We start from the raw sequence: 72,089 nt of genomic DNA, 5'->3' as shown, positions 1-72,089 counted from the left end.
TAAAAATAAAAATTCTTTCAGAGGTCAGATAGTGTGCTCTAGTTCCTCCAATAGATATTTTTTCTTCTTTATCTGTCTATTTATTTGCAAAATTTCTGTTGTCACAGTACATTATCAATTTCTAAAAGACATATCTTGGTTATTTTAGTATGACCATATATGTATTGGAGTTGGTCCATAGGATCTGAGAAAAGTTACAATTATCAAATGCCAGAAATTAAAAAAGTTAGACTTTAGAGGCCATGGTAGAAGGAATGCCTGCAATATATTATTTATAGGAGGTATCTAAGTAAGAAAAAATTCTTAAAAATTCTGCATTGATTGCAGCTGGTGAGGTACTGTCAGTGAGAGACTGACGGGGAAGATGTTCTGTGAGGGCAAATTCTCTTCAAAGGCAGAGCAAGAGGAAGCAAAAAGAGTAAGAAAGAGCAGAGGAATACCAAGGCCAAGGCCAGAGGAGAAGCAGTAAGTGCTCTGTGGAGGAGAAGGCATTCATGGCAGGCCTTGCAAGGACCCACACGATGGAGCAGATACACACTGCAGGCTGTGGAGAGCCCATATCGGAGCAGAGGAAAAATGTGATGAAAAAGTGCCAGCAAAGAGCAAGGATTTCTACTGCCTGCAACCTCCTCATTTTTGTTTCCTCTTACCTGAATCAATAATTATTTTATTGGTCAGTTTTCCCCAAAACAAGTCTCCTTTCCCCATGGCAGTAATTTGTAAACAAAATCTATTTTTAACTCAACCCATGAACATTTTTATTTTTGTTTTGTCCTTCTTATTCTCTTTTTTCCTGCCAAAGAGAGAGTAAGAATCAGTGAACAGCTGAGTGGAAGTATAGCTGCTAGCCAAGGATAGCCTACTGGAAATGTCAGCAAAATATAATTTTGGCTCTGGTTCTGTCCATGTGTATATTTCTGCAAAAACAGGTTTACACACTGTCCCTTGGACTTTGACCCCCATCATTTAATCACGGTGTCAGCATTCATTTTATTCTTTACTACCCCTTCTCCTGTAAATGTGTCTGGGAATTAAAATTCTGTCTATTATTAATATTAAGTTGTATCACAGCTTTGCTGTGATTTGACCATGCAGTAAATGATGTCATTTCCTCTCTAGTGATTGCTAATATTATTAACTCGGAGGCTTAAAAATAATTAGTCATCTATTTCTCCTTTCCTCAGTCACTCATGGCATTTGATTAAAATATTCTAACTTTAAAAACAGTTAACTGGTTTTCTGGCTTTAATATGTTTGGGTTTTTTTCCAAATGTTTTCTATGTGTTGTAACATCTGAAATATTAGGATGCACAATGTAAAGCTTTTGTTCTTAACTATGTGAAAAATATAATTTTTCTTATTGCAATATAAACTGAGATCTCAGGCAATTGCTAATGGTGTTTATTAAAGCTTTGAGTACTTCAAGATCAAATAATAAATTTTTTTTTTATGTATTTTGCCCATAGTGGCCTGCTGCTTTTTAAACATCCAACTACATGCTTGGATATATATTGAGAGGCATGAATGTGTAAGTACACGTGTGCATGCAGACTTTAGATAGTTGTGTGTACACAAAGGTAATCAGGCCCTCAGCAGACAAAATGTGTGTTCCTTCACAGCTGAAAACCCTCTTTGCAGAAGTTAATGAATTATAATGGAAATACCTATGCCATCCAAAAAAGTACCTCAGTCCCTCCCATGCAGGGTAACACTTATCAGTTTTATTTATCTCCCCTGGATACAAGTTCAGATTATTTTACAGCAACCATAATCTGATGCTGAACAAAAGGATCTGAAAATTTGGCAATGGTTTTCAGGGTAAGGAATGAGAGATTACAAAGCATTGCTGGATGGGGAATAATTGCTAAAGACGTGCACTCAGAGTCTTGGCCTACCTAATGTCTAGAATGGTACGAAGAATGCAGTCCTGAACAAAGAATTGTCAGGTAATAACCACAATGGAGCTCTGATCTCTCAAAAGCAATACTGTATTAGTATCAGACTCTTTAAACAAAGAAGTTGAAGGCTGCTCCAATTATTCAGGAAGAATTTTTATTTTTATGTAATTTAGTTGACGTTCACAGGAAAAGAAAAATGCGTCTGCAGTGCTAATTTGTGTAAATCTGCTTTTGAAGTAATAGTTGCATAGGTGAAGTCTTCTATTTATCTGCTTTGCCACAGATTGGAGTAATGGACTACTTCTCAGTTATGAGGATAAAAAAGACTGAATACCTATGGACACCTGTACTTTGTGCTGGCAGATGGAAGCCAGGTGACATACCTTAGACCCTTTTAAATGGCCAGAGGCAAGAATTTAGGCAACTGAACTGGCCCAAGTGACAGTATTGACAAGAGACTTGACTCAGCACCTTGCATATGGATAGATGCTCTGTGACCTTTGATATGCTCTGGGTTTACTGCATGGCCTCCAGCTGCTGCTCCAGGTGGAAATATTCCCATATGATTCCTGTGTCGTATTTGTTAACTGGGGAGGGTGTCTGTACTAACTGCCCAACTGTCAGCTCAGAGTTAAAAAACAATGCACAAGCCCCTGGGCTGAGGTAAAGTTTAATATTAAGACATCCATCTATATTTAGAGGTCAGATGTGTGCTGCATGTTTAGGTTTCCTAGTCAGTGCTTCAGTGACACTGAAGGAGCAAATCAGCTGGCAAATCACAATATTCAGAGGGACTTGTGGTGCAGGGAAGGAGTGGTCAGATAGATGAATGAATGAATGAATGAATGAATGAATGAATGAATGAATGAATGAATGAATGAATGAATGACAACATAAGAGGAAAATACAAAGTAAGAAATGTTAATCTGTTTAGGAAAAAGCTTTCATGGAAAGTGTGGAAGAGAGGAGTATTGATAGCAGGAGTGCTTTATTTTGCTTTGTCCTGGCAAAGAACATGAAAAAGAGATCATAAATTCTGCAAATGGAATAATACATTTTATAATGGGATTATTTTACAGACAACAATTCTATGATCTTTAAAAGTTCTAAGAAAATTGCAGATATTTTAAAAGAAGCATTTTAAGCAAAAATACTAAGAAACAAAGCTTTCAATATTTTATCAGAAAAATTGAGTTCAAAAAGAGATAATAAATAGTTTTGTATTCCTGGATTTGTATATTATGAAATGTTTGATGAAAAGATCCTCTGATGAGCTTTTGTGATGTAAGACCATATTAGGAATTGGAAGTCTGTTGAAATGACACAGACAAAACTAGTAAAAGTATAGTGATAGTTTAAAAAAAATCTCCTCGATGATAACAAACAGATGAAGAGTTAAAAGAGGAGAAATAAAGAAAAAGAAAAAGAAAAGGAAAAAGAAAAAGAAAAAGAAAAAGAAAAAGAAAAAGAAAAAGAAAAAGAAAAAGAAAAAGAAAAAAAATAAAAAGAGAAAAAAAAAAAGAAAAAAGATGGGAAAAGGAAAATGAAATAATATCTTCTATTTGAAAAAATCCATCTTTAATCTGGCACCAGCAGTGGAAACAGGAAAAGCATGGTTTTAAAGGTAGTTCATTAACCTTTTTGCTTTAGGAAGCAAAGAGGAAAACTACAGCAGAATTTGTGAATATTTCCTAAAACTGAAATTCAGAGATGTCCCTTCCCTGCATACTGAGGAAAGTGAATGGAAAGTGAGGAGTTCAGATTGGATTTCAGTACATCCAGCAGCCTGAGAAGGAAAAACTTAGATTGAAAATAAGGACTGTGTTTTTCTTCTACAAAAAAAAAACAAGATCAGAGTGCCTCTGAAAGCTGCACTCACAAACAAGACCAATTCCTTGATTTTCAGGTTTCTGTCACCTTGACTCACTACTAAGGTGAACCTAACCCTCTCCTAAGGGGTGACATGAGCTTATGTGCCTAGGAAGGTGAGGAGCAGGAGCATTGATTGGGGGAAGGATGTGAGACAGAGAGGAAAAGAGACAGAAAACAAAACTGCAGCAACTGAAGAAACCTTCAGAAGTCTCATTTGGCTGGTTTCTCCCATCATACTGGTTTATTATAGATGACATTCCAGTCAATTTAATTATGAAAGCATTTGTCACTCACAGCTGAGGAGGAATAAAAATCAGTGACCACAAAGCTGATCACATTAGTCACCTCTATTATTAAAGGTACCATTTAAATCCCATTGAAATGAATGAAAAAAATGAGGAGATTTACAATGAAATGAGACCATGGCATAACCACACCAAATAAGTAACCTACTCTGTTGTTTTATACACTGCTGTGGGTCTTTAAATAACCAGCAAGGAAGATCATATGGAACATGGTTGCTATTACAAAAGCTAGCTGATCTATTTCATAATTGCTGTTACGTGTTTTGTGTGCAATCATAGAATGCTATTTCTGTGTGAACCTTTCATTAATCTCCAGGTAGGCTGCCAAAATTATGATGGATTTTTTTTTAGAACCAAGTACTCAGGGGATCCAGCCAGCTCACATCTTATACTAATCAGTAATTTTATAATTATTGACAAATCAGCTAAAGTGCAAGCTTCATTTGGAACTATATTTGACCAGCTACTCTGTTAGAGTAAATCTATTTTCCTGTCAAACAGATTGAAACTGTATTTATTCATTGCTTTAAAAATGATAGCTGGCATAATAATGCATCTGGCACTAGAAGCTTATACGGTTCAATTTTGGTGCTTCAGAGACACTCCAGTCAGCCTTTAGTGACTTGCTTATATGTAGTATGTATAATATTTATTTTTATTTTTTCTTTTTAGATGGGCTTATACATCACTATCAAGTTGTCTTGATTAACAACTTGCAATAGAACAAGGAAGATTTTTTTTTTCTATTTATCTGCTTGTTATTTTTTGCAAAAAAATGTAAATTGAGTATATTGGAGGTTAATTTTCTGAACTCTGTGTGGGTAGAGTGCCCTAAAATTAATAAGTGACAATGGAATTAATATCTATGTTTCTCACAGGCTCATATGAACACATATTTGTTCATTTTTTTCCTAGCTCTGGGAAGCCAACATTTTAACTCTAAGAATAAAAGTATATCTTTCAGGTGTACTAAACTTAGCTTCCATTTCACTGCCTTGTGTTAACAAATGTTGGTGAAGTTGCCTGTACAGTAGTAAGTTATCAAAAGCATTTCATTACTATAAGACTGAGATGTCTGGACCATGTCCAACCACAGTTTAAGGAATTTTGGGATTGCCTATTCAATACACAGATGGAGTTAGGGGCTGGAGTCACAAAAGCCAGCAAATGGGACAATTATCCAAAAGGCAGCATGAGAAAAAAGAGTGAGCTTGTATTGGAAAAGAGATCATTTACTAAACCAGTTTTCAAGTGCATCTAGTGCTCCTTCAGCTACACTCACATCAGTCCAGAGGATATGAATATGAATGCCTATTGGAGTAATTTGACATGAAGGAACATTTTCTGTACAACAGAAGCTGTCTCATTTTGGACATGTTACCAGCAACCATTGTATTCCAACTGCTTGACAAACGCACTACTGGTATGATCAGGACTATGTCCTGACCACTTTCCTTTGAAAAGATACCCAGTACTTCTCTGGCAATATAAATGATTCAGACACTTCCTCTTCCATTGGGTTTTAACCTGAGATAGTGCAGATGATCCCAGCTTTGCCATGGAGGAAAATTTTTGCACCTATAGAACAGCTCTGGAGAACCAGCAGCATCAGTGTGGGAGCGGATCATCATCTCCTCTGCTATAAAAAACAAACATTGAAAGGTAATGGGAAAATCAGGAGTGGAATCTGTGGCAATTGAAGCCTAAACTTATTCTCCAACTTCTGGACCATGCTTCCTTTATGGTAATGATGCTATTGTAAGAGAATATTCTCTGTTCATCTGCAGAGATAAGCTCGTATCCCGTCTGAAGGATGCAAAACCCAATGAAAAGACTCTCAGGGGGTTCATTGCCTTCTAGTTTCACTTTAATGCACATTTCAATGGACACCACAATTTAAAGTTGTGTTTCAGGCAGCACAAATCTTGCTATAGTATTAGAAACTGTTTCAGCTCATGATGAAGCAGTTAATAAGCCTTGAAAGATATAAGATGCACTCAGGAGAATCAAAGCAATGACACTTAGCTGAGTCATCGGAGAAGACTTCTTCCCTCATCTATTCTGGAATCTGTTAAAATGAAGATATTTCAATCTTTTCCATTAATGACTGATTAATGATCTATGGAATTTCACTAGCTGCTGAAAGTATACCCACAGAGTCACAAAGCTTTTAATGACTGCTTATTCTATATTATGGTGTCCCAAAAGACTGTTCTATGTTTCACATATAAAATATCTACCTTAACAATTTTTTTGCAGCATCTAACAGAATCAGCAATGTCTTTGTCATTCTGTCTCATATTAATTACATAAGATTTTATTTTTGTACTTTGACCTCTGATCACTTTTATAAGCTAATTCCTACCCATTATTCTTTCTGACCAATCAGTAAATGGTAACTAACATAGAAAATATCATATTTATTCAAATAACATTTCCTATACACTACATACCCTTAATTTTACAATAATATACTTATCCTTTTCCATGTATATTGGAAAAATTATTTCTCCACCTAAAATGACAAATGTAGTATTATATTCCCTCAAAAAACAGAGAAGGACAGGAACATGTAATACTCTTTCTGTGTTCCTTAAAAAGTTGTTTGGCTTTTTTTTACAAAATAAACAGTTGAGATATTTCTAAAAGAAAAGTCAGAATGAAAAAAGTTGCTTTTTTACTTTTTTTTTTCCATGAGAAAATTAAACTTAAGAGAGAGAGAGAAGAGGTAAGAATTCTGAACACAGAATTCTGTGTTCATTTCTGGTTTGGTTGCCTGTTTTCCTCACAGCGAAGAAGAAGAAAATATTATTTTAGTTCTCTTTTGAAATGAAAAATTCATCTACCAATTCTACTTTTTAAGTTAAATGCTAAATCAAGTCAGGATTTAACAGGATGAGGCCTTTGGAAGATCCAGGAGCATTTGAATTACAGTATAAAAATAATGTACTTAATGATAGAGCAATCTCAATTAGGTAACACATTTGTCAGCTCAACAGTTTTGTCACTACAGAATTAATAATGAATACACATTTACTTACTCTGCCACTGGCATTAATCCAATATGTATCATAACATTGCCATTTATTCCTTATTTATACGTATTTGTGGAGGGATAGAGATACACACTGTAGATGAGTAATGAGCACACCTCAGAACTGCTTTTCAGTCATCTCCACACCATTGAACACTGTGAAGAAAAGACCTTATACCACCAGTTTGGTGAGTTTTTCAGCTTAGTCTAGACCAAGTGCTATAACTGTAGATTTTAAATGGCTTCATCTATTAGCAAGGATGTTTGGAGATGGCAAACCATGTAAATTAAGCTTCAAAAAATATTTTCTGAAATGCCTCTCTCATACAATCACAGCCAATAAGACAAATATTTTGGAACATACATAACTTGTAAGTGCATTAGAATTGCATAGACGTTACCTCAAATTATTATGGAACATTTGACTGTAAATCACAGCAAGATAAAATACAGTTCACTCTAGGTGGTTTTTATTAGGCATGGACAAATCCTCACCTGTTGTAACGTACATATAAAGTCAGAAGCAATATTGTCTATCCTATGAATTTTCAAGATATCATAAGATAAATTAGCAAATTACCAGCTAAATTGGCTCCAAATACACAAAGAATTATTATATAAACATATTTCTTCTGTAAAATGTAAGGGCTAGAAAACTTTATCTGAATGATATCTAAAAATAATCTGGAAGTATTATAGTTCCTCTGATGAAATGCAGCCTGGAGGGCTCTAACTAAACTGATAATCAGGAAGCTGCAGCTTCAAGGAGAAAAAAGGAGGAACTGTCTGGGTGGTCTGATGTGAGTTGATTGCAAGAGCTCCATTATCCTAAAATGAATACCAGGTATCCAAGCAGTGACGAATGTATAAACATTAAGTGTGAGTAGAGTGCTGCAGACAGAGAACCCTTCGGGAAATAAGAAGAAACAAAAGAAACTTAAACAGTCATACTGATTGCATTGTATCACAGAAAGACAGAGACCAATTGCCTCAGCATAGTCTGAGGAATATCTATTACACTCTCTGCAATGGAGCCCTAGTCCTCTGTTCAGAAGTGACTGAAATGATAATGAAATCAGTCCTCCTAGAAATAAAATTCAGCTCAATAATTGCTGCAGTAAGCCTATTCCCTCTGGCTGTACTAGGGTGTAATTTTTATTATTTTTGAATTTTGAGTGGATAACCTAGTCATCATGTTGGTGAGCAAAAAGCTTTTAAAAATGATAATACCAGTTGCTGGATTTAGGCTTCACATACTTTCTGGCAGAAATTATCTGAATTTACTACTTTAATGGTTCATTTGCCATTCCTTATAAATGGGCAGGAGATGGAGGGAAGTGGAAAGGAAGGAACCTTCAGAACTGCATCTGTTTTCTTTGATGCTCATTCTGGCTCTACTGCTTCTGCTGAATGCCAGATCAGATGCTCCTATACCGAATGAATTAAATTAAATGCCCTAAACTGAATGAATTAAAGGAGAGGATGGAATAAAGAGGACCTTTATTTAAAAAAAAAAAAAAAAAAGTGAATGTCTATGCCAATTACAAAAACTGGTAAGCCAGTTTCTTCTGTCCTGCAGAGAAAAAAAAAAAAAAAAAAAAAAAAAAAAAAAAAAAAAAAAAAAAAAAGTGTTTACTCATCTAGATTTAAGAGATTCCGAATGTGTCCTCTTTACCTTGGTAAACTCCATTGGTCTGCATTGAAAAAAAAAGATCTTTCCACTTGACCATTTCTATTATTTGCTACCTGCATTTGTCTGTTGAATTAAAGGGCTCTCTAAAAACCAATTGTTTCATTCAAAAGCTTTTATATGATAGCAAGGATGAAAACAAGAAAATGCAACCATATCTATTCCATAGATTAATTACTTCTTTTAAATGCAACTGGGTCTGGGGAAATAAAACATTTGACGAGAATAATTTCTCACCAACCAGAAAGTAAAAAATTCTGGGAAAGAAAGAAAGAACTTTTTATCAAGATGTCCTTGCAACTGAATCCTTAAATTTTGCTTATTGTGATCTTGCTCTTTTGTAAATAACCTGGTCATCCTTGTCTTTCATTGTGTACAAAACCTTCAAACTTTTTGCTTGTCAAAAATATATCTCCCCTTTTCCCCAACAAACATGAAAATATTTCATGTCATGTTAAGCTGAAATAATCCAATACAGTTGAAAGAAATTGCTTACATCATTTGAAAACTCTACGGAGATATTGTGAAATACTAAAATCAGGTCAATATTCAGGTCAAAATTCAAGCAACTTCGTGTTTCTTTCTTCATTAGAAAAAGGAAGACAATGAACTAAATAAAATAAATTCAGAAGTTCTAAGGCAGCATGGTTCTTAATGTGTCGGAAATCACAAGGAATAAAATACATGGTGTTAAGATTCTAAATGTGCAATTGATTTCTATTTGTTAGGACTTTCTTTTTTTTTAACTATGTTAGTTATTCCCTTATGCTCTCTGTACAGCTTTGACCAGTTAGCATGTAGTTTTGATGAATTTATTTGCTTCAATTTGCTCTACGACATATTTCTATGGTACTTATGAGGTTATAGGGGTTATATTATGGAACTGATTCATTCACTGACCAGCAGAAGTAAACTCTATTCTTTCTGCATCTGACAGGCCTTTCTATTTATATGATATTTGCAACTTCACTTTTGCATCACTATGTGTGCAAACATACTTTTTACATGGTAGAGTTTACATACAAGACCCCAATCCTCCTTTGTAGAGGAAAGCAATTAATTCATGCCAGTTTAGGATTTGAACTACAACGACGAAGATTTTTCTTTTCCTCTCTCTTCACTTTCACTCTCTCTTCACTCTCTTCATTTCTAACTTGGCAAAAGAAATATTACATGAATGAGTTTCAAGGCTTCCTTGCAGTAGGATGGTGCTATCTAGTCAGGTCATAGCACTGCAGCTTGAAGGAATGAAAATCAGTCGCCACTTTAGTATACAATGACAGCTGCTATAAAACTTTGTAATGTGGTTTTTCTGCTTAAAATGTAACAGAATCTGTTGTAGCCAACCACCTCTCTAACACTTACTCTTTTAACCTAACCTCACCTTTTGTGTTAGATTAGGTATTTTGGTTCCCTTCTTGCTAAAAGTTCTGACTGACATTTCCTGTGTGCTTTCAGTATCTTATTTTTTTTCCCCTTTAAAGCATTTCTAATTCGTTTTCTTTATTCCCATTTACTCTGTCAGGGGTTTTGTTCTTCTCTGGCTTGGTTGAATAAAAATGAAAAAAAAAAAGGAAGAGAACCTGTCTTCTTGTATGAGATATTAGAGCTTTCCCAAATGCATTTTGTTTCTCTCGTATGAATCCTTACTTAGCACTTTTCTGATTTAGTCAAAATTAAATCTCACCATTGCTTTGTGTTTTACAGTAGATCTTATTAAATAGTGTAATGGAAAATTATAATAATCTTGCTGGGTAAAGTTGAAAGAATTATTCTGTGATTTTTATTGTGTCTATTCTAGCATTAAAACTGGAAAAAAATGAAGTATATTAAAAAGTTTAAATGTTTTTATTATATTCCATTTGCACATGCTAGATTTTTTTTGGAGATTTTGTTTTCTATTATCCTAGACTAAAAGAATCACAGACATTAGTGGTAAAAGTCACAGAGTAGGACATCTGATCTATTTTTCTTCCAGCACTTTTTTTTTACAATACTTTATCAGAATAATTTGTCCAGTCTACATTTCCATGACCCTTTTCCAGTTCTTCTAAAGACTTACAGAGATATTTCTGCTGATCTTCATCCAGCATTATGCTGTACACAGCTTCATCCAAGTTCTTCTTGCTAATATGCCATCAGATTATGCTAGAAATGTTTTTTGTTCCTCGATAAAATTCTCAACCACTGGAATGCATAGGCAACTTGCACTGATGCCAACAGGATATGTGTGTTAGAGAATGAATCTGACTCTTAGAATTTACACTAATGGTAATTATTTTATATCCTCTTTATAATTCTTGAATTAATAGACATGATATGGGAAATTTCCAATGACATCCGATGTATATCTTGGTGTCTGTAATGCAATAATTATAATAATTTTAGCAATTGCTCCCAAGAGAATGTTCATAGCTTTGAGAAAATACCCAAAACTCAATGTAAAAGGCATGGAGGGAAGAAAGCAGTACAGAAAGACATGCAAAAGAATCTGCGTGGTCTTAAAACGAATAAATTATTAACCATTGAATCTAGGGCTTCTCAACTGCTGACAACTGCTTCTCGTCACTAGGCATATAGCATTTCAAACACATTTTTTGAGGAAGCAAAAGTTATTTTTCCAGTTTCAAGTATAACCCATTAAAACAAAGCCAATAATTAAAACCAAACCAAAACCAAAAACAAAGCCAAAAACACCCCAAAACAACCAAACCAAAACATGAAAAACTGAAAAATAACTGATCACCTCATAAAATTGATTATTCTGAGGAGCTGAGAACACCAGGCTTAAAACAGTAGCTCTTACATCCAAGAAGAAATCTCTAAGCACTCTTCACAAGCCTTCCTCCTTTGGAAGAACTGAAGGGTGTGCACAGTGTTGAATTATTGTGGACCAATAGGAAAGCAAAACCAAAGGAGAATTACCTTTCTAGTGAACTACAGATATTATTTCTGATGTATTTTCTACATAGAAACAATATGTTTTTCATTAAAAATGATGCTTTCAAATAATCCTTTGACTCCAATAACTAAAACAAATGAAAGAAGAACCTCTACTAATTGTGATCTAAAAAAAATAAGGTTAGTAGTACTCACATGAAGTGTTTTTCATCCAAGGACTTGAAAGGATTTGACAAAATTAAATTAGTCCTCTCAATACTCATAAGGATCAGATAGTCTGTTCTTACAGAATGGAAAAGAGAGATTTTGGAAGGTTAAATGTTTCAGCAAAGTTCACAAAACAGACTCAGACTTAATAACGAGAGAGGAATCCATTAGCTCTCAAAATATTCTATTTCTCTGCCTACTATGTGCCCTCCTGCATATCTATTATTTATACTCAACATTAACTCAAAAAACCTCCATACTGTTCTAAACATTCATGAATGCCTCTGTCCTTTGTATATATTTTCTCACTGTTTTTTTTTTTTGTGTTGGATATATGTATTTTGCTATTTCCCTGTAAGATTGTAATATTTACAATTATATAAATCACCCTCATTTTTCTATTGTAAATAATTTTCCAATCCTGAGAGGAATGTGTCTAATTTTGATTTATTTCTTTCCAAATAGTTCAATTATAGACAGATGTGCGTAATTGTTCTAGGGTGACTTCATGATGCTTGAATCCCCCATCACCTGTTCTGCTTATGCTGGATATTGAGTTCTGTGCCTTAGGACTGGTTCTGAGAGCCAAAGGAGGGGGGAAGAAGCGTGCTGGTTGTCTGCAGAAACTGCACTTGTTCCTCTGCATTCCTGCTCCTGGACTGTGTTGTCTGCAGCACGGACAGCAGGAGAGAGCTCTCCTTTACTTTTAGTCAGTTTTTTAAAATAACTGAGGCCAAAAATTTTCCTGAACTGTGGCTTTTCTTTTTCTTAGAACTGTTCAAATCTACTCTAGACCAAGAAACCCAAAAAATCACTGGAAGTTCACGCCTGTAAACCACCAGAGCGCCAGAATGTGGCATTTTCCAGTGCAGAAAGGACTGATAAAAGCTACAAAAAGGACTCTGTCTGAATTCACCATGTCTTCAAAACAACAAGAAGTTCCATTGTTTAATATTATTCATTTTCGCACGTTTGTGAATACTTTGCTTGTTAAATAAACATTTTTTTCTACTTCTCTTGAAGGAGATTTTCCTCTTGAACCAGTATGGAGATATGGAGAGGGGTGGCTTAAATTTGCTGTCTAGAGAGACCCCTTCGAAAATTTCCTCACAAAATTTGCCCTAAAGCATGACAAATATTATTTGGAGCCTACTGTTTTTTCTAGATTTGATCTTCACGTGAAGGAATCAATTAATGGTCATGGTAATGTCAAATGCATCTACCACTTGTTTATGTTTTTATGCATTCATAACTTCATTTTTTCTTGATAGTCAAGAAAATATTTCATTGTGTTTTCAATGCCCCTAGTTAACTTATTTTAATTTAGAAGGTTCTAATAGGATGCGTCAACAAACAACCCCAAATTTATATCCTGTAGTCTTTGTATTCTATGTAATGTGTATTTTCTCAAGGGATGAAAACTCATTATGGATCTGTGATTTTACCAAAAGATTCATTGCTAAATAGCAGTGCAATTTTGCAAGATAGGTCAACTAAGAGGTCCAAATTTGTATAATGGAACATACACCATAACATCCATATGTTATTGTCACCAAGACAAAAACACCCATGGAAAAAACATAGTTCTGGTGTAGTTGGGTAAATTTGCAGCTTTTTGTACTCAGGTTTAATTTTCTAGTGTCTGTGTTAAAGGAAAGTTTAATAATATATTGTTTTAAAGAATAAAATTTCTATAATAAATACTAAAGGCTGTGTGGGCTAGATCTCACTCTCAGTGACCTTATTCAGAAGAGATGATCATGAAGGCAGATCTTTAGTTTGGGATGAGATATATCATGGATAGCTTAAGACACCTAGAATTAGAGATCTAGCTGAATTCTGTCATGGACACTTGCAGGTGACAGTTCATCCTGAAAGAAATTAATTGAAGAGATCATGACTTGTGAGAGTATTTTTCTGTCTCAGGTAATGAAAACTAACTAGATCTCTATTTCAAACAAAATGTCTTATATTCATTGACTCTTATCTTTAATATATATATCTTATCTTGATTCTACTTGATGGAATTTACTGTTTTCTTATATAGGAATTTAACTAAAGAAAATTCCATTTCATAGAAGCACTTTTTTCAACTTTTCTTAAAATTGCTTAACAGAAATATTGGGGTATAAGCAGACAATTTTTGGATGCATTAAGAATAATCTTGCTATTTTACGTCAAATCTCTTGATAATTTCTTGGTCCTTTCTCTGGTGTTTGAGAAAGAGATAAGTTTCTCAAGCACAAAAACGTAGTCCTATCAAAAGGAGTTTCAAAGGTGTAACATAAGCATTATTCACACTGGGATTATTCTTTGCATGAGTATAACAGTAATGATACTGTTCACAGTACATGTATGTATTTTCCTGTTTGGGGTTTTTGTTATTTTGTTTTGTTTTGTTGTTTTTGTTAGGATTTTGTTTGTTTTTTTGCTTTTTTTTTGTATTTTTAAGATATGGAATAAGTAGTAGTGGAAATTTTCAATTTCAGGTGCTGAATGAGGAAATAAATGCACAAGTCTATCTGTTGTGAAATTCCTTCCATGCCTTGTGGAACAGATAAAGTACATAAAAAAAAAAAAAATTAGTTCTCTCTTCTTTTTCTACTGGAAGGGAGAAGACAGTTTTAGATAATCCTAAATTATATCAAACTTCCAAGAGGGAATGATCAACCATTCCGAGTAATATGTTAAGCTGCTGGCCAACAAAACCATTTGATTCAGAGTGTGGAAAGGAAAGACTTTAATGTCCCACTCATTGTCTCCTTAAAAAACAGGTTATAAAGGGAATTACCTCTGGCCAAATTTTGTTTCACCTTTCTCTTTTTAGTTGCCTCCTCGCTCTCAAAATTTTTGGGAATGAGGAGCTGTTCAACAACCGTACAAAACCCTTGTGTTTAAGCAGAGAGTTATCAAGCTGGAAACATGGGGGTATGTAGGAGTGCTCCAGAAAGAGGAGAGACTAAATAGTCTGACAGAAGCAACCAGGACAGCTTGAGAGTGTCTGTAGATGTACTTTAAGCAGCTCCTAAGACCTAAGTAACCGGGACAGCCGGGAAGTGATCTTTTTGTTTGCAGCATAGAGTACTTTTCTTCTTTTTGAAAAAAAATGTGAATGAATTTTCAAAATTTTTTCCCCTTTCTTAGGTATTGGAACACTGTCATGATCATGAGTCAAAGTAGCACACAGATCATCCAAGACTAAAAATTTCTTTAGACAATAGAATTTCTATGCACGTGGTTTTACTGCATTCAGTGGAGAAGACTAAATCCTTCTAAATCTCTGGCTCTGTTAGCCTGAAAAAGACACCATGATAACATGAGACTTAGAGAAGAACATGATAACATTTCACTAAGTGAAATGTATGGCAAAGTGGAATTTGCTAGAACCCTCAGTTACAGAAATACCTTGTTGCCACTCAGTTGAATTAAATTACTGTTTATTTTATATTTTCATGTGTAGTCAGAAAACTAATTATGTTGTGTAGTGTATGATCCCCATGTTAGTGGTTCAACCTACATTTTCTTTTTTTTTTTTTTATGGCATTTTAGCCAGCATGAGCAATTAAAACTAGATACTTAATCTGCATTTAAGCAACATCATGCAGCTTTTGAGAGATGCATATTGTTGTGATATGTTCTTTTGCGTAAAATCCCTGGGTAAAAGAAAAGGAAAGGAAGAAAAAAAGTAAAAAAAAAAGTAAAGAGAAATTCCTTTAGCTATTCACTACTATACTCTTCACAAAAAAAAATATAAACCCCCCCCCCAAAAAAAAAAACCAAAAAACCCAACAACAAATAAAACAAAAACAACAAATAAAACACAAACAAACCCTCTTCCAAAACAAAACAAAACAAAAAAAACCCAAACCAAAAAACACCCCAAAATCCCTTACTCATATATTTTTGGAGCAGAATTTAACAGAAAAGGAATGCTATTGTTGCCTCACCTTGTTTCCACTACTCTTTAGGCTGAAATGCCTGTAGAATAGATACTGGTGCTATTTTAGTTACTGTAAGTAATAGGATTAAAACACTAGTTGGAACTCTTCTGATGTGTCAGACTATCCAATAAAAGCTGTGTGAGTGCTGTAGGGTCCCTTAAGACAGCTAACACTGCTGTGTAACTAAGCAGCTACTGCACTGCCTCTCCCTTACAGAAGAGGTATTCAGATGCTTAGTCAGAATAATTTAGCAGCTCATCTGAGAAACCAGAGCTGTTCAAAGAAATATTATCAGGAGTGAAGATCTCATCTGATGTTTTCCCACTTCTTCATAGATTTTTTTTTTCTTCAAGCTAGCTCATATTCTACATGATGTGCTGAAGTTTCTTGCTGCAAATTCAATTTGCCTTCAAATATTTGGCACTGCTTCAAGGAAAATGATCAAATGATCCAGTTCACCTTGATCCGTTAATTTTGAAATTGCTTGGCTTGCTCTTTCTCCCACCGTGTTGGGTCAAGATTTTCTTCCCAGGGTGAGTTTCAGTTCATATTCTCTATTTTCACTAGCTGAGTTGCTGATTTGTAGAATGGCTGTCAATTCAGATTTTTTCATGTGTCAGACTGCTTGCCCTTGAATGTTTGCCAGTATAAGAAAAAGGGAAAACATCCAACCACCTAAAGGAAGAAGAGAATTCCAAGTGCGTAATAAGAAAATGAGTTCAAAAGTATATATAATTTTTTTTTTTCAGTTTCTGAGCTTAAACTTATTCCATACACATATTTGAACCTACAGCTGTGAGAAATGGCACCTTCAGGAGAAGCCCTTCTGTCACTGACATCTTACCTAGCAGGAATCTAAGGAAAGCAGAATAGCCTGATGGTTTTCTTTCCCTTTGTGTCACTGCAAGAAAAAGCATGTGGAGCTTGGAGTGCTAATTATGGAGATAGAATTGTATGGAGAAATTGTGCCCTCATCCCTGGACTCCACTGTGTGGATTAACTCTACCAACCATCAGCACTGAAGGAAAAGTCCTGCACTTTGAGTGTCCTCGGTTTGAACTAAAGAGCCAAGACCTGTCAGTAGAGAGATCATATCTAATGCAGATCCAGCATAAAAGAAGATTAAAACTGCTATTGCCAGAGGATATATGCTTATATTACTACAGCCAGGGATCTGCATGGATATTGTCATTTCTCCACAGCAAATGATTTCTCTTGTTTATCTCTTTTTCACTGCCATGATGCATTGCTTAAAGGTGAGGTATTATTTCTTCATGGCAAAGCCAAATCTCACTTGCCAGATTTAATTCTGATCATCATTGATCGGTGATTTTGTAACTCATATTCTCATACTATAAATCATCATCTTACTAAGACAATATTTCTGTGTAAAATATTTTCTTTCCATTACAGGTGCTCTTTCTCTTTAGTGTGTTTGGCTCTGACTTCCATTGTAGAGGACATATGTTTTCTCTGCTGACTACAGAAAAATGTATTATTAAAAAAGAGTCTAATGAAAGTAACATGATGTCTCACCAGACTAAATTTAGGTGATACAAATGTTGTACAAAAACTGTTCTTATCTCCTGGCAATAATGATTCACTTTTCCACATGCAGAAAATTTTAACAAACTTTTTCTTTTCATAGAAAGGGAAAGAAGGTCAAATACACTTGCAGGAGTCTTTATCATTTAGGGGAAAGGAGAAATACAGTGTCTACCAGAAAGCATGGACAGTACTGGAGTAGGACAAAAGGAAATTTTGCTCACCCTTATCTAGATTCCTCAACAAGGATGAAACTTTCACTTTCATTCAAGATATTAAATAACTTGAAACAATTAGCTTTATTTTCTGATAAGATTTAGTCCTCTCTAAATGTATTTAGTGCAAGATTCTACAATTTTTTGGATGACAAATAAGAGTACAAGTTTATTTTTACAAATGAGATTATGTGGGTTGATAGGTTTTATTTTGTGTTGTGTTTTGGATTCACTAGAATGAGAATTTACTTCTCATTCTTTATAAGTTTTACAACAAATGCTCAGGACCATATATAGTTTACAAGAAGAATCATTTAATCCAGTCTAAAAACAATGTCATTCATAAAAAAAGTGACTTCATATTTGAAAAAAAGAGTCTTCCTTCCTTCCTTCCTTCCTTCCTTCCTTCCTTCCTTCCTTCCTTCCTTCCTTCCTTCCTTCCTTCCTTCCTTCCTTCCTTCCTTCCTTCCTTCCTTCCTTCCTTCCTTCCTTCCTTCCTTCCTTCCTTCCTTCCTTCCTTCCTTCCTTCCTTCCTTCCTTCCTTCCTTCCTTCCTTCCTTCCTTCCTTCCTTCCTTCCTTCCTTCCTTCCTTCCTTCCTTCCTTCCTTCCTTCCTTCCTTCCTTCCTTCCTTCCTTCCGCAACTTCCTTCCGCAACTTCCTTCCGCAACTTCCTTCCGCAACTTCCTTCCGCAACTTCCTTCCGCAACTTCCTTCCTTCCTTCCGCAACTTCCTTCCGCAACTTCCTTCCGCAACTTCCTTCCGCAACTTCCTTCCGCAACTTCCTTCCGCAACTTCCTTCCGCAACTTCCTTCCTTCCTTCCTTCCTTCCTTCCTTCCTTCCTTCCGCAACTTCCTTCCTTCCTTCCTTCCTTCCTTCCTTCCTTCCTTCCTTCCTTCCTTCCGCAACTTCCTTCCGCAACTTCCTTCCGCAACTTCCTTCCTTCCTTCCGCAACTTCCTTCCGCAACTTCCTTCCGCAACTTCCTTCCGCAACTTCCTTCCTTCCTTCCGCAACTTCCTTCCTTCCTTCCGCAACTTCCTTCCTTCCGCAACTTCCTTCCTTCCTTCCTTCCTTCCGCAACTTCCTTCCTTCCTTCCGCAACTTCCTTCCTTCCTTCCTTCCGCAACTTCCTTCCGCAACTTCCTTCCTTCCGCAACTTCCTTCCTTCCGCAACTTCCTTCCTTCCTTCCTGGCACTGCCTTTTCAATAAAATTGTGTTTTCAAAGATGGGATAAAACCACATGCTAGACTAGAATTAAAACTCATTCCATGCAATTTTTGTCATAATCCTTTATAAATAACATTATATTGCATTTTATTTTCACTTAACTGAGGATATTTTTGTGGATGAGCTGTGCTGCCAGATAAGTATTTCCAAAAGTACTTTGCTGACAGATAATTGACCATTTGACCACCGGTCCACATAGCTGTAGAACTGTGAGTGTAGCTTTCAACATTCTTTTTATATATATGTATTCTTCTGCTTGCAATTTCATACCATTTTGGAATGTCTTTTCCTTGCAGAATTGTCAAGAAAGAGCAGAGTAATAGAGGTCATCTGTGAATGTAACGAAAAGTCTCACAGGAATCACTCTGCTCATACAATGTCAGTGGTAGTGTGAGCTTTGCTGTGATTTTATTCCAAGCTTGCAGAGCTCTGATTCCTACTGTATGACTTCTTTTTACGTTCTCTAGTTCAAGTCATATAATTTCTTTTCACTAAGACTCTCTTTACATCTAAAGATGTAAAGACTCTCAGCACATCTAAAATTAACTATTACATTTTAATTCTGAATTAAACTGCAAAAACTTAAAATGCAGGTGTTTGGATATTATTTATTGAAATATTCTTCATTTCATAAAAGTATTAAAAAAAAATAAAATAGTATTGTTTCCATTGAGAGTTCCTAATTTTGTAATTAATATTTTATTATAATAAGAAATCAGCATTAAACTACAACGGCATATAAATATTAATTGTATTTTGCTTTATTTTTCATGAGTTTATGATCTCATTATAATTCATGATACAGCAGTCCCAAGTAAATCATTATTATATCTTCCATATTATGATATCACAAGGATGTGTAATATGATTTAGCAGTGTTTGATATAGTCTGTTTTTGACATAGATTATTGTATTTATTTTTCTCATACCACTTTTAAAATATTTTTAAGAATATAAGGTATTTCTGATTAGAAAAACATTTGTAAATCAGCATATCAAATATTATTTAAAAATATCCAAATATATGTGCTGATTAAATTTTTGTACAAACTGTCACGGAAGTTTCTGGGAAATATCTGCACATTTCCTGCCTGTAAATTCAGATCTTCAGAAAAATAAACCTTGTGAATCTGAAGTTACACTTACCTTAAGCACAAGTGTGATAAAGCATTAAGCCAGTGAGCTATTATAGCTTGCACTATCAGTTTAATTAAATTTAAAAAAAATTAGTTCTGGATGAATTATTAGTTGACCAACTGGAAATTTATTTCATCTACAGAATCAATCTTCATTTTTATTGCAACTAGTAAATAAATTATCAAGAATGATAGGCTGTGGGAGGCGGGGGGAAGGAAGGAAGGCTTTTATGCTTGTGGACATAATTTAAATATTACTTTTGTACTTGAGCAACTAGCAGTAGAAACCACTGAATCAGATCCTATATCTGTAGTGTTTGCAAAAATCCACTGTTCTACAACAAAAATTAATGAGAAATGGAGCTCTTGTAGTTCTTTGTAACCCATAGAGTATTTTCAGAGGTAAAGTGACTCTATGAAGACAGAAGAGGGCAGCTAGATGTGGCATGAATGAGAAACAATAATGGTCCTCAGAAACCAGAATGACCATGTTAACATACCCAGCAAAGCCCTGAATGTGTTCAGCATGCACTATTTTCTTCAGAGGCCTGCCCAATTTGAATCATTAAGTGGCTGATGTAAAACTCTCATACCTACTCAAGTCTCATATTCCTCAAATATAATGGTTTCACTGCTTTTATGAATGACTAGAATTACACAGACTCTTCTAGAACTTCACTCTGGTTCTCCAGGCAAATATTTCTGGAGGTTTTGCTTATATTTTCCTTCCTCCTGTATCTGTGCACATTGCCATTAAAGATGATTGAAGTCCTGTTTGCACAAAATCTATATCATGGAGGCTGTAAAACTTTCCACCTATAACTGAGTAATCTACACAAAGAGAAAAGTTATGTTGCCATTGTAATAACTGTACCCAAATACAAAGCCTTTTCCTAATGAATAGGATGTAATTAAAGGAGTATGTTGCTGCTGAATGACCATTTCATAGCCATTCAAGGAAACTCAGTGCATTTCTTCAGTATTCTCCAGCTTAGTACTCTTTGAATTTTGAGTTAACTTATGAGTTACCAAAAAATAAAATTTTACTTAATGAGTTTCATAGTTCCATGTTGATTATAAGAACAATGGAATTAAAAAAATACTTGTCTGTGAATATGCTAAAGACTCCTGATACTAGTAACTCTTTTGTGTTTTGATATTTTTCACTACTTCCTTCACAATATTTCATTTGCTAACCCACAGTGTCCTTATTCCTCAAGGTGTCCTTTAGAAAGCATAATTTTCTGTCTTTTCAGTGAGCAATAACAACTGCTATTGGCATTTATTATTACATGCTGAGTTTTATGGCAGAAAGTCAGGTACTCACTGTAACTTTCTCTGTTGGCCCAGTTGAGCAAAGTTTTACTGTTGAACCTAACACAGAAATGTGTTTACTACAATTTTCTCTTCTTTCTAACTTACTTAAAATATCTGTTTATCAAAATATCTAGCTGCAAAAAAAAAAAAAAAAATTGCCTGTGTTTGGGTATCAGAACAAAACCAGAGAAACTGAACTAAACCAAAACAAAAAAAACCAAAAAAAAAATTTATAAATTCCACACTACAGTAAATGAAAAGGTCTTTTTCACACCAAGCCACTCCTGTAGCAATTTAATTTCTCAGTGTAAAACCCCAATCAAAAATGAAATAGCAAGATACAGATATTTCAGAACATTATAATGGAAAAGTAATTCTCTTTTCAGAAAGTTTTTTCCTTAGAAGCTTGCTGCAAAGAACACAAAACACAAATTAAATGCAAGTACAGTGAAACATGACTTCATACCAGAGTTCACGAAGAAAATTTGTACAAAATTTCTTTATAAATACCCATCTTCCAGCTACATTTTGTTATGGTAGCATTCCAGGCAGTTTTCATTCTAGTGGTCTGTTTAATTCCATTATTTAGGACTTTATTTGCTTGACAGACATAATAGTCGATTAATGCTAACACATGCTAAATCCTGTAACATCTTCTACTCTGACACCCAACCAAAAGTACCTTTGATAGTGCCAACGTTTCACATTCTAAATTTAGACAAAATAATCATCTGAAGAATGATGGGGTTTTATGCATATCAGCAGCCATTCATACAGCAGGATCTGCTCTGGTCCATTGTGTTTGTAATCCATGGATTACACTCTGATTACGCATTGACGCGAGCAACAGTAACAGCTCCATTATGGTTTATCGTCCCAAATAACCACGGATTTCAAAACATTCGCGGTTACATTTCTGTGAGCTTCTATTTTCTGTTCCTTCTTTTAAATATTTATAAGTAAAAATACAAATGAGATAAAGATATCACCAAAATTGTCCCAAATGATGACATTTTAGAAATGTTGTTAAAGAAAAAAAAAAAGTCAGGTGTGAGTACCTGTGTTAATTATATTATTTAAGGTTCCAGTGCTGAAGTATCTTTTATTTTAACATAGTCTGAGGCCAATAAATCTTTATGAAAAGAAAATAAATGGAAACTTGAGAGGGTTAAATGTTCTTTTTAATAGAAAAAAACCCCAGCAACAACAGAAACCAGCAAAGTGATCAAAGCTTTAATGAGGATTCAGTCTTATACAGATGGGAATGTTCATGACATATACAGACAGTGGGTTAATTAATGTAAAAGGAGGAATATCTGACTACACCTACTAGTTTGTAACACATATTTTTCCCTGGGCCAAAATAGTAACATACTGAAACACCCCACACTTTATCTTGATGCTTAACACTCTCAGGGTGATGATCTGCTGCTAACCATCCTACATATGAAGTCATTATTGGAATACAGTTATTATCAATAGTGATCTTTCTTTTTTTCTTGGCACAAGATGATTTGGAAGTCTCTGATAACAGTGAACAGTCTCAGTGAACAGCCTGAACAATGGTTTCGCTGGGGCACTGTGTTCTGCTACTGTGGTTGATGGCAAAGCCCATATTTGTCAACTTCTGATCTAATATATTGATGCAAAACAAGCTTAGAACTCTAAAAGGTCATAAAGCCTGATGCCATTTTCAGGTCCAGTTGTAACCACATCAACCTCAATAATGACCCAAGAGAAAGGACAACTAATTTTTCTCATTTATTCTGTTGAGTCAGCTTGCAGTACAAAATACTTATTTCTATAATATTGCTAGTCTGCACAAGAATGACAATATACAAAACAATTATTAATACAGGTTCTATTTACAATTTATTTGTCTAAGAGATAATTGGTTTCTGCTTTCTTCTTCAGTCAGGACTCCATCCAGATTTTCCTTCAATTTCAGATCTTTAGAAGCATTTTTTCCACACTTCCATAAGCATGTAATGAATCTAGAAACCAACAAAGACCTGATAAATTTTGTTGTACTATTCAATTCAGGATGAATTATAGCCTTTTAGTCATTCAATTACCAGAAGAGAAATAATTGTCACTTTTTTTTTTCTTTTTTTTCTTTTTTTTGTGAAGAAAGTTCACTTGATAAAGGGATTGTACACATATATGCAAACATCACTTCCAGAAAATTACATCTAGAGTTCTGGGAGTTATACTATTTTCAACTAAAATATCTGTGTTTTGTCCGATCATCAAAGTCACATAGTACTACTGCTGCATGCTTATTAAAAGATTGCCAAATTCAAACTATCAAAGTGATTACCTAAATTCCCCTTCATAGATTAATTTGCATGAGCATCGCTAATGCTTTTATCCTGCAGATGTATTTTTTCTGTTGGGAATTTCATCCAAATATACATAGTTGTACAAATGAAATTAGAACAATTTAATATATTTTAAGGACAATATGTCATCTTTGATAAAAAAGAAATATTCTCTTTATTTACTCATTGAATGACCTATTCCAATAATCAAAGAGCAAGTGCTAAGTTAACATATGCCATATTTGGCAGCTGTCTTTTCATTTATTTTGAATGGTTCTGAAATATATACTTTAAGTTGGATTTACTTTCTTCTAAAACATTAAAAACATTGCTTTAGAGATCATAACCAAGTATCTAATAAAGTATAATTTTGTAATCTAGGTACTGGAGGCTGATTGCAGTCACAATGCAACTAAGTTTGAGGTCAAAGGCAAAATAATGAATTATTAACCCAGACGATTTTTTTCTATAGATACACATCTAAATTATTTTGTAATCATCCTGTCCTAAGTGCGTTTGTGAATATGTCAAACCTATTTCCTACTGGAAATAATATATGGGCTCTTATATTGTTATTGTTTCTCACTAAAATTCATTGATCAAGGATTTTAAAGCTTTCATGCAATATGTAGTAATATAGAATTGAAAAGGCTTGGTATTTCAATATGTTGTTTTGCATCCTAAAACTTTTTTGGGTATAATAGATTCCCCATCTATAAATAAGCATGTGCTTAATTTTATTTATTTAATCTTTAAATTCTCTGACAATACATGTAATAAGTGATGATAAATGTAATGCATTCCAAAAAATATGTCTTCTTTGATCTAAAGGAAAACAAGCTAGCATGTTGCTCTGTAAATAGATGCAGCATGGAAGGATAATCACACTACAACCAAGAAACTTGGGCAGGATATATTTCTATGAACTACTTCTAAATTCCAAATGTTTGTCCATACTTCTTATAAACTAATATTTCCCTCTAACTTTTATGTTATGTCATTGCTTCACTGTAGAAATGCCTTTAGTAGAGGAGCATCCCTTTGCTTGAAAATTTTGTGAGAAATCATCATCTTTCTATTTTGAGGTTCATTAGAAAAGATTTCCCTTGTAATAAACCTATCAATAAATACTGCAAGTGATCCATATGGATAGAGTAAACTACTACTCTTCTTTGAAGCCCTCACTGTGCAATACATATGGATTCTATTGCTAAGTGAAAGAAAACAAAATTTATATCTTAAAAAAAATCTATAATCTTAGAAAGGTTATGGGTAATAAATATGGTAAAACACATATAAGAGTGAAAAATCCTTCTGAAACCATACACATCGTTTTCATTTTATTATAATTTTGTGATCAATGACATCCAAATTCTGTTTATTGATTTGAAAACTTGAAATGGTTAATCAAAATACATATTTTAGATAAAATGCCTTGATTGATATTTGTATCTATCTGACTGCTAAAGTCAAATAACTTTTGATGCTTTTCTATATCTGTAAAGTTAAGAATATAGCTTTCAGAGTTAGGATGTTGGGCTTTGCATGAAGTAGCTTTACAATACATAGACTTTTACTTTTAGGGCTCTGGATTTTATTACCAATTAAAAATTGGAAAGATCAGCCCTGATTATGCTATAAAGTTTATCTGTATATTTTTCTTTCATTCAGAGACTGTTTTGTGTGTGCACATATACAGCAAATGCTATATATACATACTACTAGATATTTTTAAAGAGACTCAGAATACATAATTATATGTTTATGGGGCTTAAGAAATCAGGGGCAAGCTGAAAGACATCAGTCTCTGCTTTTGATTCATTCCATCCTCTTGTCTTTAAGTAATCATTGTCACTTCGAAATATTTCATATAAAATTTCTACTAGGAAATAAAATTTTTTAAAATAATTTCTTATAAAAATCTTTAAAATCAAACCAGGGAAATGAAAGAATTAATAAATAATCCACTGCTCTGTTAACATGGTTGAATAACAAAATATCTTTAAACAACATTCCAAACATGTTCTGTTTAATTAGCTGGCCTTATACACCTGTCCTGGTTTTGGCCAGGACAGGGTTAATTGATGCAGCAGCCAGGAGGGGCATGGCCAGGACCCTGCAGTTATTCTATAGAATATAGGATGCATAATAATAATATAATGTACAGGAGATGAGTGAGAGGTGAGGAGGAACAGGTCCCTTCTGGTCTGGCCGGTGATGGAGTGAGTGTCAGGGTAGTGTCAGCTTCCATATGGTGAGCACTTGTCTATAAATCATTCACCTCTCCTGTCCACTCTGTTCTTAATAAGGTTGCTGGTACTGTTCATTTTCTTATTTAACTTGCTATTTCCAGTAAATTGTTCTTATCTCAACCCTTATCTTTACCTTTTTTGCTTCCAGTTCTCCTCTCCATCTCGCTGGGGATGGAGGGGTATGGTGGGGGAAGAGGGAGGAATGAGGGAGCAGCACATGGTTTGGAGTGCTTCAGAGACAATACTAAATTAGGAATATGATTCCTAAACTACAACAATCTCCAAGAATTTGGATTGATTCAGAGGAGTTAATATTAAAATGAACCCAATATACCACAACCCAGGTATGTACAAATTATTAAAAGCCTTCCTAGGAGTGTCAGACTCATGGAACAGTTCCCTGAAAGAACTTTTGAGCTGTTGAAAAACAAGAAATACTACTTTCTTAAGAGGATATGCACCTCTTGAAAACAAAGAAAAAAGCTCTAAAAAAATCAGATTTATGATTATTTTCTTGTATAGTGATCTACGTGTCAGAAAAAGACCCATAAAATGTTCTACAAATATTAAACTGCAAAAACAGCACTCATGTGATCCTGCTGATGAATGGGGCAGAGAAACTGGTGACAAAAGACATGGGAAAGGCTGAGATTCTAAATAAGGTGCCTTATTTACCTCAGTCTCTACAGTTAAACTGCCTTACAGATGTCTCCAGTCTCTGAGATCAGAGAGAAAATCTATAGTTAGGAAGACTTATCATTAAAGTAAGATCACCAAGTTAAGGAGCCCTTCAACAAACTGCAAAGGCAACCAACATTCTTCTCCACTGTATTGGCAAGAGTGATGTCAGCTGGTCTAGCAAGGTAATCCTTTTCCTTTTCACAGTCCTGGTGAAATGATGTCTAGGATGCTGTGTCTAATTTTGGATACATGACAAGAAAAAAATGGACTGAGTGTGGTGAAGGGACACAAAGACCTCAGTGGACTGGAGCTCCTGACATGTGGAAAAGCTGAGAAAACTGGGACTATTAAGTCTGGAGAAAGTTCAGAATGGATATTATCAATGTGTATAAAAGTTTGATGGGAGGCAATGAAGAAGGAAGTGCCCAGTGACAGGAAAAGAGACAATGGGCACAAATGGAAACTCATTGTTTCATCTGAATACAAGAAAATAGATTTCTGTTCTTGAAGAGTGTTGCATCCTGGGATTGGGTTTTAGGGGTTCTTATTTGTGTTAGCTAGCCGAGTCCTGTGTACCCTGCGCTTCCCCCGCATCCTTCCCCCCCCCCCCCCGGTTTCTGGCCCCATGCTGCCTGCCATTGGGCTGTCCCCTCTGCCACTCCTGTGGCCACTCCCCCGTCCGGCCCCTGGAACCCCCGTCTCCGCCGCCCCATCCCCACGATCCCACTCAGCCCAAGGCTCAGTGCCTGCAGGGTTCTCTGGTTGGTCGCTATCCTACATCATCATTGGGGGGGAGGCGTCTGCCCTCCCTATCACATCCCCTATATCATCCCGCTCCCTCCCGGGTCCAGCCACCATTTCCCCCACGTGGAGTGGGAAGCGCGGGTCGCTACCCCCGCACTGCAGCTCTCAGCGACAGCTCTCAGCTCTCTTCCTGCCTTCCTCGTGGGTGAGCTGGACATTCCTTCCCTCTTTACCTCGGACCCTCGCGCGGGCAACAGAACCTGGCAGACCCAGACCCGCGTGCCGGTGCCAGCGGCACGCGGGAGAGAAGCAACAAACCCAGAAGTCTGGGAGGAGGCGGCACCAGAGGGCGTTGGAGCTGCCCCGGACCAGGGAGAAAGAGAAAATGCCGCAGAAGAGAACTGACACAGATTGCCCAGAAAATCTGTAAAGTCTCCATCTGTGTCTGTCGAGACATTTAGTGTGTGACTGGACATAGATCTGAGCAATCTGTTGTAGCTTTTTGAGTAGAGTGGTTGGATTGGCTTATCTGTACAAGTCCCCTTCAACCCAAGAGATTCTGTTATTCCATTAAAAGAAAAAAAAATCTTTTCCAACCATATGATCAATGGGTGTAATCATTAGTGCAGTACAAGAAGGGCAGATCTGAGAAAGGAACATAGCTGGTGTTGAGCATCATCTATTTTGTATTTTCTTCAGGAATACTTTCCTGATCAGAAATTAAATATTGATGCTGATTCAGGAGGTAGACAACTATTAGTTGCTTATTATCCTATGACTTATAATTTAGATGTTGGCCTCAATATATGGAACAAAGACTGAGTTGGGACTATTTCTTTGTTGAAGTCACATTGAAGCTGTGACCCTGTGGTTATTCAGAAGAAGGAGCTGAGAATAAAACACAGATGAGATTCAGTATAGGTACAGCTGATGTAGGAAGGACATGGATGAACAGGTCTGTACAGTTCAGGTTTTGGTTTAGTAGGATATCTCATAAGTATCTGAGGTAATTCTCTTGCATGTCACAGGGTTATCTGTGCTATTTAATAACTCAGGTTATTCTGTGTCTTAACAATACCAGAAAACTAAAGAGCTGAAGGAAACAGAACTTTTCTTATCTATTCTCTATCAGAAGAATTTCGGGCAAGATTACACAATATCACTAGGACCCTGAGGGCTGATATATCAGTAGATTGTGTTAAGGTTAAGAAATAAAACTGGTGCCATAATACATTTGCCCTGAAGAATTTCCACTCTAAAGTCTCTTTCCTGCAAAGCAGTTCTATGTATGAAAAGGCATAAGATACCCATTGCAGTTTGTCAAAGTTTAACTGTCAAAAAGAAAAGGAATAAAACACTAAGAAGTGTGAAGATAATGCTATTAACTTTCATTTGTTCAACATTGTTTTAAAATCCTGTTTCATTAAAATGTCTTCTTTTTTGTGGTCTATATGGAAATATTGAATATATGAATTAGGTGTACTTGTATTTGAAACAAAGCACAATGTTAGAGTCATTTTCACATGAGGCTTGTCAAATTCTTTTAGCAACCATAAAAAGTAAAAATACTGTTTGACAAAGTAAAGAGCAAAATTATTAAAAGTGCATACCTATACATTAGCTGAAATGCTTTTATCTTAGTCAGAACACCATGGTAGCTTCTATTACATCTGAAGTGATCTGTTCCTTTTGTGTCAGGTGTGATAGAGTTACACAGATGAAACTTTCCCCAGACATTTCTTCAGTGACTATAAGAGGCAGTTTAAGAAGGAATCACTGTGTTTGTATTGAAAAGTAATTAATTTTCCATGCTATGGTCCCAGCAGGGGTTCTGATCCCTTGCAATGATGTATGATGGTTCTGTTATGTAGGCTACTAAGGAGAAAAAAGAAACCAGAAACTATCAAACACTTTCCAAAACCATGTATCAGGTTTTAGCTAGGGGAGAAGCTCATGTAGGGCTTAATCCAGCACATCAAAGCAGTGTAGATACAGGGTGTTGGAAAAAGACGACTGGCAGAAATCAGTGCCAAATATAAGTTTTTGTTTTGATGTTTAAATTTAAGATGTGCTAAACATCTTGAAAACAATTATTGGTGATTAGTTCAAACTGCTGGTTCCTGAAAGATGCAGATGGTACAGCACTAATGACAGTAATTACAGTTCAGATTCTTTAAATCCACTTGCAATCTACGCACTTTAAAAACTTTTATGAATAAGCAAGATTAAAAGTGTTGGTGTAAAAATAAAACTCCTCTGTCCTGTACCCTATTTAACAGAGAACTTATCTGAATATGCTTAAGAATTAGGCACTTTAAATAAGATGTGTCTGAGATGTTGTCTTGGTTCCACCTGGAATAAAGTTGGTGTGTGGTGAGCAATCACATTGTGCATCCCTTGATTTTTAAACAGTAATTAAAATTATAATGATAACAATAACAATAACAATAACAATAACAATAACAATATTGCTAGTTTTAAGGTTAATTTTAAGGTTAATGTATTGTCATATCTTCCCTTTATGTCCTATTAAAATGTTTATCTCAACCTACAAATTTTTTTTTTTTTTTTTTTTTTTTTTAATTCTCTCTACCGTCGCACTGCAGAGAGGAGGGTGAGGGGTGTGTGGAGGGGTGGGGTGTGTGTATGTGTGTGAGTGGGCAGCTGTGTGGTGTTAAGCTGCCTGACAGTTTAAACCACAGCAGACAGAAATAAAACATCCACATAGAAAGGGAATCCATCCTCAGTACAGTTTTGGTTTTGCATGGTGTTTATAATGCCTATATATTCAGTAATAATGCAAGGGCCTGAACACTTTTTATTGTGATTTATAACAATGTGAAAATATTTTCCTCTGTGGTTCTGGTTGCTGTTATTTGAAGCAACAATTCAGACAACATCAGCAATATGAATGTGAGCTGAATAAGTCTTCTGCAAAACCTCGCATTAAAGAAGAATGAATTACATCTCTATTTCGACAAGATTTCATTCTCAAAGAGTTTTCACTCAAAACCTGAAAAAAAGGACTAAGTATTTAGATTTAAATATATTAGTGATCAGTTTCGATCACAGAACAAGGCAATGCAATCTTAATAAAGACAGAAAGTCAAAGTTAGCACTAATTAGACATACATAGGTTTAAGATCACAGATGCACAAACAGAATTGCTGATACAGTGCTCATTTTAATTAAAGAGATCAAAAGAATGATTTAGCAGGCTATATGTTTTCTAGTAGTGCAATATGACAATGAGGCATATATGACAAGACAGGAAAACATTTTATAAATTTCTACATATTAATATATGGGCATTTATTGAGAGAAGTACCACTGAAATCCAGAATCAAGCCAGAAAGACAAAAATCTTTGCTAAGAGGCTCTCAAAGGAAACATAAGGTATTAACTGTAGCAGTTTACATGAATGAATAGAAATGTACTGCAACATATTTTATATGCATATTCATCTGTTAAATATGTAAGCATGCAGATAATTTCATTAAGAAATGAAATATCAGTATTTCAAAGGCATTTTCAAAAGGCTATATGAGGTTTCTGCTTAATAACTTAAATAAATGGGTCTCAAAATTTTGCATCAAATTAGTCCATTACATTATTTATAAAGTATCCTTTCAATAGTAAACTCCTGCCATCTATATGATTTTTTTTTTCGGTATTTTTTCTCCTTCTAAATGCTGATGAAAATTTAAGGAGGCCTACAACAATATAAATGACAGTATGTGTAGAGGAAGCAGTTTCACCTTGAGGCTTTTGTTGCTCACTTCACTCACTTCCCAGCTGGACACCTCATGGGTGGTTTACCTTACTGGTAATTTACCTTCAACAGAAAAGGCCCATTTTTGCCTGCTGCACTTCAAGTTATACTTTATCTCTGACCTCAGGCTGACTCAGCAGTTACCTTTTTTCTGCAGAACAGATGGTTCTACATTGTTGAACATATACAACCTGGCTTTACATCACTGTGTTCCCAACACTGAAAATTGATATGGCATTCTGTGTCTACAAATGTGAAAACACTTGCATGATTTCAAGCATATGCAGTGACTCAGGGTCTGTGTTTGTCCATGGATGTAAGCTATCCCTTTTGTTCACATCGAATTACTGTAAGTTCTGGTTTGCACTGAGGGAATGGAATATCTGGTTCACGTGGAGATTTACTGAGGCAAAGGAGAGTTCTACTGACCTGCCTGAGGCCGCACAAGGATGCAAAAGAACATTGATAATAGTACTTCTGAAAATGATTATTAATTTTGTATTAATTATCACTTTCAATAGTCAGAACCTGCCCAAGTGCTTTGCAGAATTTTTAATTACGTACACTAAAGAATGTAGTGTGTGTGTGTAAGCATGTGTAAGGAGTGTGAATTTCCATGTGCATTTGCATTCATGTTTCTTTTTAACTTACATGGGCTTTTTCTTTCACAGATCTCTAGTACATTTTGTATTCCAGTTAAATCCAAACTGGGGAAAATATGTTTTGACTTTTTAGTTAGGATTGTTCTTCTTGCAAGAAAAAATGTAATAATTTTTCCAAAAACCCACCAAAAATAAATGAACAAACAAAAATAAAATAACAATCTGAAATAACTCTGAAAACCAAACAACTACAAGATAATTAATGAAGTGCATAGTGAAAAAAGTGATTTTATTAAAAATGTCAAGTAGGATCTATGTTTGTATGAATAAAATGCATTTGTACCTTCTGCAGGATTATAGTAGTACCAATGTAGTACTTTTAGCCTGTAAGGAATTAAACTTTGAAGAAGACCTTATTGTCACTACTGTTCACATGAATCTTGTGAATTGTAAGAACCCAGTCAGGGCATAAACATAATATGTTTATGTATTATGTATGCAAATGATGCTGGAAAGAATTATAGGACATGTGTACTTCTATTGTTTGACTTTTGAACACACAAGTGGCAAGCAAGGAGTACAAACACCCTGTCCCCCAGCATACCTATGCACTACAAATGTGTAAATCAGCTGCAAGGAGTGGAATTAAAAGTAAATAAATTAGTTCCCCACTGTAGAACTGTGTTTCTTGAGGTCCAAGTGCACAAAGGAGATTTAGCTGTAGTGGGCAACAATAAACAGGGTAGAACAGCATATTAATGACAAGTTTGTGATGAGTGTGAGCAGAACTACACACTGAAGACACCGGTTGAGTAGTTTTAGGAGAGAGCAGGTAGAGAAAGAGAAAGACAGTAAGAGAGAGGAGCCCCATCCTTAAGGAATTCAGGTCAATATAAAGAGGAACAAAAAAAAAAAAAAAAAAAAAAAAAAAAGCAGAAATAATAGAAGAGGTAGAAAAATCAGCAATAATAACAGTAAAATATTAAAAACATAGCAAGTGCAGTATGATCCAGCAGGACTCTTCCAGCTGCAAAATTATCCTGGGAATTTTTGCTTCCTGAAAAATAAAGACACTAAATTAGATCTTCTGTGACAGCTTATTTGTTCTTTATTATAAATGAACTTTTAAGACAGTATCAATTTGAGGAAATCCTCAGATGAAGGCAGAATCTATTTCCAGAAGCTGTTCCCAAACTTCAAGGTACATGGTAATACAGCTCTGTAAAAAAAAAAAAAAAAAAAAAAAAAAAAAAAAAAAAAAAAAAAAAAAAAAGAAAATAAAAAAAAGAATACTTCATATAATTTTCTTCTTAAATATAAAAAAGTTACCTATTCTGAAATATAATAGAGAAGACTGTCCAAAATATTATTACTTTTTAAAAGGCAAATCTTGTTTTGCAACTGTTTGCAAAACACTTTGCATCAAAGGAAATTCAGAGCTAGTGAAACAACCAAGCAAACAAGCTTTAAACCCTGTGAAATGAGTCCTTAGTCACTCTGTGTTACTTCTTCTTAAGGTGTAAAATAATGGACATTTTTTCTCTAAACTTTCTTCTTAGTTTTTATTTTATTATTTTGCTTTTGGGACAATATTGAACCTCTATCTTTTACTGAACCATCACAAAATGTATTAAAAATTAAGGGAACATGGAAACTGAGATTGATCTCAAAAAACTTCACCCCAATATTCAGTTTTGAGTATACACGAAGAAAAAGAATGACATTTTTAATTTTTTAAAAGATTTTCTATTTATTTTCCACCATTGTTATCTTCTTTCCTTCTCTTCCATTGCCTGCTCATTTTTTTTTTTTCCAGTTAAGCATCAAAATAGTAACTTCTAAGTAGTCTGTTTGGATTCCCAATGTTTGGAAATCAAAGAAAGTATTGTCTTTTTGCACAGTAATTAACTCATTCATTAATTCGTAGTGCTAGGGTTATGGCATGGCTTTTTCACACTAGGACATAGAGTGAGGGTTAGGGTTAGGTTCAGGTTTAGGTTTAGCCTTAGGCTTAGGCTTAGGCTTATGCTTAGCCTTAGACTTAGGGTTCAGTTAGGGTTAGGCACAGGGTTAGGATTAGGGTCAGGGTTAGGTTTAGACTTAGGCTTAGCTTTAGGCTTAGCCTTAGGCTTAGATTCAGGCTTAGAGTTCAGTTACGGTTAGACATTGGATTAGGTTTAGGGTCAGGGTTAGGGTTAGATTTATGGTTAGGGTCAGGGTTAGGGTTAGGTTTAGGCTTGGGCTTAGGCTTAGGGTTAGGTTTAGGCTTAGGGTTACATTTAGGGTCAGGGTTAGGGTTAGAGTTAGAGTTAGGGTTAGGGTTAGGGTTAGGGTTAGGGTCAGGGTTAGGGTTAGAATTAGGGTTAGGGTTAGGGTTACGGATATATTTAGGGTTAGGCTCAGGGTCAGGTTTAGGATTAGGTTTAGGTTTAGGATTAGTGTTAGGGTTAGGGTTAGGGTTCGGCTTCAGTTAAGGTTAGGCATAGTGTTAGTCTTAGGGTTTGGATTAGGCATAGGTTTAGGCTTAGGTTTACATTAAGGTTTATGTTTTGGCTTAGGCTTAGGTTTCATTTAGGGTTAGGCATAGGGTTACTGTAAGGGTTCGGGTTAGGTTTAGGTTTAGGTTGAGGTTTAGATTAAGGTTTAGATTTAGGTGTCGGGTTAGGTTAGGGTTAGGGTTAGGGTTTGGGTTAGGGTTAGGGTTAGGGTTAGGGTTAGGGTTAGGACTAGAGTTAGGGTTAGGGTTAGGGCTAGGGTTAGGGTTAGGGTTAGGGTCAGGTTTAGGTTTAGGGTTCGGGTTAGGCTTAGGCTTAGGCTTAGGCTGTGGTTTAGGCTTAGGCTGTGGCTTAGGTTTAGGTCATGGTTAGGGTTAGGTTTAGGGTTAGGGTTAGGGTTAGGGTTAGGTTTAATTTTAAGGTTAGGCTGCAGTTGAGGTTAGGCATAGGGTTACTGTTACGTTTCGGGTTAGGCTTAATTTTGGCATTAGGCTTAGGGTTCAGTTAAGGGTTAGGGTTAGGGTTAGGGTTAGGTTTAATTTTAATGTTAGGCTGCAGTTGAGGTTAGGCATAGGGTTACTGTTATGTTTCGGGTTAGCCTTAGGTTTGGCATTAGGCTTAGGGTTCAGTTAAGGTTAGTCATATGGTTCGTGTTAGGGTCAGGGATATGCTTAGGTTTAGGTTTAGGTTTACATTAAGCCTTAGTCTTAGGTTTAGGTTTAGATTAGGGCTTAGGGTTAGGCTTAGGGTTAGGCTTAGGCTTAGGCTTAGGTTTAGGCTTAGGGTTCGGGTTAGGATTAGGCTTAAACTGAGGCTTCAGTTAAGGTTAGGCATTGGTTAGTGTTGGGGTCAGAGTTAGGTTTAGGCTTAAGTTTAGATTAAGGTTTAGGTTTAGGCTTAGGGTTAGGTTTAGGGTTAGGGTTAAGTTTAGGTTTCAGGTTAGGTTTAGGTTTAGGCTTAGGCTTAGCTTTAGGCTTCAGTTAAGGCTAGGGTTAGGTTTAGGGTTAGGATTAGGGTTAGGGCTAGGGTTAGGGTTAGGGTTAGGGTTAGGGTTAGGGTTAGGGTTAGGGTTAGGGTTTTTTTATGCCTTCTTAACACTAAGCTGGATTTTTTTTCCCCTACACCACGAAAGTTCTTTGACTTTAAGATGCATTTCTCACTTGTGTAGGGTGCCCTACTATTTCAGTGACACACTCTTCAATTTTTTTTCTCCCATCCAAGCAGCACGATAGAGTTCAACACGTAGCCTGCTTTGAAGTCACGTATTTTGAGCACAGAAATTGTACACAGAGAAAAGTATCTTAAAAATATGCTCAATACTGCCCTCAATACTGCCAGTCACTTTAACTAAACTGGTTTGAATACCCAAATGCAACATAAATTTCCCAGTGATTCTGTGCAATTGTTAGTGTTTTATGTTCAATCCTCACTATGGGCCTAAGGGAATGCATCCAGGTTTGCAGCAAAGTGTTCCATAGTAGTACCTGAAGATTAGAAGTTATGAGAAGTTTGTTTATCAGTGTTTGTAATAATGGTGGAAATGTGGGCTGCAGTTCTAATTAAAAAAAAAAAAGAAACAAAACAAATCCCACAGGAGGATTTGTTCTGATTTGTTTTGTTTTGCAAAAGTGATGTGACATTTGTTAGATATCTACTTCATAGTGCAATATTTTATTTGGCTTTATTTTAACATTTCAGCTATATCTTCCAATATAAATACACAGTTTATGTGTATTTATATGAAGAATGAAGAAAAATCTATAATGAAGAAATATCTATACAGGTTGCTGAGAATAGACATAAAGTAAATGAATAGTTTTTTTCATCCCCAAAAATCTGGGTTCTTTATTCAGCTCATCCATCATCTTTTTTTTGATATCTTGTTCTTTAATATTCTATTTGTACAAAATTTTAAAATGTTGAAAAGTAGTTAAAGTGGTGACTAAAATTACAATCACATTCACTTCAATTGCATTTCTTGAGAAATTATCCAAGAGATAGTCTCACTGATGAGATTTTCATGGCACTGATTTTAAATATTTTTTTCAAAAATTCATTCTCATACATGGCCCCTTTGTCATTGCATTATAAAACACACATAAACTGAAAACAAGAAATATGACTAGCTCTCAAATATTTATATATGCTTATGTAGCTTATTTAAGAATTGATCTTGAAAAATTTTGTTCATGCCTGTAGCTTTTCCTTTAGGGGTAAGCTAAGAATCAGAAAGACTATGTGGTATAAGGTTTCCTTGTACCAGCAAGGTGTGTGCTCCCCAGCAAGGAATCCTGCATGAATAATTTAGCCAACCTTTTCACCTCTCTCTGCCTCTTTTGTTTAACCAATGCCTAGTGCAGGGATTGCCACTTTGTGCACCTACATAAACCTTGCAGGAATAATTCTGACGTTTCCAAAGGCTTACATAAGGCAATTAACAATTTGGAATGAAGGTTAAAAGTGGCAACATACCTAGTTTTATAATTTGTTTAACTAATACCTATGTAAGAGGAATTGCTTAGGCTGATTAAAAAACAGAAGCCATGTGATCTCTCTTCCTAAGAGACTACTCAGATTGACTTACTAATTGGATTCATTGTTTTGAATATCCTTCACATGCCTTTCGATTCCTGTCTTTAAACAAAAACATTTCAAATTTTCTGTCACTTTAACAACTAATAACTTCAATTATGGAATATTTTTATATATTTTTAGAAGAAAGATGCACAATAAATGTATATAAGATATAAAAATGCATCCAAACATGATTTATATCCATTGTTTGTTTGTGGTTTGATGCTTTTTTCTTTTTATTTTATGGGTATTTTGGGATTTTTTTGCACTTAGCTGAGTACTGCGAAGTTGCATTAAAGTTCACCTAAGGAGATACTAAAAGAAGAGAGAACAAAAGAATTTAGATGGGGTTTTTTTCTGTTGTTAATCTTTTATTATTAATATTGCCTTATGTCTATACTATGGAGTAGAATCCTCTGTCACATTGTGAAGAGCAGCCCACAAAAAAAAGTTGTTAGGTTGTCTAGAAATGTACATATTTTTCTAAGAGAAACCTAATCTTTCCCTCTGTCTTTGCTAATTACCCACACATCTGCAAAGCGGGACTGACCAGGATCAGATTTTACACCACTACAAATAACATTTTCTGCAGAACTCAAAAGTAAAGTTAGTTTGTATCAGGGATTTCTCTTCAAGCTACTATATGGAATTTATATCTGTCTTAGGCACTAGGAGCTCCTGATGATATTTTCTGTGTGGCTGGATGGGTTCAGTAAATCTCCCAGAGCCCTGCAGTTCTCCGTCCATTGAGGGCAGTGCTGGAAATGGAAGCTTTTCCAGACTTTTTCTATTCTCCAGATTACCCCTGCCTTCTTCATACTTTGCAGTAGAGGATGAGTTTAAGGGTTTTTCAAAGTTTTAGCTTTATGTTAGAGCTTCTACCTTTTTCTTTTTTTTTTTTTTTTTTTTTTAATATCACATTCCACTTCTAAAATGATCAGGTACCTTCTTTTTTATCTTCTTGATTTGCATTATTATACAGTAAAAATCTTTTATATAAGGTAGTCCAATAAATGTTAATCCTTTAAATCCTCTATTTCACCCATCCATTCACTTAGGGCCCAATTTGCTCTGGCTTCATGCATCATTTGCTCTTAAAATCTGCAGAAGTTCCGCAAAAACTCTTAATGCAGCAAAATCTGCAAAGCTGTCAAAGGAGTCGTACTTATTCCCTACATATGATTGTTTTGCCTTTAATTAAGCAACACCAAAAAAGCAAATTTTTCTACCCTCCAAAGCAAAAGAGGTAGGGGATAAAAATCTTAATTAATTAAGTCCTAGTGAGGAAGCAGTCTAACATTTTAAGAGAGGTAAATGTCACATAAATTTTGTTACACATGGATTATATATTTCAAAATATATTTTCGTATCAAAAATAGTGTGACCAGCAGGACTAGGACAGTGATTGTCTTTCTGTACTCAGCACTGGTGAGGCCACACCTTAACTCCTGTGTGCAGTTCTGGGATGGAAGGACAGGATTGATATGCTGGAATGAGTAGAGAGAAGGGCAACAGACCTGGAGAAGGGTCTGGAGTATAAGTCCTGTGAGGAGTGGCTGAGGGAGCTGGGAGAAAAGGAGACTTAAGGGAGACCTTATCACTTTCTACAACTACTTGAGAAAAGGCTGTAGCCAGGTGGGGGTCAGCCCCTTCTCCCAGGCAAGCACTGACAGGACAGGAGGAAATGGCCTCAAGCTGCACCAGGGGAGGCTGAGCTGGATATCAGCAAAAGGTTCTCTACTGAAACGATGTCTAAAAATTGGAATGGGCTGCCCAGGGAGGTGGTGGAGTCACCATCCCTGAAACTGTTCAAGAAACAACTGGATGTGGCATGCTATGATTTAGTTGACGTGGTGGTGTTTGGCCAAAAGTTGGACTTGATGACCTTGGAGGTCTTTTGCAACCTTAATGATTCTATAATTCTATAAATATATAGAAGTCCAGTATATATATTACCAGTCCAAACACAAAACTTTTTGAAAATATTTTGAACACCATTGTATTTCACCATGACACTTTGACACAGTTCCCATGGCAGCTCATGTTGATTAATGATAATGAGAATTTAATACATTAAAATATATTCTCTATTTAATAGAAATGCAATTTTTTTTCAAGAATAAGTGAGAGTACCAGAAAATTTCATATGTATTAAACAACATTTTTAATATTAGAGCCTTCAGCTTGTGAAAATAGTCATTTTGCAAAAGAAACTGGGTCACAGACTATGGAGCAAATACCGAAATTTTGGAATACCTGCACAGTGTCCTCTGTGTTCCTGGCTATACTTTGCCAAATTACATTCCTCACTCCTTCTCTTATTCTCTCATATTAAGACAGATGTCTTTACAAAGAACACACAATTTTGAACAGCTGTTCGCTGAATTTTCTAATGCAAACACACAAAAAAAAAAATCATTAATATTAAAAAAAAAAGGCTTTTCATTATTAGCACCTAATTGAAATTATTCTCCAGTGCATTCTATTAGAGGCAATTTGGGTCAAATTGGCATTTACCAATATAGATTGTACTTGCAGTATTGTACCATACCCATGCTAAAACTCCTATTTTGTTCTCTGGCTTTTCATTATTTGAATAAAATAGCCCTTTTCATTTGTACAGTTTAATTTAATGATAGCATTGCCCATTACTTACTATCATAAGGTATTTGTCATATTTGAGTAGAACATAATAACAGATTTTTTAAGTGGAGGTTATGACAAGCATTCAGACTGTTTCAGAGGTTTTATAATAATTTTCTTTTTCCTTGATGTCCCGTGCTTATTTTTATGGCCTGAAAATGTGTTTTAATTCTCTTTTACTTTCTAGGATGCGATAGTAAAGCTAGAGGTGGACCTGTAGGCAAAGTTTTATATATATATAAAATTAAACAGCAGCTTTGGCTTTGTATTGCTTTTAATGAGAGGGTAGAGAAAAAAATATTTATTTTGAGGCACTATGGGGAATTCTGACTTAACTGAAAACATTTTTTTATAGTAGAATTGATTTTTTTTTTAGGCTGGGAAAGCAAAAATTTATATATTAAAGTGGAAGAAGGAGCTGAAGGTCAAGGGGTAATCTGTTTGATACAGCGCATCTCAAACTGAAAGTCCCATGATCAGTTCCACTGCCTGAAAGTTACCTCAGCGTTTTCTTCTGCTTGGTATTATTCTACATGCTTGAAGAGTGTTTAAACATTAATATCTTCATTTAATATAATTTTTTTCTTCTGACACGTTCTAGGAGATTCAAGACTTTTGAATTTTCTTACCCTAGGAGACAAAGGACTACCTGTAAGTAGGAGCTCTTGGTTAACATTCTGACTCTCTCCCTCTAGATAAAAAAAGCTATAACTCTATGAAGAAAGCATAATATCTTGGGTTTTTTTTTTTCTGTTGAGTGGCCTTCCATAGGACTGTCAAAAACTCTTTTTTCTTGACAGGATCTATTATACTTCCCATCATAGGGACCAGGACCAGGACCGGTCCTCAAAAGATAATCACAACCCTTGCAGATTGCCCAAAGGAAGATGCCATAAACATATCGGACCCCTTACTGAGCCCTGGAACACTGACAAACATTGATAAAGTTACTAAAAGGTATTTTGAAGATTTTTATTTTTTTATATATTGAAGTCTACCTTTCATATGAGCACAATGTCTTCACTGCTGTTTTTTCCAATAAATAGTAACAAGAACAAGAACAAGAACAAGAACAAGAATAAGAACAAGAACAAGAACTGTCACAAATTTATTTACTGAGATAATTAAGTCAATGATTTGTCAAAAGCTCTTGTTTCCCAATCTTATAAATGATATTGCATTCATAGAATCCCAGAATCCTAGAATCCTAGAATGGTTTGGATTGGAAGTGACCATAGGCAGGGACAATTTCATCCACTCGTAGACTACTGATGAAATTCCATCTATGAATTTTTCTTGTTTTCTGTATTAATGAACACAGAACCACTTTTAACTTGCTGACAGTTATAACACTTCCTCAACTGGCAGGTAAGAAACCCTTTCAGACAGTGAATCACATGCAAGAAAAATTCAAGTGAACTTGAGCACATTTTTGTTGCAAAGGGTCAATAGAAATAATTATTCTCAATACCCTTGCTCCATCTTGATGGAATACACCTGTATGCTTGTAATAAAGAAGGACCAAGTTTTCTGCATCTAAAACAAGAAGACAGCAGCCAATAGTTTTAACAATGCAAATTTATTCACTCCTGGTTTTTTGTCTGAAAACAAGTAACATACAAGAATGACGTGGCTGAATGATATTTAGGTAAATAGCAATCCAATAAAAGCTGTATCAAAACTGGAATGAAAAAGAAATATTCTTAAGATTTTGCTCTGTCTTTCAAAATTTATCTAGATCATTAAGTCAAAAAATCTACTATTGGGATGTACCTCTGGAGCACAATATGTATTTTAAAATATTAGCGATCAGACACTGAGTAAAAGAATGATGAAGTACAATTTACTGTTTAATACAGGTCATAGAACTTATCTAGAAATTCCTGAATCCCTTGATGCTACGCTGAATATATAACTTGCAAGTTGACAAGGGCCATTTTATCTCCCAGCTTTAGCAATCTATCAATTCAAGGTTGAATTTTAACCTGAGATTCTCTTCTCATCCTCATTTTGTCATAAGCATATATTACAATGAAAAAAAATTACACTTCCAAAATGAATATTTCTCCCTCATATGCTGAAGCAGAGACTCTATGGCTTATGTGGACTAGTTAGATGTCCTAGTGTTTCAGTCTTTTGCACTGTGTTTTCAAACTCCTGGTATTACTTACCTTTTTTTCCACGAGATTCAGGAAAACTGAACTCACAACTGTAAAAAAAAAAAAAAAAAAAAAAAGAAAAAAAGTCAGGGAATCTATACTACATCTCCATGATATGTCCCTGTCAATGGTCACTTCCAATCCACACCATTCTAGGATTCTGATTCTATGATTCTATGAATGCAATATCATTAAAAAGATTGGAAAACAAGGCCTTTTGACGAATCATTGACTTAATTATCTCAGTAAATAAATTTGTAACAGTACTTATATCATATAGCATATTAAGATTAATGAAGTTCAGTATATTTTGTTTAATCTTAATAATGTGTTTTTTCCCACTTACCAAATCAATATCCAATGTCTTTTTCTCCTCTTGTCAATTTGTCTTAAGAGTTTTAAGATATGGACGCGAGAAGCAGGCATGCCATTCCATTAACAACCTTCACCTCTCATCCCAGAAATTTTCTTTGGAGAAATGAAAAGCATGAACAATTCCTTATTCTCCTCCTGTCTGTCTGCCATGTGGCTTGTCACTTGGACAGGATGAAGACTGCTTGGGAGCTACCAGGCAGTGACACTTGGTAGAAACCCAGTCCTCATCATCACTATTGCATGTGCTCCTGAGGACATATTCTGGACCTGACAGAACCTGTATTTACCCCCACGTAGTCACAGATACTTACACCATACTCTGCTCGGCCCTTAAATATTGTTTTCTGCTATCTAGAGCAAACTCTGTCCTCTCAACGCACTGTTTATGGTCATTCTGGTTCCCTCACTCATCACAACAATGTCTCTTTGATAAAGTAAAGAATGGTGCCCAATACAGTGTGGTTATAGCTTGCACTAATTAGACTGAAATTATTCTAGGTATGAAGATTAGTCATTAGTAATTTCCTGCAACCAGCTGTACTACTGATTACCCAAGATTTATATCAATACAGCAAAAATCAATGTGTCCTGAGTCATTATCTAAACAAGTTCACTCTTAGTTGTTATCTTGTGATACATATCTTATTTTCATATTGGTCCTGAAGACAGAATGATCACGTTATTGTTTCTGTACGTGACTTTAAGTTGAACAACCATTAGAGAAGAGAGCAGGAAAGGCTATCAGACAACCATATTTGCAAACAGCAAATCATACTTATAAATTACCTAATCTTAAGTGCATCTACATTCTTTTTAAGACAGCAAATTGTATTTCTTTACATTAATAAAGTTAACTAATGTTTTTTCCAATCTAGTGAACAATTTCACAAAATCACAGCATGATTAAGGTTGGAAGGCGTGTCTGGAGATTGGGTAATCTAACTCCTGCTCAAAGAAAGGTGAGCTAGCACTGGTTGCTCAAGACTATGTCCAGTTGAGTTTTAAGGATTTCTCTAAAGACTGAGATGCGACATCTTCTATGGCGTTGCATTTAGCAAAAGCTAGGCTCATCTCATCTGCAAATGTGTCAGCATTGGTTTTCACACTGTCTTTCAGTCTTAAACTGCAACGGCTCAGCAAGCTGTTGCAGTATTCAACCACTCTCAAAGAAATAAAGCTGTCTTCTGATGTTTAAATATATTTTTTTCTTTTCAAATTGACATTTCAGTTTGTGCCCGTTGCCACTTTTCTAGTTAGTGCGCATCACTGGGGAGAGTCTGTTTCTGTATTTTCAGCCCCCACTGACAAAAGGGAAACTTGTAAAACCTCTCACTATTATGTTAAAGAATGTCATAGCCTAAATCTTAGTTTTGTTTAAAGTCAGAAATATACAACAATACCATCTTCTAACTCCCTTACAGTATTAAAAACAATCAGAACAATTTACAATTCCAGAGAGCAAAAGATCTTTTGCGTCCCACGGTAGCATCTGGCCTGACATTATCAAAGTCTTTTTTAGAAGTTAAATAAATTGGAGATTCACTTTCTTTTTCTGCCACTCATTTATTCATCCAATTTATTCATCCCTTAAATTATAATAACTAAAAATTGCTCCTTATAATATCCTGACCTTCACTTGGTTGTTCTTCGTTACCTAAGTAAGAAAAAAGCATATGAAAGGAATATTGTGATTTCCCTCCCCGTCCCACCCCCACCTTACCTCTCTGCATTCGAAAGTCTCTGAACTTCATGATAACATCCAGTACATCACAGCCTCAGGTGCCATTGCCATCGTCCAGCTCCTTCTGCTGACATGTACACCATTACCCAGATGTTGCAGGACCCAAAGTCTCCATGGACCACAGCTGCAACCTCACACTGTTGTGTGACATGGATCAGTCATCATGGGAAGAGTTGCCTCATGCTTTCTCTACCCTTTTTCATATTCTCAGAGTACTTCCTTTGAGGAAGGACATTCAGGGGAAAGGGGAAGGAAGTTTTAGTTTTTCCTTTTCAGGGTGGCTGACTTACCTTCCATTTCTTGCTAACCTCAGTCTTACACTCCCTTATCAGTTCTGACCTCCTCCTCTGCCCATTTTTAGGAGCTACAGACTGAAGGCTGAGGCGGAACTCACATAAAGCAACTTTTTCTGCTCATCTTAACTTTTTCTCCATAGGCTTTTTCTCTGAATATTTAAAGATGGTCAAACCCCAGAATTAGAACTATGAAATAATAACAACTGTCCTAGAATCTTCCTGTCTCCCCAGTTAGGCAGTGGGTACTTCTGGAAGTACCACTGTAGAGCCCATTGTTTTATCCACAGGAAAATTTAGCTAGTAAGATTGTCACAAGAGTATGCAGAAGGCACTGCAATTGAAATAAATTTGCTTGTGAGGTCCTGAATTGAGAAGGTCCTGTGATTTTGTACCTGTTTCCTCCATTGAATCATAGTTTTCCTTGGTGGCTGAAGAATTCTTCCATAATAATCCAATCTGATAAGGAACTCCTATGTAACAATTAATGTCACATTTAAGCAGTCTGAGGTGCTGGGTTGTACTTGCTGTTCAGGTGGGACAAGTTCTATGCAACTTCTACTACAAATCATAGGGTTTTGGTGACAGCCACAGCACTCCCTTTTGCCATCTTCCTAAATCCTCTTCTAAAGTCAATGACCAGTGCCTGAAATGTTCCTTGACTCTTTAATCTAACCCAGGGAGCAGCTTGGGTCTTAAATCAGTCTGAAATCCACTCTAAACTGCTCACTATTGTTCCTAGAGCATTGGACTTAGAAAAATGGAATGAGGCAGAAGTACTCCAGGTTGAAGGATGTGAAGAGACCCAAGACAAGCAAGAAGAGGATAGGTTTTATTTCTACATTTTTCAGCATCCACAGTGTTCTGGGATCTGTGTTGCTCACTGGAGAAAATTCTACTCCAGGTGTTTCTGCAATAAAAGAGGGATCATGACTTCATCCTCTGGTTCACTAAAGCCTTTTCCAAGTGTCCAGAAAGGTGGAAAACATTTTTACACCAGCAGTTCTGGATTCAGCTGCCTTTACATCTCTCCACAAATATATGATGATTTTTTTTGCTTTGCAGTATTTCTGGCCTAAGTAGCAATGCCACTCTAATTAATAAAGCAAAAAGATACCAACCCACTGGTGAAATGTAGTAGCAGCATTGCTATTTACCAGAAAGAACAGCAGGAGAACTCTTCATCAAGTGCTTGCATAGACTTCCACCAACCCTGATGACAAGCTTAATTTCAGGTATCTACCACTCCAGAAATTTCTGATGGCATGGCAACTCTTACCTACCTGAAAAAAGCACTCTGACATTGCTGGTACACAGATCTCTTTTGAGGCCATTGCCTTATTAACTGCTCCTGCCAAAGGTTGAATACCCGTTTAGCAAGCTTTAAAATATCTTTCTGGTTAATCTCCATTACAGAAATATGTCTGGAAAGACATTCATGCTCAGTTTGCTCCATTTCATCATTCTTTTGCCTTTGCCTAGTGAAGAATAGTCAGAAGAAAAAATAAGGATTCCATATGGGCTGGAATATCTGAGCTGACAGCTTATGAAGGATGTGAATCATTAATGAAGAATCCCCCACTCATTGTGTTTAATGAGTGGTGGAGTTCACACTAAACTCTGCAGTTGAGAATTCCCTGCACCTTCCATTTTCCCATAAAGATTCCATCCCCTGGCTAGAAGATGGTTCTTACTGTACTCATTCTCAAACAAACTGCAGGTAATCCACCTTGCATGCCACAGAACAATTTCTGGAATGAAAATGTGGAGAGAGCATTATCATAATATACAAAAGCTCATCAAAATATCTCACTCATCTATGGTGGAGAAAAGAGCTGAACTGAAGAAACTTTTCTGTCCCTTCAATAATGAAACTGTTTTGCTTGTGATAATGATTTCTGTTTTCACTACTTTGCTTTCTTTGTTCTATTCTGCTACACATATCTGGCTACACATAAACTGGAAATAAGTATCTGAAAAAAATACCTTCAGCATAATTAAAATATACAGGCCTTAATATTTTCCATCCAATCTCAGTCCAACAGCCTAATTGGTTATAATAGCTGTTCATGAAAGATTTCAAGACATGATAAAATTTTTATTCTGCTATAAGAAAATGAGAAAAAAAATAACCATTTCCAGGTTTAATTATAAATCATAGTTTATGGAAATAATAAAACCAAAATTATTCTTGATTAGCCTACACTAATTGTAAATAAGCAGTGAAATAAGCTTCTATAAAACTATGGTGTTATTTATTGTTCGGGGTTTTTTTCCCCCCACAGGTGGTTTTAGAAATATTTTGGCATTATAGCTAATTAATAAATCATAGGGTTTCCATGGTAGCCAAGTAAACTGAGCATCACATCAGCTGTCTCTGAACTTCAAACAGATTTCAAATTTTATTTAACCATCCTTTTGAAGCTACAGCCTGTCTGATCCATATTCTTTCTCTAGTTTAAGAAAATGTTGTAGCCAGTGATAGAGATTATCAAGAAATAAAGAAATCATGTCATACTCTTAGAAATTATCAAGAAGTAAAGAAATTTTGTCATAATCTATTTTGTTCTGTAATGGCTTGTTTTTGTTTTTGTTGGAGTTTTTTTGTTTGGTTGGGTTTTTTTTTTTTTTTGGTTGGTTGGTTGTTTTTTTGTTGTTGGTGGTTTTGTTTGTTTGTTTTGTATTTTATTTTAGATTTTTCATCTAGAACCCATCTGAGCTGGTGCTCTACCAGTCTGTTGAATATGTTTGCAAACAACCTGGAAAAGTGGAGAAGTTAGTAAGCTTACAAGGTCTGTTGGTGACAGTAAGTTTTTCAAGGTGGCAAAGCATACAGAATTGCAAAAAAGTTTTAAAAACTGAGCACCTAGGAAGTAAAAAGTCCAGTTCAACTGGATGGTGATAAGTGTCAAGTGATGCACTTGGCAAGAAGTGAGAGCACAAACAATAATTATTTCACATGCAAAATGTTGGGCAGATGATTAACATTTGCCAAAAGACCTCAAGGAATGTTCAGCGAAAACATCAGCTTAGCATTCAAAGGTGGTCAAAAAGGCAAATCAAAAGTTACAGATTTTAAGGAAAGATAACCTGAAACATCACAGGACCATTTTACCATATAAATAGATGGTACATCTATATTATGAGTACTATATATGCTGTGATGACTTAATGCCAAAATAAATACCAGGAATGATTCAGCCAAACAATATCAAAAGTGTTGAACTTCCATAAGAGGAATAGAATAATTGATTAAATTAGAAGATCTCATTCTTCAGAAGAGACAGTTAAGAAATATTGTAAAAGAGATTCATAAATGCATGGGGTATGGAGATGCTGAGAGACCTCTTGTTTCATTTATTGTGTCTTCTGTATTAGAAGAGCAAGGGAACAGAACTAAAGATCTAGGACTCAGGTTCAAAACAACCCCCAAAAAGTTATCCTCTGATGCTGCAACAAATCTATTGAACTCTTGAATAGGATTCTGTGGACTTCATTGGATTCAGGGAGATCTTCATTTGAAAGCAACGCACTAAGGGTTAATAAAAGCATAAATGAAGATTTGGCCCAACTTTTATTGTTGGCATGTAATTTATTTCTATCCTAAGTAACTGGAAATGGTCTGGTACCGTGGGATCCAATGTGATCAACTAGATAATAAGAAATTATTTCTGATTGCAGTTGAAGAAATTATGACAAGGTGATCATATTTTTAAACTCTCGTTATCCCTTTTGTAAATTATTTTAATTCAAAATTATGTGTAAAAAGACTATAGTTTGATGGACACATTTACATGCTATCAGGCATTTATTCTAGCAAAGGCAAAGCTAAAGAACTGCAGCTGCCAGTGGAAGGCAGGGATGTGGGGTTTGTGGCACTGTTCAGTTCCCATGAGAACAGAATGTAGCCACAGCCAGAGATGAGCATTTGGGAAATGTCTGTTTTCTGTTAAATGAAGTTTAATTGTATTAAACATTTAGGTTACATCTACAGGGAATACATGAGAGCAAAAATGTTATCAACAAAACACCTTTTTACAAATCAAAACATTCATAATAAAACCTTCTTGAAAAGTCAGAATTATAATTCATTTTAAAATAATGAGTAATACTTACTGTAACTCTTATTATTTTATCATGTTAATAATTTTGGGTATTTGAAAACTTTCCACCTGATTGATTAAAATCTGGAAGATTTTTAAACCCAGAAAATGTTTTAACTGCTTGTCTGTATTTACACAGATAGAAAGAATTTTAAAATATTCTTAATGTGGTGATATTTTATCTCTGATTTTCACCATTAGACTGTTTTGGATCATTTTAGTATTAATTTTTCAGAAAATAAAATAAATTTGTCAAGAACAGGAAATTAAAACAGCTCATTTAAAGTCTATGCAATGTCTACGACATTTCTTGATTACTAGTTATTGGGGTATGTTAAATGGAGAATTTGTGAAGTTGATGACATTTTTCTGCTGACTGCTGCCTTCTGCACTGCAGTACATTGATTCCTCCATCTCCAGCTTAGCCTTGCCACTTCAGCCTGACCCGACATCCTGCTCCCTTTCTTGTGTGGAGGAGCAGCACACGTGCTGAAATGGGATCCTTTCACACCAAGAATATGGAGGGGGATTTGCCTCTTAATGCTAATCATAGTTACTAAAATCGTCCATAATGCTGTGCTCTCTCTGTTAATCTTGCAAAGGCATTCATAGGACACCTGTTCTGGATTAGACTGCTAGATTGATTTTGCAACACAGTAGTTGCAAAAAATGCTTACAGACCATATATAGACATTTACAAAGGTTAAACACAGACTATGTTTGGCAAAAATATCATTCCAAGAACTCTCTCCAAGGGATATCTGTTCACTGAGACCTGCGGGTTAACTGAAGTATTTTTCCCTAGTCACTTGCAGATATATCAAAGGAGAGGTTCATCTGATTAAATGCTGTACAAAATGTTCAGAAATATTTTCAGTTTATAAAAATGGGTTCATTTTCTATGTGTTTTGCCCATGGTAGAGAGGAGCTAAGCCAGCCTTGTGGTTTTCTGTCCTTCTGTCTAGCTCTTGCTCTCTATTTCTCTGTGTGTGCATTACAGGTCTACTGCAACTTCCAGATGAAATGTAAATCAAACCAGCATATCCCAACGTAGTATTATTTTATGACTGCATCACTGCAAGGTGATACAATGGTCAGTGATTCCAAATTTGCCTGTGGCCATTCCTAGTTTTGTCAGCTTTCATGATCGTTATATTTTATGAAATATCTTTCATAGTCATAAACGTTCAAAAGTTTAAAGACATATCATAGCTGGAGAATCTCACATACATTGAAGAGGCCTGCCAGTTCTAGGAGAGCAAAAACATTTTGATTGAGATATGATCTAGCTTTTCAATTTACACTAAGTAAAACAATATAAAAATGTTTCATTTTAATTTGTTCCATATGTCAATGATGAACAAAATGTAATAAGTTTTCCCATATGAGTTTATAAAACATCCAGAGGCTCAGATGCTTCATAATATCCAGATTTTAGATAATATATAGTAGGTTAGTAGGATTGATTCAAGTATGTATGAGAGAAATTGACAATAGTCTTAAAAAATATTTAAGTTAACAAAAACATTCATTGAGAAATCATAAACTATCCACGTAATATTTCACAATAAATTCAGGCTAAGTTTTTATTTATTTATATTTATTTTTAGCGTAAAGTATAATAAACATTATTCCAGAGATGTACATTTCAAACAAAGGTGTATGAATAATAAGAGCGTGTACCATTTAAACATCTTTGTTCGAAACTCAAATATCTTATTTGCACATCTTGCAATTTTTCTGGATTTTTGATAACACAGTCTTAATTATGAAAGTGCAAATTGTAGCAGATAATAGATTATCATATGCTGCTGAAATAAGTGCATGGAAGAAATAACCTGTAGAGCAGATGGTTTATAATAGCACAAACATTTATAATTTTAATGGATAATCAGGTTCTTTTATTATTTTTTATTCTATTTAAAATCAAGGGCAACAGCGTAGGTAGGGGTTCAAGCAATTACTGATCAGAAACTGTTCCCAGCTACTTCACCAATTCTAGAGTTAGTCCACATTCACACTAATTTGATCCCTTCTCTAGTATTCTAGACTGGGCCAATCTACATTATTTTTGAGCGTGTAAAACAAGGAGTCAAAAGGGAAAGCCAAAATGAAACCCAGAGGGTTTCAGGTGCTTTCCTGCTATTATAATAAAATTGTTTTGATTTTGTTGCTTGTTTAAATGCTACTATTACTATTATCTGAATTAGAAAAAAAAAAATTCCTCTTGCTTTACAGAGGACAGTTTTTGGAAAGAAGTGCCATTTCTAGGAAAAAAATTAAAAGGGGAAGACATTTTTCTAGAGTTATTCAGACCTTTAATTAATCTGATTTTCTTATTATAATGTTGAAGTGTAACAGGAAAACAACTAATTAGAAACAAAATAATCCAATACATGAAATAATTAAATAGTGCAAATCTTTGGTAGAAGTGTTGCTGTAGAGTGCCCGTTATTTGATGTGCTTCTCTGGGTGAAATCCAGTGGGTTACATTTCTAAATGACAGTCTATCTACCTAACTTTATTTCAGACTTTTTCCTCCTCAACAACATGAACAATTTTATGTGAACCAAATTATAGCTTTTGTGGCATCTCAGTAATTTAAGTGAGTTATGGTAGTGCAGGAAAGCATGTGGCTATGTAATTAGAAAGTAAGAGCTCTTCTGACAATGTACAAACATGATGATGTTCCCTTTTTATACCTGTCTTGATCTTGTGAGGGACAAATGAGGGATGGAAAAAATCTATTTAAATTAATAGAGATCATTTTAAGCAAACAGCTATGCACAAGTAGATCTGTCAAATATAAATATACACTTTATTATTAATCAATTTGTAGAGCAGATTTATACCTAGGCATAAATCTCAGCATGGACTATTCTATGCCACAGAAATGACACATCAGCATCAGCATCTTATCTTTACTACAACTTCCCATGTAGCTATATTGAAATTAGCAGAGGAGAAAAGGCTGCAAAAGCAGGTAGAAAGAGTGAATGGGACAGAAATTCAACTCCATTCTCACATGCCATTGTCCAGATTGATTAAGGGATGTTATCTTTTATTGACATATTACTTTAGTTGAGCTTTTTCCCTGACAGCAGAAAAGAAAACAGAGGAGAAATTTAGCCTTCACTATTTTGGGTAGTGAAATTCAGGTTATGACACTTTGTTTTTACTAGTCCTGAGACCCGGTGACATTAGGATTATATTTTCTTATTTCACAGCTTGTCATACCACTCGTACATTGCTAGATAGTCCTCTGGTTTTGCTCTGTAGAAAGGTTAGAGGGAAGACATGATCAAGTAAGCAGTGAAATCAAAGCATAGATTAAATACATTGTAAAGAAGATGGCTACTATTTCTCTAAGGCCAGACACAGAAGTTACAGTGAAAAGGGAAAAGCACTGTAAAATATCCAAAGCTGTAAAAAATTTAATAAAAAACTTGTAGATTATAAAATATATAATGATTTAAAATATATTTTCCTCACCTTTTATTTAATGAATATGTTTTGTTTCTAAAGAGATTTTTTTTCCCAGTTTGGAAAGAGAGCTCACCTGTTTTCCTTTGCATATAATAGCAAACTTTAAACTTCATTTCATTGAACCAACATGGATGTGTCACCACTGCTTCTTTTCACTATCAGATTTTTATTCCTGTAGGAAAAAAAATCCTCAAAAAACACAAATCAAAAACCCACAACCAAATAGAAAAGCTCCATAAGTATTCATATAAACTCTAGTGAAGCTAGCTCTCATTACTCTTGTTGTTTCTTTGAAAATATATTTACGACTTTGTCATAAAGTTTAATAATTCTTAGTGACTACAAGGCATTCAGTGTTGTCCTTTAGAAAGTAAATAAGAGTACATTTAAAAGTTAGATTTTGGCATTTCTGAATGTGTGTTTTCTTTGGTATCTAGAATCCACATTTTTATTGAATAATGATATGCTTTGTACAGTTTTCTTTTCTTTTTTTTTTTTGAATTCATATTTATTAATCATATGTTTAGATACAAGTGGATTTTCTTAGTCTGAGAAACAAAAGATTCCAAATTTAGGCACATTTTTCCTGTAACAGCAGATGGAGATCATGAAGAAAATGCACGTCTTGAAGTATGAAACAGAGGACAAATAAGTAACAGCAGCAACTGTATTGAGTGCAGCAATGTTTTCCATGCATGCACTTTGCTCACCTGTCTCTGCTTTGACCATAGAGGATTCATTTTTTATAATAAACAAAACCAGTGATTTTCTGGACAAATATGTGTATTTCTCTATTAAGGTGTCTTTTGATGCATTGTAATGCATCTCCTGTAATCCATCTTTTATTTTTTCTTTTGAAAAAATCACAAAATAATAAAATTTCATGCAAGAAATTGATAGTTCACATAAAATGTTTACAAATATGTCTAATCGGGTAAAAATTTCTTTGCAAATGTAGTTGTTAATATCTAATTAAATTTTCTAATAGCACTAGTTACCATCATGGGGATTATGTAAGAAAACTCATCAGCATAATTAAAGTATAAAGCACTTAATTGTTTGGTTTGGGTTTTTTTCACTTTAGTGCTTCACTGGTTAATTTTTCTCTTACTTTTTAAAATGCAGACACTGGCACCATCTTCAAGAACAGCATATTAACTATTTCTACACTGTAAATAAGGCAGAAAAATGTCAGCCTAGATGGTTTTAGCTGCAATTATGAAAATTCAAATTTTCAGCACACCAGACATTTACCTAACAAGCTTGTAAAATAATTATAACAATGAAAGATTATTAGGATAATTCTTGAAAAGAACTCATAAAACACTCTGAGAAGGAAGTCAGAAAAAATGTTCCAGACCATCATGAAGTCTGTTTGATTTCTTTTTCATTGTTGTCTCCTTGTTTTTAAAAACTCTATCCAAGCTGTTTCCTTTAGCTGTTTGAAATATCCATGTGTCACTGCAACAAGAAGGAGAAACTGTAAGCCCTGACTTCTGCTCTGATTCCTAGTGAAGCCTGAATCTGTCTTGTATAGAAAATTCAATTATACAAACCATGTGATTTGTAAGAGGTGCATTTTTCAATAGAAAGGTGTGATCCTTCTCCTGAAATACTTTAATGTTATTTCTTTTAGTGTTTTGTTCTTGAAGCCGAGCAGGAAATTTCTGTTTAGGGTACAGAAAAGAAGTGTCAGTGATGTTCTTTAAAGTAAGAGCTTTGATGACTTCATTTCTTAATGAAAACAACAACCAAAACCAGCTGGATTGATATGTTCCCAGACTGGATACACTTAAATCCAGGAATGAATTTTATGTATCAGGCTTTTCTCAGTTGTCCAGAGTTTGGTAGCTTTTTTAATGCTAAATGTAAGTAAGCATCAGTGTCATTTTTCTATACTTCATTGCTGGGGAAACATCTACACATTTTACAGTTTCTTGACCTTTCTACTTTTTAGTTCCTTGAGCATTTCTGACAGGGTGCTTATTTGCTGAAATAATTGCAGAAAATAAATACAAATATCCTGCATATGAATTAATTTCTTCTGTCATATCCTACATGTTAATTATGAACATATTTTATATTTAGTACATTTCTAAAAATACCAGGTGTTAGAACTACCTATTTTAAAATGAAAGAATTATACTGGGAAATAGATTTTCAAATTTAAGGATACAAAAATTCCCTAAAAATAAAAGCAGATAGCAGCCTTGATGTTCAAGAGAAGCAGAGATTAAGAAACCATAAAAGGAATATTTTAAAAGTTTCATAATTTTAGGGGTCTGGCACATAATTGAATTTGATCCTTTGTAATGCAAAGAACAGATGTTAGGAAAGCTTTTTTCTTCCTCACTTCCTCTGTCAGTAATTTTTCCTCCTTTGTACAATTATCTCACATATTTATTTCCTGTATAAGGCAGATCTACACCACAGTGCAACTCACCACCCACAGCTAAGAAGTCTACTGTCACATGAAAATAAAGAAATGTATCCTGTATCAGCTGCTTTCCTTTGAATGAAAGAAGAAATATGTTTCCAACCTTTCAGCTTGACAAGTTATGCATAAACCACAGAACACATCCCTATTTATTTATTTTTAATTCATCAGCCACCAAGATGATTAAATTTATACACACAAATTATATAATGAAAAGCAGAAAAAAAAAAAGCTGATTGAAAAGATGGATGCAATTACTTCAGTGCTCTTTGTAATTGTCTCCAGACAGAATATCTTCATTTCATGCCACTTAGACAAAATATAATGCTTTAGATGTGGAGATATGCTTATTATTTGCCTTCTCCAGAACAGTTGACAAAACTGTATGTATACGTTGGGTTATTTTGGATGAAGTTTGCTTCTAAATTTACATAAACGATAAACTTATGTTCCTAAATTATTCTAAATCTGTGAGGTAATAAATGCACTGAATGCAAGAATAGCCATACTGTGTCAGTTCAATGGTCAGTCTTGTTCAATACTTTATAAACAAATATGATGATGGATGCACATTAAGGTGGACAGCACAACAGAAAAAGTGTGTAGAACTATCCTTTGTCCAGGAAAACTTTGTCTGGTGATTTTAACCAGCATACTTTTCCAGGCAGTATTCATAACTTGTAGGGATTAAGGAATTTTTGCAGAAGATTCAGGCTTTTCTGTGCTCCTATCTTAAAATGAAGAGAATCACTCTTCTGAGAGTCCCATTTATCTCTGTTGATTCCACAGAAATGCTTGGGTGATGAACTTAAGCATAACTAGCTTACTTTTGGTTACCTCTGCATTGCAAGGTGAGCCACATTATTGATGCACTTATCTGCATTTGGAAGCAGTCTGATATGGTCTTATTATAATTGTTTCTTTTCCTCCAGAAGATATCAAACATAGAGGTGAAAGCTACAAAATATTTTAATAAATTTTTAATTACATTCTGAGATAGTGAAGAATTACCTACCTAAACATTACTATGAATATACTTGGTCTTTTCTCATTAATGTTGTGCAAGTTATATTGACAAACCAACAGAAAAAGAGAGGCAATTTTGTAAAATCTGCCTGGCATAGTGATGCTGTGGCACAAGAAACAGCAGAAACTCAAGCATGTAGAGCTGGGCCATGCAACATTACCAGATAAAGTTATACAATGATATATCTACATACCTATGGATCTGAGCCTGAAGCTGTAATATTTGCTTTTTAATATTTTGGCATAAATGCACCAAATTCCAATAATGGAAAGCCATTTTTCAAAAGTCATCTCTGCAAAAATCAGTCAAATGCAACTACAGGTCAGATATATTTTACATGTTTACTGAGAAAATAACTTTAAATTTAATCTTACCTTAATAGCATGGTCTTTTCAGTTAAATTTTCCCCTTTTTCTTTTACTTGGTAAAAATATTTATACATCTAGAAAATGTGTATTTGAAGACCAGATTATAAAATACTCACTCATGGTCAGTAATTGCTTGAACTAGAGATGACATTACTGGAGGTAGTAATATGTCTTGGAGTAAAAAAACATGGCCCAATTAGATTGCAAAGTTTATAACTATGAATAAACTACACTCCCCTGGTTTCTGGAAAACTTTACACACAACTTCTTTTTGCACAGTGATCTGGATTGAATTTTGCCTGTAATTTACAATTCTCCAGCTTAGGGTTTCCTGATATTTACCAAATCTCCTGTTAAAAAATGTATTTTGTCAGTTGCACGTTTAAATACAAGTTTTCTATACATTTCTTTCTGATAAAAATATTTTTTTTCTTTGGAAAGACAGAAAATCTTAGGATGATTGCATTCATATCCCCAGCATTTGCTGGTTTTCCCAATGCAGGGATAACCTTCAATTTCATTACACTTCCTAACTCAGTGCATTTTGTAGATCACAGAACTGTGGAGTAATCCAGGCTGGAGGCAAGCTTGAAATCATCTAGTCCAGACTTTGGTCAATGAATGTCTGATCAGTTTAAGTTACTCAGGGCTGTGTTTGGTCAAATCTGTGTTCTGCAAAGAAAGAGAAAGAAGAATTCCTGCATTCTCTACTGCACTTCAGATTATTTTAATGACACCTCTTATGAAGAGAAAATAAGCTCAGGAGAAGCTACAAAGAGCACTAAGGGCAGCTGCTGAAACTTCATACATTTTAATTCATTCATTGTATATTAATGCCAAAACTAGCCAAACACATTAACTTTTCGAAGTTTAACCCTCTACTAACTCATTTCAGCATCATCACAATAATTTAAAGTCTCCAAAAGATGAACAACAGAGACCAGCTCAAAACAGGAACAAAGGAAATGAGAACAGTGAGGGAACATCTTCCAGCAAATGACTGAGGCTGTATTCCTAGACACATCTGCTATCAAAGTGGCACAAAACCTTTGAACTGTAGTCTCATTTCTTCTAAAACAGATCCCATTCCATCAGTGATTAATATCTACTGTCTCTGATACAGAAAGAAAAGTTGTCACCATAATTCAAGGACAAGAAAACCATGGTGGCCATATACCAGGTTTTCTTTGCTTAACTGTAATTTTCTTCAGGCTTGAAAAAGGAAATAAGCCTTTTTTTGTCTTTTTTTTTTTTTCTTTTTTTTTTCTGAATTTCCAGACAAATGACCACTGTGCATGCATAGCTTTTCTTCATGTGTACATACAGATTACTTGACCATGCCCAGTAGAGGTCACCAGTTCCAGATGCATTAGACTTAATTATCCATGTGCTGCATGGCACGTGCTCCCACATATTGGGTTGTCTGCCCAGAAACACAGGAACACTAGGCATAATACAGAATTATGATTAAATGACTTGAAAGCAATAATCCTCAAGGTTTTTTGACAGTAGCTTTTTGCATGGATCTCAGTGCTTCACATAACAGAACAGTCAATCTGCTCTTCATATATCAAAGAATCTGAATCATAGAATATGCTGAGCTGTAAGGGACCCATCACAATCATTGAGTCCAGCTCCTGGCCCTACACAAGACATCCCAAGAATCACACCATGGACCTGAGAGCCTTGTCCAAATGCTTCTTGAACTCAGTCAGGCTTGGTGCTGTGATCACTTCCCTGAGGACCTTGTTCCATTGCCCAACCACCCTCTGGGTGATGAATCTATTCCTGGTATCCAATCTAAACCTACTCTGACACAACTTCATGCCATTTCCTTGAGTCCTGTCACTGGTCATGAAAGTGAAGAGATTGATACACTGGTCATGAAAGTGAAGAGATTGATACCTGCCCCTCCACTTCCCATGGTGAGGATGATGAAGATCACAATGAGATCTCTCAGTCTCAGTTAACATTACCCAGATACTTTGCCACCCAAGATAGACTTCTAAACACAGCCATGTGGCAGCCCAGGAGAATGGTTCAAAACAGAATCAACATCTCTATATCCTTGTTTTGAATTTACAATTTTCTTAGAGTTAAGTATTCTCTAAAGCAATTAAATAAGAATCCCTAATATTCCTAAAATTCTATTCATTCTTGAAATCTTCTTCAGACTTCCAGGAACTTGGTTAAAATATGGTTATTTCGACATTGATTTTTGATTAATCAGTTTGGTTATGGTGTGTAGTGTGTTAATTTGGTTTTAATTTACTGTTATATTTTATGTAAGCATGAGATATCAGTTTTATTTCACATAATTGAGAGCTTGGGCCTACAACAATTCACATTCATGTTGAAGTCATGGGCACCAACAGTGCTAAATTTCGTGGTCTCAGCTTTGAATTGTTTTGAGGATGCAATTTCTTACTACACATTATTTTTCAGAGCACACCTTTATTAAACCTCATCCAAGTAGCACAATATGACCATTGAATGTTTTACCATGGACTGCTTTAAAGGAGCTGGGCTTCAGCAGCTTTTTACCCTCATTCATTTTCTAGTATCAGTGTCTTTGTAGTTCCAACAGCATAGTAGCCTGCTCTTCATTTAAATTATTCTTTTATGTTATTGTTTTCTGTAGGAATTAAAGTTTTCCGGAAGTATAATAGATAGCACATGGAATCTTACAGACAACTGGAGAAACTTCACAAACTGAACTGTGAACAGCCCAAGGGCCATATCTGCAGCAGATCATTCCTAACTCACAAAAGGTTCTTCTAAAAGAAAGCCAGAATGTGTGGTTTGGGAAACAAGGATAACAAGAAGCAGACCCATCTCATGTTGCCATGGGAATACTTTATGCTGTCTGTCTGGATGGTGTAGAAGTATTCATGAGTTGTCTCTATAAGTCACATAATTAAAATAGGGATAAATAGGACTAATTGCATGTTCTCTGCAGAAAATTGCTCACTATCTGTTATTATTACAGATAATTTCAAAATATCTGATAGAAATTACCCTTGGTTTATGGCAAAAAGAGCTAAACACATCCCTTTTAAAACATTTTAAAATAATCCATATTTCAAAACAAAAAAGTGCCCAAGAAGGCAAATTACCTCCCAAGTACTCTACCAAGGTCACTTTTCTTTGGTTTCCCATTCTTCCTTGTTGCAGGAAGCAGCCAACAAAGAAATAGTCAGCATGGATTTGTGGAGAAAAATATCATGCTTTAACAGCCTGAGAGACTTCAACAATGACGTGATTGACCTGCTGGGTAGCCAGGGATACCAGTGAATGCTGACTATACTGGCTTTTGTAAATTTTTCAACATTGTCTTATCATCATATACAAGTTAACTACGTATACATCAGATAAGCAGACAGTGACGTGGATTTAAAACTGGGTAAACTCTTGGGTTTAAAGGGTTGTGATAAGTGGCATGAAGTCCAGATTCAGGAAGGTCATTAGTAGTGTGCCTCAGGGAGGGATACAAGGGCAGAAAAAAGTTATTAAACTAATGAAAATAAGTTTGGGTGAATAAAGTGAAATTATTAATGAAATATCATCCATTAAACCATAGATCCAGTAGGGCAATTCAAACATTATCTGTGCATGAAGTTTGATGAAAGACAAAAAAAAAATATTATCTAGTACTATTACCCTCAGAATTGGTTCAAGCTGTTGTAATAAAGACAGAGTTCAAAATTTTAGGTCCCACATGATTTGGGGAAAGCATGATCTGAAAAGATAAAGCTTGAAATATATCCTTCAGGACTTGCATCCTGCACTACAGTATTTTGGCATTTCTCCCTCTTCCTAAGCCATTCTCCCTAAAAGGTCAATCAAGGTTATGGTTTAAATGTTATTGGAATGGGTGAAAAAGAAATACTGTGGGACTTATTGATAGAAGGATTATAGGAGACTAAATTAAGTCGACAAAAATGAAAATATAATTTAGTCCATATTCCTTGTTTATGTATTTGGCACATTTTAGCATTCTTTGAGGGATATATAACAGTATGTTATGAGTTAAAAAGTGAAGCCAAGAATAATGTTAATTATATTAAAGGAAGAGAAAAAAATGTGGTCATAGGAAAAATAGGCTACTAAATCCAGATAACCTCACTCAAGAGAAAAGAATGCATACAGGTAGAGCCTATTGGAAAAAAACCATCCGTAATCACAGCGAGTACTTCAGATACAAATTACATGGCTAAAAGTTTCAATTAGCTGTCTACAGCACACAGTAAGTGTCTACAGCAAGCTTTGCTGATTTGGTGCAGATATAGGCTGTGAAAGATGATGTCTAGTGGAGAGCAGCTTTCACATGTCCTCTCACATGAACTGTTCTGTCAGACAGCTAAGCATTGTTTTTCCTTAGGAATTAAATATTTTACTTTAACCTCTTCAATATGATCTGAGGTACCCTTGTGATAACATCCTGTGTCTGATGTTTTATAATTCCCAGCTTATCGTCTGAGATCTTCAATTACTCTTTCTGCTGTGTGTATAAGATATATTTACATGCTTGGGAAAGGGAATGATGAAGGGTTACTACAGTTGCATGTAGCATCATCTATCCTTTGATTGTCTGGAGGTGAAACATCACATGCCCACCCATGGAAACTTGTTACTTAGATATTACGTCTCTGTCCCCTAGATAAAATTTTGCATTAATAAAGTAATACATTAATCTCTCTGCTCTGGAGAAAAAGGTTTCTTGCCTCTTCCATGACTTTCACATTAGATTAATTGCATTTTGGGAAGTGGAGGCAGGGAAGGAAGGTTTGGTGGAGAAGAGTAAGAAGGCATCTTTTCTTCATTACAGCGTCTTTTGGAACTATGCTCAGTACTATTAGGATTAATGCCTTACCTGGCTGAGTATGAAGATCTAGAAGTCTTTCTGCAATTCTTTTTTTCTTTTTTTTTTTGTATCTATCTCTATCTCTCAATGCACTATAAGATTATTCACTTTAAGTAAAAATACAGGGCACAATTTGAATTTATTAAAAAAAAATTGCAAGAATTTTGTAGCTGGGCATTAGAGACAATGTAATGTCATGCGACTCTAACCCTGTACCTCTGGTAAAGGTAATAGGATGATCCCCTCAGTAACAATGATATCAGAGAGGAGAATCTTCAGTGGGGTAGGAATATATTGTTGTAAGTGACATGAAGGGGAAAATCTGAGACAGTGAGTAACTTGAGATTACAGTCAGTTACTTGGTTTCCCTGATTTATCCCAGAAGTTAAGCTGTAAAGTCAATTTACAGTCAAACCACAGAATCTTACATCAGCAGACTAACAGTTCTAAATGTTGGTAAAACAGATATTTTCTGAAGTTGCCTTGAAATACTCTCTGATTGCTTAGATGTCCTTGGCAAACTAGTACCTGCAGGAAATAAATGCATGCTAGGCTGTGGTTTTTTGTTTGCTTCACATTGTTATAATTACTGTTGCTATTTTTATTAATAGAAATACTCATAGAAAGAATGGAAACAAAGAAAAGGAGGCAAGAATATAGAAGTCTGATTAGTTAGCTGAAGGGATTTCCAGAGAAAGCAAGCTGCTGATCAAACAGCATTTTGCCCCTGTCAATCACAACAAAAATATCTGTGCCCAAAGTTTAAAGACTAAAAGTTACATGTTGTAATGAATAAAATTTTCAAAGCAAATAAACAAGACTGATCTAGGGTCTTCAGATGTTATGTTTTTATCCTGGTGATGCTTATGTCCAGCTAGGACTGAGATAAAAAACTGAGAGGATGACTCATATGAATAATCATGAATATCAGTTTAAAAAAGAAAAAGAAAGCAGTCAAAAAGAAAATGGAAAAAGTCAAATTGTGTTCTGACAGTGATTCATTCAGCATGATTTTTTTTTTTTAAAGTCCTTGCTAGTGTTCTCCATTCTTTTCATACTGTCAGTAAAATTATCAAAGAATAATGTTATAGCCCAACTATTAGGAGATCAAGTTTCAGAAAATTGTGATGTACATACTCTGAATGTTTTTTCATCTTTTGCAGCTCTATAGAAGACTCATATCACATTTCAAAATTTATGTTGTGATGTTGTGATCAGAGAAACAGATAAATTTCTTTCCTCTTTTTGAAAGTTAGGATGAACACAATCACTGCACTCAGGAAACAGAGCAAGAAAGCTCTCGGCAGGCTTAGCCAAGACCTGCATGGAAAGATGGGGATGAGCAAAACTGTTACACCTGTTCATCCATTACAGAGAAATGCAAAATTTTGGACTAAAATATGTAAGCCTAAATATTTGGGGATATTACAATTTCTTAGTACTCTCTCTAAAGTGGTCATCATTACACAAAATTGTCAAATGCCTCTCTTCTTTACCCTGCTTCTGAAGCTTAATCTATTAGACAAAAGCCAGAAGGTGATGGAAAAATTATTTTAAAATGTGGTCCATAAAACTATTATTTACCTTCAATTACAAGAGTTAGTACTGTTATCTTAACTATAAATTACTATCCATTAATAATAAAGAAAACTTTACTAGAGGAAAATGTAATACTTGGCTTTGTAAATAATTAATAGCATCCTATGCAATCTATTAGCATACTAATTTCTAATTCAAATTAGAAAATTTAATTAGAAATTAGAAATTAATTTACTAATTTCTAATTAAAATTAGAAAATTTAAGTTACTTTAATATTTGCTACAATTTAGTTGAAAAATACACCTTTTAAGATGGATAACATTTGAGATACTGAAGATAATCAGTTTTGATTGAAGAATGGAATTATAAGTCCTTCCATTATAAGAATATTTTTAGTCACAGAGTGGCAGACTCCCAACAGAATTACCTGTAGTCTTCTAATACTACTTCAGAGAATCAAGATGTTTTCAGTTTTTGAAAGTATTGATGTGAGTGATGTTATGCAAGTTCAGATGTTATGAAAGTTCAGCAAAGTGCAGTGGCAAAAAAATAGGACTGCAAAGAGAAAAATTAGTTAGCTGTGCTCAAATACACAGATATAACACAGGACACATAAAAAAAACTGCTTCTTATGATGCAAACATTTAAATATAGCAGGCTTACATATAATTTAATTTGTGTCCACACTTAAAATGTACTTTTCAAATTTTTTTAGGCTTTATGTGCTCATATAGTGAGCATATATATCATATATGTAGTTGTCTTTTCTTTAAAACTATTTTTAAGTTTCTTGAGAAAATTATCAATTGATAACATCATATTGTAGCTTGGAATTTATTTTGCAGAACTGTCTTCTAGTTTCTCTATTTTGAGAGGTTGAAAACCAAACAGCGTGAAAGAACATTCTGGGTATAAAGACAGTTTTACACACCATTTTCTGCTTACATAGTGAGCAAAATATAACTCACAGAATAAAATGTTGCATTAAGCAACAGAAATATGAGACAGTTCTCAAGCTTTACTGATTAGCTGAGATATTGTTTTACTCAGAAAAAACATTGGCTCTTTGATCATGTTGTATCTTCAATAATGAATAGTGAATACTCTTCAGTGAATAGTGGCCTATTCATTATGGCCCAATATCAGTCTCAGGTAATTTTCATTTTAATTTTAAATTCAACAGAGGGGCATGTTAATAGACTTAAAATTTATTTTTCAATTTCGAACATTTTTGCCTTTGCTTCCAGACTCTCAGTTAATGATTACTATATACTGGTCTATTGACAAAATCTTTATAGAATCATAGAATATTATGAGTTGCATGGGACCCATTAAGATCATTGAGTCCTGGCCATGCACAAGATTCCCCAAGAATCACACCACATGTCTGAGGGTATTGTCCAAACTCTTCTTGAATCCTGTCAAGCTTGGTGCTGTGACCACTTCCCTGGGCAGCCCGTCCCAGTATCCAACCACCTCTGGGTAAAGAACCTTTTTGTGATATCCAACCTAAACCACCCCTGACACAACCTCATGCCATTTCCTCATGTCCTGTCACTGGGCATAAGAGTGAAGAGATCGGTACCTGGCCCTCTGCTTTCTCTTGTGAGGACGTTGAAGACCACAATGAGGTCTCCCCTCAGTCTCCTCTTCTCCAGGCTGAACAATCCAAGTGACCTCAGCCACTCCACATAACACATCCCTTCACTAACCTCTTTAGGAAGGTTATCGTAGGCATCAAAAATATAGAGATGCAGAATTAGCTTAGATAAATTGGCAAAATCCAGGGGTCAAATTTGAGAAAGTGTTAAAAATTCCTTCCCTGAACAATCATGAGTTTTTAAGTTCTCAAATGAAGACATTTTTTTTTATTAAGGAATTGTTTAAGAATCCTAATTGTGATTTGCCTTGAGCTGTGGCTGTCACTCCTTTGATTCATCATACTTCCTTTTCTAGCAGTGGTAGTCGTCCCATAACTGCTTCAGCTTCAATTATTTTGCCATAATTCCTGATGAAGTTTTGAAATAGCAAAAAAGGTTTTTGAAGGGTAATCTTACAACTAACTGTCTATAAATAGCTGTTAAGGGAATGATAATCTCAGATTCAGTTTAGTATCTTTAATGTGGGATGTATGTTAAATATCTGTCTACCCTTCCTCTCTAGGAGTCTCATTGCTCCCATAATGCTGTAGTATTATATTTTTTACATTATAACAATAGTTTTTATACATATATATATTGCAATTATCCACTAATATAATATTAGCAAATTATTAAAAATATTTGAACTATAGACATTTCACTACCTGTATATAATAGTGTTTCTATATTAAAAAAAAAGATACAAACAATAATTTTAATAAATTGAGACATCCTGAGCTACAAATATAGACACAGAGGAATTTGGAGTTTTTTTCCTAACACTTTAACTACTAACTGTGTCAGGTCAACAAGTTTGACTTATTATTCGCCATGTTTTGAAGCCTGTTTCACATGGGATAATTTATCAGTATTAGGACAATTCAGTTTAGTGAAAAACTCATACACTATTAAGAGTCATGTCTGGGATTTTTATATTCTTTTACCAATCAGTAATTGGTTTTAAGATTTGAAGCCACATGCAGCTGCATGGTGTCACCTAATTTCCTAAATAACATAATGACACAGTCTGTTAGTGACACTGGCACTGCAGGACTAATCTCCAGTCTTTCCTTCACAGCAGCTATATAAAAAATGTTGTCCTTTAGTGTAATAATTCCATTACATGTGCCTTGGTTGGTAGTTACTTTAGTGGATAGGGCAGGATACTATCCAGTCTTGGGTTCTGTGCCTCTAACAGAAGTCAGACACTAATATCTATTTTAAAAGAACCTCAAAAGTCCCTGCAAATTTGAATCTGGGGAATCAGCGACCTTCTCCTACTTGATCTTTATTCCTTGTCCTCTCCTATCCCAGAAAAAGGTTTAGGATGGAGAATGGTATCATCAGTTAAAGTTATCTCCTCAAAAGAGCATGGGGGAGGAAAGGAAGTAAATCCCTATGCTCCTTCTAAGTTAGTGGACTATAACAGACAGTTTGGACTGAAAACCAGAGATGATTTAGATTGGTTAAAGCTTGGACAATGGGTTTCTATTTGAAGTCTGTTCAGAAGCAGACACACAAGTCTTCAGAGAAAAGTGCTTTGAAACTGAGGGTATGAAATACATCATCTCAAATACTGTTGCTCTTTCAACATGAAGTACATCCCCTTACAAAACCATACAAGTTTGCCTGTATGAACCACAACTTATGCAACACATTTTTCTACTGACCTGAAAGTTTAGCAAAGCAGGCTCACATCCAGCCTTGCAGTTGAGCTATGTGAATGTCTATCCTGATCTTGGTAAACTGCAATGCTGTTAACCAGTTACCGAATTAACTCCTTCACTGAGGCTGAATATTAAGTTCTTCTCCAGTTCTGGCCTTACCACTCTTCATAATTTTACCTCAAAACATAAGATAAACACTGTATCTGCCAATTTACATTTTAAAGTCAGCTTTTATTTCAGGCCTTTGTAATTCATGGGGACAGGAAAGGGTAAAAAACTAAAATACATTTCATTTGAAGCAAAGTCAGAAGTTAAACACTAAAATACTCCTATTTATTACAAAGTGTGAGTTCAAGACCATCTCAATATAGCAAAGATCCCTAGCTATTACTTACTTTAACAGGTTATACCAAAAGTTCTGGGCTTTATTACTGTTTGTAGTCTATTTTGTTCTTTACACAGACAGTTCCAGTTCACTCCATCAGTTACGTACATCCACCAACTTTAATCTGCTGTGGGGATTAATGAACAACACCTGCCACAATGACTTACCAGAATACCTGGAGCTTTAAACACTTTTATTTTTAAAGAAATAATACTATTAAGCAGAATAAAATAAAAGGGATCTGTTGCTGTATTCCACATCCTGAGTCTATAGAGATCTGACAAAGAGATGTCACATGTAACAGTGACTACAGCAAAACAAACCTTGATTGTTACCAGATAGTTGTTGTCCTAGAGAAAAATGTTACCCAGATCAAAAATCTAATATACTTGTACCTGATAAGCAAATTTTGCTTCCAAGCAGCATTTTATGTACTGTATTTGCAAGTAAATATTTTATTCTTCTAGCATCAGAAATATATTTGTAGTATACAAATTTCCTGAGTGAAACAACAGAATGGAAATATTTATTTAATATGTTGTCACTCTGAGCACTGAAGCAGAGCATGATGGGTTAAAGTAATAAACACAATAGACCTGAATAATGTAACTGATTCCACATTCTAAACAAATTTATATAGTTCTATGCTTCATAAATCAATTCCATCCATTGCTTTTCCAACTCTGAAATCTATTCTTAATTTCAAATTGTATTTTCTGAGTTCTGTATTTCATAACCTTTCCATATAATTTATTCTTTCTCCGTGTCCATCCTGTGTATTACTTACCCTTTATAATTTTCTTAGATTTTTTTTGCTAGTTGAATTACTATTCACACAATAATCTCACAGACCTCTTATTTTTAAATTGTTTAGGAAGAAATAATTGAGAATTATCAATATTGGAGTTTTGAATGTCATTGGTTATTTTCTATTGAATCCATGAAGCACGTAAGGTATTTTGTTCCAGAAGTGAATCAGTTCAACTTTTCTGTTTTGGTTCAAATAATTGTGTTTACAAATGTCTATGAATATATTTCATTTAAATGAACTCTCTGAGGGAACAATCTGCTCATAAACCTTTGTATGATAATACTCAGTGAAGAGAATGCAGAAAGTTATGACTGAAGAAGAGAATTTTATTTACAATTTTGAACATACATGCATGGCTGTATTCTTATTATTTGTTCTGTTCCAGTTTCAGCTAATGAAAAGAGATAAGCCTTTACATTAGAATTTTTGCTGTAGTTGTAGGAACTACAAGTATGGCAGTCTGTCAGGAATACAAGTTTACCATTGGCACTTGTCAAACCAACTTTCAAATATTATAACAATAAATATTATTACCCAATAATATATGCAGTAATCACCAATTCAAAGCTCCATTCCAATCTGTGCAAATAGATTCTGAAATATGCAATATCATATCCCAAGGCAATACTATATTTAGCATAATAAATGTTATAAGAATCCAAGGTCATTAAGAACAGCCATTTAAATAACATTAATCCTTGGTTTAAAAGTCATCATAGATATTTGGAATCTAACTTGTCCTGGTATATTAAATTCTGACCTGAGTTGTTGGAAAAAGGTAGAGTCAGATGCAGCAGCAAGAATATCTGGAAATTTTTCTACTCTTCATTGGCACAAAGAAGCTGCTGGAAAACTTACAGATGCACAAATGTGAAAAACCACAGACTGTAGAAAATTAAGTTAGACAGCTGGCATTGACCAAGGGCCTGATCCCAGTGACTACAATGCCAGATCAGGCATTGAGGGTAAATGAAAATTATTTGCTGTGGCCTTTTCCTCATTAAATAAATTAACAAATAAGTTTCTGTTGCCATCAGATGATGCTACAATGAGCTGAAAGCTTTGAAAAAAAAGTTGTAGTGTAGAGGTCCTTAAAGTTTTTAGAGCAACACAGACATGGTAATGAGAAGAGCTGATGTGCTTTTTTATCTGATATGCAACATCAGTCTTAATGATTTCTGACACTATGGTCTTTATATTATGAGATCCTTTGTCAGGAAAAGAATAACAACCAACCAAACAAAAAAAAACCAAAAAAACAGTTCAATGTCTTTTCTTTTAATTTTGGTTCAACTGTTCCTCATTAGAAGCAGTTGAAAGACTGGTTTAAAAGCATGTAGGCAACACTTTTAACTAAAGAAGTCAACATTTGTTTTGGGAAAAGTGTTTCAGGAAAGCTATAGCCCAGCTGGAGGAAATCCAGTGATGAATAACAGGTAAGATCAACAGTCTGAAAATCATGATTATTAGGATAGACAGGAAAAACAGTTACTGTTTAGTCTTAGGAAGGGTATGCAGAAGGAAAATGTAGCAGTAGTCATCAAATATGCAAAGTATTGCTGCACGCAAGGAAAAGGAGGTTTGAAAAATCTGTTCTCCATATCTCACTTTGGAATAAGACTAGCTAAAGTGATTTATATTAGACATTGCAAAAAAATGAAATATTAGACATAAAAAAAATATTGCAAACCTAAATATTGGAAAAAAGTAATCTCTGGACGGGGCTGGATTACCCGTTATTGGAGATTTTTATGAACAGGTTTGGTGAACATTGGTAAAGAATAACAAGCATAGAGGCAGAGGGCAATTTACTCTAGAGAAGAATCTGTTCCTGTAGCAAAACTCTTTTGGATTATCTGTGAAACAAATTCTCTCTCTCTTCCTCTTGCAATCAGTGCTCACTTTGCTTTAGGTATATAGAGATTTTTTAAAATTCTGGCACAACTAGAATGAGGTGTAGAGGAGCTTTCTTTCAGCTGAAAGCTGATTTTTATTATTATTTCGTTGGATCATGATCTATATAAAGAGATAGAATTCCACTGTGTATTCTGCTGGAAATATTTTGTGGAATTTAACAGGATGTGGAATTTAACATGCTTTGATAAAGACTTTTCAAGTAATTTCTGCTTTGATGTCTGGTCACAGGCAGTAAAGATTGCATGTTTACCTGTCTAACTTTAGAAGTCTAAAACTTGTGTAAGTCCGCAACAATCAATTTAAGTTCCTTTCAAATCTTTTGGGCAGAAATAATCACTTACACAGGACATGTTGTCTCAACCAACATGTTTAAAATATCCAAACAGGCCAGACCAATTTTCCTGCAGAAATTACCATATATCTCTTTGACTTTTGGGAATTCAAGGACAACCACATTGTATTTAAGCCGTGAAATCTTAAGATACATGAAATTTTCTACTGCTATCCCTATAAGTTGCATCCTGTGTCTCTTTTACCCACCCCCCCACCTTGTCTTCACCCAGGTGAATTACTTTAATTTCAAAGTATGTTTATACATGGTGAAATGAACAGAATGGCACAAGTTGAACAAACAAAAATTATGTCTGTATAAAATCAGTTCTAAGATTTCTCTCAGAGGAATGTTTTTACCATTTTCAGCTTAACATAAACATCTTTGCGGGGTGCTCACATGATCCACATATGGGGTGACCTAGGTAGCCCCAGATCTTAAGGCAGGACTGTGACTCTGTGGGGTGTGACATGCACAGAACCAGTGAGAGGATCTGCTCCAAACATACCTGAGAAAAGACCTCTCAGACCACTGAGTCCACGCTGCCAAATCCATCACTAAACCATATCCTTAAGCACCACATCTGTATGTCTTTCAAATACTTCCATGCGTGGTAACTCCACCATTTCCCTGGGTGACCTGTTCCTGATGTTTGACAACCCTTTCAGTAAAGAATTTTTTTCTAATATCCAACTTAAACTTCCAATGGTGCAATTTGAGGACATTTCCTCTTGTCCTGTCACTTGTTACTTGGGAGAAAAGACCAACTGCCACCTCTCTAGAACCTTTCAGGCAGTTACAGAGAGTGATAAGGTCTCCCCTGAGCCTCAGTTTCTCCAGGCTAAACAATCCCAGTTCTTTCAGCTGCTTCTCAGGAGATTTGTGTTCCAAACCCTCTGACAGCTTCACTGCCCCTCTCCCAACATGCTTCAGTGCCTCAATGTCCTTCTTGCAACCATGTGACAAAAGGAAGGCCACCATCATCCAGGTTATCCAAAGAATTAACCAGGAGAAGAGAAATTCTGTTTAATACAGTAAAAGAAATAGAAATACAGAGGGATCCAGCCTGAAAAGTGGTATAGAAGCAGCATGAAGAGTTGCCAGGTGAGGCAGCAGCCTATGGCTAAAAAGAGGACACCTGCAGGGGTGCACACCAGGGCAGGGAGCATTTGCCACTGCCCGGTGACAGTGAGGAGCTACCTGGGATGTGGGATGTGCTGGGGATAGGGGGAGGAGGTGCTTCTGGGGCTGATATATGGGGTCTGGGAGATATGTAACTGTTTATTAATTCTCTCTAAGGGTCTGGTAACATGATTTATCTGTTATATTACCAGTATTGATCCTGAATCTATAGTTCACTGCAGATTAATTACATGTCATTAATAAATTAATAAAACGTTTTGATTCCAAGTCTGGACTAAGCTGTGAGAACTCACTTGCTTTTTCCTGGTGTCTACCTTTCCTAGGGAAGGATGCTTAGCAACCAGCTAGGATTAGCAGTGAATTATTTGTACACTGGAAACAATAACGAAAAACCCTGTTTGTCAGGAATGGTGAGAACTAAAATGTTTAGAATTGTATATTGGAGTAACTAGAAGTCTCACAAAGTAGCCTGAAACACCTGGGAAAATCAAAGGAATTACTTCCACATTTGTCTCATCTGTATTTGCAGTATTATTAGACTTGATTTTTTTATTAATATATCATTAATACCCAACATTGATATCAGCACACACTACTAATAGAAATAGAACTACACTTTTGTCTTAGGCATGTATGCTGGTGAGTTTTCTTTTGTATTTCTGGCATCTTTTCATTTTCAGTTTTTAAGATCATTTCGCTCAAGGGATGACTTTAATTTGATCCTGGTTTTCATATTGCTCATCCAGACTTAGGAATCTGGGATGAGGGAAATGGAAGGGGAAGCACACAACATTTTTTCTTCTTTCTAAAATGAAAACCAGATCTGTTCAAAGATTTGACTTGTAGTGGAAGAATAAACATACTTCACCACACTCCAAAGCAAAAAAATACAATGCTTAAATTGTTGTAATGATAATTACTTTCATTTAAAAAACCCAAACCCAAAAAACTCCCAAACAAATAAACAACCTCAGAAAGCCCCAATGAAATTAAAACAGGCAGAACAACTGATGTTTTTCCAAACTCTGTTTTCCACAGAAAAACAAGTGAATGGCTAAAGGCAGGATTAAGACCCTTCCATATTACATTTCTAGCTGTGATAACATATCAGTCATCTATGTAGATTTTATCTATATGTGCATAACCTGCACATGTATTTATAAATACACATCCAAAGGTACACACACCATGGAAATGAAGACAGGGGAGAAAGACTACAAAGTTTAGAGAAAGTATGTTTAACAAATAAATGAATAAATTAATTCTCAATATTTGTGGAAACAAACATGGAAATTTGCTGTGCAGCCCTTCTCTTAAATCATATTTTCCTAGTCCACCTGGAAGTGCTGGTTAAGGGTTGCTGTAGATGATGTAAACTAAATCTTTAGAAAAATCACAATGAACTCATATTCTAGAAACTTGTTTTACATATTCTTTGTTAAAATTTGCTTCATAATGTATCTAAATAATTAGTCTATGTAGCATTGCAGGAAAAAAGATTAAGACACAAAAAAGCAATTCCCTGACCCCTGCCTAGTTAAGTAGGCTCTCTAGTTTTGCCACTGCCATGCGTTCTGTGCTCATGAATCAGGACCCTGAATTACAAGAGGAGCTTAAAGATCATACTTATCGTATATTTTTCCGTAAATCAACCTCCGTTAATAATAGTAAAGCAGGCTTAAGGGGATTTGATTTGCCTCCTAGCTTCCAAAGATATAACCTTAACATTTCTACAGTAAGTATAGTCATTAAATTATTTAATGTTAAGTAACAAACTTCAGTGCTGGAACATTCTCTCAAGCTTTCCTTTTCAAAATACAACTTAAAAATAATACTAGCATGAAAACTGAAGTTCTTGGAGCAATTTTCGAACTAGACTAAAAGATTTTTGGAAGGGTATGTGAGACATGCTTTTTGTGTTTTAGAAACACACAAACACAACTCAGAAGAAAAGGACTGTTGGACTCTTTCTCTGATCCTAGGCCTGTGGCAACAACTAGGCTATCATAAGGATTTATCAATTTTAAAACATGCTAATGAAGGCACTCAATTTTTGATCAACATCAACTCAATGATCTTTATTACGACGTTTGCTACATAAAAAATACATTTGTGCCTGCATCTATAGGGAGCACATATACATATACAAGTGGTGGTAGATGCTCCATTGCTGGAAACTGAAGGTCAGGTTGGACGGGGCTCTGAGCAACCTGAGACAGTTGAAGATGTCCCTGATCATTGCAGAGGGGTTAGACTAGATAATCTTTAAAGGTCCTGCACAACCTACACTATTCCATGCTTCAATGGCTCTATGATTCTAAACCATTTTTACTGCTGTATCAAAGGTTCTGCTATTATTGTTACCTTTGTAAGCATAATACATATATTCGCTGAAACAGCCTTTCCTGTGCTGCACTGCTATTACAC

The sequence above is a fragment of the Vidua macroura genome, chromosome 3 (genome assembly GCF_024509145.1).
Source record: "Vidua macroura isolate BioBank_ID:100142 chromosome 3, ASM2450914v1, whole genome shotgun sequence".
In the NCBI taxonomy this organism is placed as follows: Eukaryota; Metazoa; Chordata; class Aves; order Passeriformes; family Viduidae; genus Vidua; species Vidua macroura.
This window is presented reverse-complemented; position numbering follows the sequence as displayed.